This window comes from Perca fluviatilis, chromosome 15, assembly GCF_010015445.1.
Source record: "Perca fluviatilis chromosome 15, GENO_Pfluv_1.0, whole genome shotgun sequence".
In the NCBI taxonomy this organism is placed as follows: Eukaryota; Metazoa; Chordata; class Actinopteri; order Perciformes; family Percidae; genus Perca; species Perca fluviatilis.
In genome coordinates, this window is record NC_053126.1 from 37872816 (window position 1) to 37937815 (window position 65000).

A 65000-nucleotide genomic window follows, 5' to 3' on the forward strand; every position below is an offset into this window, starting at 1 on the left:
TGCGTTACGTAATAATATTAGCGGCGCACTAATTAGGAGACGCTAAACTAGTGCTGAGCAGGACAGGACCGGGAGTCCGGCTCATGATGCAGTATGTTGCTCAGGGGTCTGTCAATAGAGGAACTTTTACAAAAGTTGGTGGTGGAAGGAGGAATCGAAATTTCAGAGGACGAGGCTCAGAAATTTAGAGGTAAAGTAAAGTTTGAACTTCATAACTATCACCAAAGATGCCGAAAATGTAGCTAGCTAACATCAGAGAGCTATCATTAGCATTTTATATCAGTAATAGCTAGCTAGCTAATGGTTGTTCTGATATTACAATCACTAACGTCAATTCACTTACTTGCTTTCGCTATACAATACTGTATCCTTGAACTGCCAAAAGACTAGTAAGTAAAGAAAGGTGTCAAGTATTAGTCATACAGCTCACACATAATTATGTCGGCTAACGTTATTAGCCATGCTAATGTCAAGCTAGCTTGATTACGGTGCACGGTCTCCCCGCTCAAAGCTCCAACAAACAAAAGAAATCACCAAAGCCCGCGAAAACATTACTGAATTTGAAGTAAGTTATTATTTGGTATTTATCTTATTCACTAGTGTTTATCTTACTTGGTAAGGTTTATTTATTCATGTTTCCATTTGTATTACAACAAAACATGAACATCACAGTTTAATACTGTGGTAAAACAAATGTAAAAGGGAAAAAACAACTTTTGTCCCATTTAATCTTTTGAATTGAGAAGCTTTAATTAATTTTCTCTCAAGTAGCAGCCTTTTATCTGCCGCTTAACGCATCACACGTAGAATAATGGGGATATTAGTGCTGAGTGGGTTAAGATAGTTCACGCAAATGCACATCCTGGTTTTTAATAATAATTAGTCAGTAAACTCAGCATTGTTAGTCTCGGAAGCAGGCTTGAAACTTGTGCACTTTTACAGTTAAAAACATTTTGCATCCGGTGCGCGGCCACTGTAAAGTTTTCACTTTTGGAAGTCGGACCCACAACTGGCGGGACACCTGTTGTACTTCGGACGTTTACACACGGTAGTTACACGGTTGGATTAAAGTTCTCCGCTGCTACGACGGTTTTCGGTCATTCAGAGTTCACAGAGGCGACATGTTATGTGATCAATGTAGATCGAGGAGAACAAAAAGAGTGTACTGATTTTATTGATTGAGATTGTCACACTCTACAGCCAATAGACTTGTTTACAGCGTGTCAATGCGCCTGACCAGTGACAGTATAGTGTCACACAGGGCGGGATCTAAACACGGAGCGGCGCCGCTTAAAGTTCACGTGCTTAGCTAGCAAGGACTGGTCGCGCCGCTACGTCATCAGTTTGTTTTGACTTAGTCAACACGTGAGAACTGCGTCTGACACGTTGAGTCTCCTTGTTGTGTGTGCTACATATGTGAAATAACAACTATAGTCTGCACTTTGTCTGGGGTGTGTCTGTGTAAACTGCTTCATTCAGCATCTCCTCCCCTCTGGCACCGTTACTATGGTTACAGGAACAACCCTGAAACGTTATAATGATGATCAATAAGAAGTTTTTGGTTAGTTTGACTGTACAAAACCATGAATGTAGCCTGGTTGTAGCTTGATGCTGAAATCTTGTATTCTAACATATAGAACAAATGTTAAGCCTCAGAGCTTTGGTTATTAACAGGATGTTAGTGATGACAGAAAGGTGATAACTGCTCATCAGACTGACAGGGCTGCAAAAGTTGCTGTTTGTATGATGTCTTTTTCTGTTGAACGATAAAGAGGCTCACTTAAAAAAATAGTATTAATATAATTGATGATGAGAAGTAGAAAAATAATGTACTAAAAGTTCTGTAGATGTTTGATTATTTGAAAGAGTAAAACAGTTGCTGGAGATATAACGTTAATAACAATAGCTGCTGAGATATGATGTTATGAGATTTAATGATTATATACAGAGTTTAAAAAACAGTTTTTTTTTTATGAATTGTGTCAGTCACTATCTGTATGTCCAGAGTTTCAGTGCTTCTTTTAATAGCCTTTTCATTTACATTTCAGACAATGATGTGGATGGAGAGACAGTAGACTGCGGACTCACAGAAAATATGATTGCATATCTCTTTGACAAGTCTTTCAAAAAGCAGCTAAAAATTCAGAGACTTCACACACCGCTACAAAGGAGGTCACCCTTACTTTGGAAGTGGTCAACCCTAGAACAACAAACATGTGAAGCTCCGTGTCCCCAGCAAACCAGGGTAATAATGTATTAATTATGCTATTTTTTTCACCATTTCTCTTTCTCTTTTTATCTTGCATTGAGGTGTTGTTGTCCTAATCTGATAATGCTGTTCTTCTGCTGTATTGCAGTTTGGAATCTACTTGCCCAGACTTCCTGCAGTCATTTCCATTCCACAATTCCCACAAGATGTCCAGAGCCACTTAGATGCTAAAGAACCGGTCCACAAGAAACAAAAGTACCGTAACAAAATAATTGGGACTCTGTATGACATGCTGTCACAGTGTACAATGTAAGTGTTCCTTTCAAAATATCATACGTATTATCATAAATCGTTTTTTAAAGATAAAAACATAAAATGTAATATGTTTAGTTTTTATAATTTTCCACCAGATGCTACGCATGCAAACTTGTCACATTGTCACCCCCCGCACACCCACATGCACGAAGTGAAGTCAGTGAACCAGGTGCAGTGAAGATAACATTTATCGAGTTGATGACAACTACACTTGTTACTGTAAATGTAATTAAACCTTTGCAAGTAAATACCAATACTTTATCCAACACGCATAAATTTAAACAAGGTAGAAAGTGATATTTTAATTTTTCTCCTGCAGTCTCTTATCCACCCGCCAATATGGTAATGTGGTTTGTTTTGTCACTGTTTGGAGACAGGTATCCAACCAACTCGGACTACGTTCAGGTCGTTAAAGCGTTGATTGTGAAGTACCCTTTCTTAAGGGATGTAACCGGGAATGGTTACATAAAGTACCTCTCTTTGGTTTCTAATTTTAACAGATTTTAGATTAACAGAAGTATGCATAGTTAACTTTCATGATATCTGTTTGGAACAACCAGCATACCTGGCACAACCAACTCAAAGAGAAAATTCAAACAGACGACGGGCTCCACTAGGGGTGTGACCGAGACGGCTTAACTCCACGAGAACGAGACGAGACAAGATTTAAAAAAAAAATTTAAAGAAATCCTCAATGATGAAATATATGAATGGAAAATAGTTTTTTATTCAACTGAAAAATCACAACATGCAAAACAATTTAGGGTGCATTTTGTCGCCGATATCCGACATTTTCCACCACAGAAAATGGCCTCATCGCATCAGCTGCATGAAAACACCTATGTCCCTCGTTATTGCCGTGGCTCTTGCACTTACGGGTGGCAGAGATGCAAAGGCTTTTAGAGTTGTTTGCCCTTTTAATGTTTTACGTCGCAGGGTGCAGTAGTTAGTTGACAGCTGTTGTGGTGCTGTAAGTGTTTTTGCATAGTGCTTTCGTGTTAGCCAGCGTTATACGACTTTTTCTTACAATGTTTACATATTGTGTTCGTCTTGTCTGTCACTCTTTGCCGTTTATTATTTCCGCGGGAGAAAACCAAAAATGTTGCCACACAAATGATTTAAAAGTGGCAGGGGGATCTTCAATAGTAATTTCACGCTCCATCACGCTGACATCACATCGCCTCACGAGACAACTTTTCACCTCGACGAGAAATCTCGTCACATTTTAATCGGCCTCACACCCTTAGGCTCCACTAATCAACAATGAGGAAGTAAAACGGGTCAAAGAGAGTTCGGCAAGCAAGATCACTGAAGACCCCAGAAGAATCTACATCCACATGTCCAAAACGACTGAAGCCATCTCTAGTAAGTCCCCTCAATCTCACAAAAGCTAAGGCAAGATCATATTGTCATATTGTATGCACATTAGGGCTGGGCGATATGGCTGAAAACTGTATCACGATATAAGTGTTTCCATATCGGTCGATATCGATAATTATTGATATTTTTATGACCTATTTAAAATAAGGACCAGAAGAAAAATATATTAAATTTAAACATTTTTATTTTAAACTTAACCTAACCTTCCTCTGATTATAATCCCCTCAGTTATAAAAGCAGAAATGTCAACACAACCATGGAAATCACTCAAATAATTAAAATGTAAACATAAGTCTAAAATCACAGTGAAGAAAGAATAAGTACAATTGCTTAATAAGGTGTAATAAAATGGTGCAAAGTGTTAAATATAAACTTAGAGAAACCTGAAACCTGAGAAGAACTATTTTCTGCAGGTTTAGTGCTAGGTTGGTAACCTGGCTTCTGGACAGTGCTCAGCACGTCTGCCTCCGTTATTTCTTTGTAGTGTTTAGTAAGGCGCTGATGCAGAGTACCTCTCCGTGGCGGTCTGCTGCTTGTAGCGTTTAGTAAGGCGCTGATGCAGAGTACCTCTCCGTGGCGGTCTGCTGCTTGTAGCGTTTAGTAAGGCGCTGATGCAGAGTACCTCTCCATGGCGGTCTGCTGCTTGTGCGGTGTAGCAGCTGCAGATTTGTTGGGACGTTGATGGCGAATACCGGTGTGCTCCAAAGTGAGAGGCGGCTAAGGTGGTGAAACAAGTTTGCGGTAGTGTTGGTGGGGACGACGGTCAGACTTATAAAATCCCCAAAACTGCCATACTGACTTTTCCTGTTTTATCAACAATTTCCTCGCTCGCTGCGGCACTCACTTTCCACTTATCGCTACACGCCGCCGGTTCTGTTATTGTAGAATCCAACACGCGAGAGCGATGTGGCGCAACCAAACTTGATACTGTTACATGATTGGCTGTTAGAGTGTCACTCCCTACGTTGCTAGGTTACCAGAGAGTGAGTGCCTTTGTTCATGCAACCAAACTTGCTTTGCAACTTCTGGTTTCTTCCGAAGAAGAAAAACAAGTTATCGAACGTTTTATCGACCGCATTTTCTATTGATATTGATTACGTGTCTATCGCGATACATATCGTTATCGTTTTATCGCCCAGCCCTAATGCACATGATCTGTAACCAGTGATATCTGCTTTGATAAAGGAATCATGCATTGTGGGGGAGGATGCAACCTCTGTTGAGGCTCATATCAAGGTACTGCTTGAGCAATACAGAAAGTTGCACCCCGCATGCATCTGGTGAAAGACCGCATGATGAATGGAGACGCCGGAAATAGCAGAAGGAATGTCAACTGAAGATCTCTTGAGGAGATATCCATTCCTAAGAACATCCGCAGGGGTAAGAACAATTAAGCTGATGCCAGCTTCAGCTACAGTCAGTCGCTTTAAATTGCTCACAGTCTATATATTAACACTTAACAGAAATTCTGAAAAAAGTTTATATAGACTTCTCCTACAGTTGTAATTAATTTCTGTTTGTAAGATTTTACTGCAACTGTCCTGGCTGCCACTACAGTGTTCCTCAGAAACATCAAAGTGTTGATAAAGGTTGTTTATATACTTAATACTTAAATAAAATACGCCCTATGCCCTTTTCTTTTTAAAATCTCAGTTGTGCGATGAGGTTGATGCCATGCACCCCTCTCCAGTCAAAATATGCCACCGCATCAGTGAGAACTTCACATCTATTCTCCCAAATATGCTGAAACTTGTCAAGGATTCGCCACTGAAAAAACTCTACATGGAAGCAAGAGAGGATGCCTTGGCTGAGGATATTAAAGGTACTGATTTGAGCACATACACCTAGTTAATTTTGCTCCATCATTGTGTCAGTTGTGTGCAGTCCCTTTTTTTTAAAGAGACTGTGTACAGTTCCACTGTACTTGTATTGTACTGGCATGATACATATTATTGCCTGGAGGCAAGGACCCTATTGTTCTTGTGTCTTTTTCTTTTTTATTATGATTCTACCTAAACCTGCTCAAAAACTCACCAAATTTGGCAGGCACATCAGGTCTGGCAAAAAAATCTAAATCATTTTTAAATTTAAGTATCAAGGTTTATAAAATAGTTCAAATTAGGCACCATTTTCTCAAATGGAATTTTTGCTCAATCCCATCCACACTAATAATACTGCTAGAGGGCTGTAATACCTGTCTAGTGTGTTAATCTGTTTGTGGCACCTAGTCGGTGTATAATGCAACATTATCTTGATATTTAATTTGTTTATTTCTTACATAAATTTTAAAAGCTAATACATTTTAGTTTAATGCACTGAACCTGAAGTAACATGCGGTAGCCTGTCTATGGGAATTTGCAGGTTATTAGTATCAACCAACATTTGTTGAAATGCATTTTAATTGTAAAATCTGTATGACCTAGGAATTGACTTCAGGGGTGGACTCCTCCTCTTGCCATCCATATTCAAGGAGAAGATTGAGGATTTCATTATCCTTGGACAGGTAAATACCTGGTGTCCTGCATAGCCACTAGCCATAAGCTAATGTTTTTTTAGATCACTGTGCACGCTTTATCATATTGATCTTGTTATGTATGCTAACATTTTTTTCTCTTATGTAGAATAATCCTCAAACTCCATATCCAACCGTTCAACTGAAAGCACAAGGGTTGAAAGATGCCCTCTCCAGACAGTGCCAGAGTGTGGTCAATGTCGAGGGAATTGAGGTTTGTTCTTGCACTTCGGTGGATGAGGCCTTCATTGCAGCCTTCTGCATGTACTTTGTCTTCAACATGGCATATCCTGGATACTTGAAAAAGACACTGACCTTTCTCCAGAGGCGCATCGCAAACATCACGGGGGATGGAGACAAATCCCTGCCGGTAACTGTAACTCGAATTGTCAACCTTCTTCACTGATCATGCCTGGACTGCATCAGTGTACAAAATGCTCAAAGAGGACCTTTACTCTTAGAAAACTGATTCATCATATTGGACTTGTACATGCACACGACCCTCATTTCAACATAACCTGTGGGATAAGTAACTGCCAGTCTGCTTTTTCCAAGTATCATTCTTTTAGGCGGCATGTTTATCGAAAACACAAACACACCATTTCTGATTGCTCTGAAGTAACTGAAGAACATTTTGAAGAACTAGTTGAACACACACACGAAGTTGAACAGCCAACTCCACCAAGTATAGACACTTTGCTTGAAAATTTAAGAGACCATTTATTTAGTTTTATTCTCAAGTGTACCGAAAAAATAATCTCTCCCTCTCTGTCCAACAAGATATTGTTGATGACCTACATTTTTTATTGTGTTTTTTCAAAGAAAACTATGACTCATTCATTTCTTATCATTTGGATAAGAATGGTTTCCGCATTAGTGATTGCCCAGAACTTGAGCAGGTTTTGTCTTCTTCAGACTTTTTTCAGAAAGCATGCGATTCAATTCGGTCACCATTCATGATAAAAGAGCACTGCAAAACAAAAATGGACATGACAGAACCGATAAGTTACACAGTAAGAGACAATTCAGGAATGAAAATTGGTACTTATTCTTATATTCCAATCACACAGGTATTACAAAAATATTGCCAGCTGGAGGATGTGTGGGAACAGATTGTTTTGGATAACCACGGAAATCAAGATGATGACATTCTGACAGATTACAGTCATGGGGTGTACTTTAAAGAGCACTCATTTTTCAAAGATAACCCTCAAGCTCTAAGACTTCATTTTTATGAAGATGAATTTGAACTTGTGAACCCAATGGGGGCTAAAAGAAATAAGTACAAAATCTGTGCTTTTTATTATACAGTTGGGAACATAAGTGGAAAATATTGTTCAAAGTTGGGTCACATTCATTTAGCCTTAATGGTTCGCCATTCACATGTGAAAGAGTCTGGGCTTGAAACTATACTACAGCCCTTGATAGCTGACCTGAAGATGCTCTCCACAGAGGGCCTCACATTCAGTCTTGATGAAGTAGAGCACACAATTCAAGCTGCTCTAGCAACCATTTCATGTGACAACCTCTCTGCTCATATGATTGGGTGATTTTTTATGTCTTTCAATACTGGCCGGATATGTCGATATTGTATGGCCTCACATTCAGAGATACAACATGAGTTTTGTGAGGAGAGTTTTGTTCTTAGAACAACTGAGGTGCATAAATATCACGTAGACTGTGTAAAAAATGACAAACAAAGTGCTGTTTTGTATGGCGTCAATGGTAATTGTACATTTGATGCACTGCCTTACTTTGACGTGACAAAGTGTTTTCCCCCAGATGTAATGCATGATTTGCTGGAGGGAGTTCTGCCTCTAGTAATGAAGTTGGTCATATGCAAAGCTCATAATCAAAAGCACATAACCATAAGTGAACTCAATGATGAGCTGAAAAATGTAAACATTGGGAAGAATGACAGACGAAACAAACCAGTGCCATTGACTGAAAAACTCCTTGGACATTCTAAGATAGTTGGATCAGCCAGTCAAAAATGGTGCCTATTCAGACTATTGCCTTTTTTAATGGCTCAACATATCCCATCTGATAGTCCATATTGGCATGTCTTCTTACTATGCTCAGAAATTGTGGATATCGTAATGGCTACAAAAGTGAGAAAAGATGAGCTTGCTCATTTGAAATTGCTGATTCAAGAATTCCTTGATAAGACTACTGAAGTCTTTGGAAATGTTTTAACACCAAAGTGTCACTACTTGATTCACTATCCAAGACTTATATTGATGTACGGTCCTCTTCGCCCTTTGTGGTGTATGAGATATGAAAGCAAGCACCAATATTTCAAAAATATTGCCAGTAAATGTAGGAACTTTGTAAACATAACTCTGACTTTCAGCAACCGTCATCAAATGAAGCAATGCTGGGAGTTTTCTTCAGATAGGTTCCTGGGTGACTTTGAAAATGCACTCAGCAAAAGCATTAGTATGCCATTTTCATCTCTGCCACGTGATTTACAGAACTCTCTGAAATTAAACCAAAGTTTTGAAGATGTGCAGTTTCAGGATAAAGTGCTTCAGCGTGTGTCATCTTTATCTGTCAATGGTGTCAAATATGCCCTTGAGGATGTTTTTGTAGTAGGTCATGTACACACTGAAGCCATCCCTTTATTCTTGAAAATTAAGTACATTCTGAACATTGAGACTTTTTGGGTGTTGTGTGGAAAATTGTTATTGCCTTGGTCTTATGACAATCACTTCCATGCTTACCATGTCACAGTTGACAATGACTGGATTCTGCTCAGTCCAGGAAATGAGTTAGACCATCAAGCTCTCGACACATATTTCGTTGATGATAGACTGTATGTTTCCTTGAGGTATTCTGTATAAATATGTTCTAGCTAAATATGTGTGTTACTTTGAAGTATTCTGCCTTATGTTAATGTGACTGCAATACATGTTATGTTATGCATTGATATTGATTCATTTTATATGTAACTATATTGAATTGAATGAAATTACATTTTTACACTATAAATGCTGCCATGTTTATCTGAAAACATATTTTCATTGATGTTAATAAATGGTAAAGAAGCAATTATTGTGTAGACAATTCTGGTATATTTGTCTCCTTAAAGTCCAGAATAGCTTGTCATTGGGGGCGTACCCTTATATAGTACAGGAAAGTACCCTTTCAATGAGGTACATTGCTGTACCTTTATAGATTAAAAGGTACATTTATGTCTTGCAGGGTACACAACTGTACTTAAACTGGTACAGTTTGATAAGGTACATAAATGTACCAGCACTGAAAGGTACACAATTGTCTCTCAAAAGGGTACCTCCCCTGCGACAAGCATTTGTACCGATTTAGGTACAAACTGGTACCTCTATTTTTGAGTGTGTATAGCAACTAGTTGTCAAATTTTGGGAGTTTTACCTATAATACTTTTGTCTGGACAAAACAGAAACTTTAAAGTCATTTTTCTCAGTTTCACACTAGCAAGTTAAAGTCTTTTGCCTTTGCAGGGCAGAAATGTAGTGTGCAAGATGCATATTGGAATGATAAAGTATGTAATGTGTAGGTGAATGGCCAAAGTGGGGATGAGCCCACTTATCAGCAGTTCAGGAGCGTGATGGCAGAGGGAAAGAAGCTGTTCTTGTGTCTGTTTTTTTGTGTGCAGGGATCTGTAGCGCCCGCCAGAGGGGAGGAGGCAGGAGGATGGCAGCAGTGTAGAAGATGGCCAACAGCTCTTGTGGTAGGCCATGCTTCCGCAGTTGCCGTAGGAAGTACATCCTCTGCAGAGCCTTTTTAAGGATGTTGGACTCCCTCTTCAGGTCCTGGGAAATGATGGACCCCAGAAACTTGAATGAGCTGACCTTTGACATTAGGCTGTTGGATATTGTGAGGGGGAGCACTGGGGGGTCCTCCACGTCTGCTGCAGTCAGCGTGGGGAAGTTTTTCTGAGAGGCCGCTAGAGTAGCAAGAGGAAGCAAAGTTACAAGTCAAATTAAAACCCCTTATCAGCCAAGCTACGCATAATACTGATGTGAACAATAAAATAACACCTGCCTGTTATAACCCTGCAGATTGTCAGGTCCTGGAAGGCCTTTGTCTTTCTGCCCTGCAGGCTATACGGTTTTACAACGTCATTGGTTGATTGTCAGAAAAAGTTGCTGTAAAACAAATTTGTTTTACAGCAACTTTTTCTGACAACCTGACAACCTATATTTATATAGAAATACAAATTACACATGTAGAACAACCTGACAACCTATATTTATATAGAAATACAAATTACACATGTAGAACAAAGTGGAGAGCTTGTACAATCTCATTTTGTAAGAGAAGTCAGTTCAGTTATAATGATATTTTAAATTTATGCAATTATATAGTGTTATCTTAGGGCAGGGTAGGGCCACTTAATTACCATTTTGTTCCTCCTCTCCTGTTGAACTCCTGCAGCTCGATGACTGTTGAGCAGGGCGGCAACACGCCATCGACTGGAGCAGAGGGAGGTGACTGGGAGCTCCTTAAGAGCATGAGCAGCTCATCCATCTTTTCCTCAAATGTGTCCATCCGGCGGGCTATGCGGGTAATGTGGGCCTCATGGCTATGGAATAATTAATGGTTTTAGTTGTTATACATTATAACAGTCACGTGATATGCACCAGGTTGAATTTCAGTAGTTCCATGGTAGGAAATATGACTGGTTTCTTAAATGCATGCATAAATGTTAACTTACACTCTGTCCTGAAATGCTTTCTTGCTTGTGGAATGGATTCATCTGAAATAAAAGACCATACAATTTGTACTGATTGCAAAAATAATATATGAAGTGTAAATAATGTAGTCTGTACTTAAGGTCTTACCATGATTATCTAAATAAACGATCGATGTATTTAGACAACCAAGGAGGTGTAATCATTATGTTATGCTAGGTTAGCCTGCAGTTTTGTGAACAGAGCTTCTGTTAATATATCCATGGCTTTATCTCTGATCCACGTTACAGGCTTTACAGCATACAGCCCTCAGATAAACCTAAACCCACATCGGCTCTTAGGGACATGTAAGATATTACGTTAACGTTAGCTAGCTACCTAGCTAGTTAACTAACTCCATTGTTTAGCTTGATAGCCCCGGCAGTTTTGGGAAACGCTAATGATTTTAAATCCATGTAACGGGCTTTACAGCAGCCATCCCTCAGATGTATCCTAAGATAATACCATGGATGTATTAATAGAACACATGGTGAATTACAGCCTCACTGCATTCAGTGAGTCCAACTGAGTTCAGCTCGACTCGCTGTATAATGCTGGCAACCATGTCGGAGCTTTCTTTAAGTTGTTTACCAAAATCTCTCACCTTGTTGTCCAGGTTCCTTATGGTGGTTAAAACATCACCGAGGGAAGGTTCAGTCTCTGTGGGCCAACTTTGATGTATCCTCCATAATAGGGCTAGCAGCTTAGCTAGCTGTGGAAAGCTAACTTGTTTCCCGCGTTAGTATTACGGGCTAGCAGTCGTCCGGAGCGGAGGAAAGTCTTTACTGTTGACAGCCGACAATGTCCTTCTTGGTATCTTCGTCCTACCTTGCGTTATAACACCGTCGGTGAAGTGTAGTCAGCATAGGTTTTAGTCAATGGCAGTATTTCAGTTCGAATTTGGGGACCAGCGAACAGATCTTTTGTGTTCCTGTTAGCCAGGTGTGTGTACCGGTGTTGTAAACGGAAGTCATGACAGGACTTGAATCGGTCACCTGAGAGCAGAGGCACTGTCTTCCCCTACTGGCGGGGGGGTGTAACGGTAGGATTTGTACACTGGACTGAGACACTTGTTAGAAATGAAAGAAGTGAATTTTCTAAGTTGTGAAAATCGTTCTATTGATAGATTCTGTTTTGATAGATTGATAGATGTTTTAAGTATGTTCACCTAATACAGGTAAAAAAACGAAATCAAGCACAAAAGTATTGTTTTTAACAAAATTGTTATCAGCTTAAAAATAATTTTATTCTCTTGCTATGTTGTTTATCTTACTTCGATTTTATAAGACCAATAATTTTTGCGTGAATCTAAATCAAGTGACTGCTAGGCTACTTCAAAAACTTAAATGGAGCTGGTAAAAATAAACATTTTCAAAACCGCACTCAGAACAACCAAAAACAACCAAACAGGAACGTTGTGTGGAGGTAACAGTGCAACCACAGGAGAACGTTCCCGTTGGTTGGTTCCCCTAACGTTTAGGGAACGTTATAACCATGAGGGAACGTTCCCTAAAAGTTAGTTTTTGGTTTGGTTCGAACTAACCTTTAGAGAACCAAAAACTAACGTTCCCCAACGTTCCCCAAACGTTCTGTGTTAGTGTGGTACTAACGTGTACGGAGTAAGATGTGTTGGACTATATTCTGTTATGTTGGGTTCTAAAGGAGTTTAAATATCAGACGGATAAAGAAACAGGTGCTGACAGGAAGCTTTGATCAGCTGCTTTTTCTCCGCTTTGCAGAGTCTGATTAGCTATTGTAGCAGCCTCAGATAACTCTGTGTGTGTGTGTATGTGTGTGTGTTTGATCAACTGTAGACTGTTTGCCACCGAAGGGAAGGTATTTTCTGCTGTTTTTTGAATGAACTTTTGTCCAGCGTGTGTGTGTATGTGTTACTGAAAATCAAAAAAAGGAGTAACAGAAAAGAGGAAGTAATCACAAAGACAGGAAGTGTGTGTGGGAGAGCAGTCTAAAAATCAGCCCTTATAATGTCAGACTTTCACACACACACACACACACACACACACACACACACACACACACACACACACACAAATTAAAACGGGGGTGTGTGTAGAGATAAAATCAAGGTGCCCTCGCAAACGTGTGTGTTTGTGTATGTGTGTGTGGGCGGAGAGAGGGACATGATTTCATTTCAGGGTGCCTGAAGAATGAGAATGAGAGAGAGAGAGAGGGAGAGAGCGAGAGAGCTGTCTGAGCGCGCTCAGATCAGATTAGTCGGCAGACAGAGCAGCAGGCAGACGGAGCTCATCGGGAATTGAACCTGCGGAGCAACATTGTATTAATCTTCATTAAGAAGCAGCAGGTCCAGGTTTGCCTCCTCTTCCTCTTGTGTTGTCTTTGTGTACAGACTGGGCTGTGTTTCTGTGGTTCCACACCAGGTACTCCACGTCCTCTCACAGTCCATCTGCTGCAACTCTAACACACTCAACAGCTCTCTTCATCTCCACCTGTCTGACAGACACTTGTTGTTGTTGTTGTTGTTGTCCTCTCAGGTGTGTGTCTCCATGGCGACAGTTGTGTGTGTGCTGCTGAGCGTGTGCGTCAGTCTGAGTGTGGCGTTTAACCTCGACACGGCTTTCCCGCTGCTGAAGACGGGCGGAGACGGAACTCTGTTCGGACTTTCTGTCGCTCTGCACCAAGACCTGCAGACAGACAGCTACCTGTGAGTCCACCTGCCTGTCTCTCTGTCTCTCTGTCTGTCTGTCTGCCTGTCTGTCTATCTGTCTCTATGTCTGTCTGTCTGAGTATTTTGCGCCACCTGCCACGAATTTGTGGCTATTGGCATCTTTGCATTGTCTTTGTATAAGATTAGATAAGATAAGATTGGATAATGTAAGATATACTTTATTGTCTCCGAAGGGAAATTAGTTTTAGACTCTGTCTGTTCCGCAGCTTTACAAGGACAACACAAAATACAGAAAATAAGCATCTCTCAACACATACTTTCATGCAACACAAAATATGCTCTCATATACATTAGACAGGTACACACAGACACACACACACACACACACTGACACACACAGTGACATGCACACACTGACGCACAGACACACACACACACACACACACACAGATGCAACACACACAACACTCAACAACAACAACACCACACACACACACACACACACACACACACACACACAACCACACACACACACAAACACAACACCACACACACACACACACACACACACACCCACACACACACACACACACACACACACACACACACACACACACAACACACACACAGGGTCAGGTGAATGCCCTGCAGTGTTAATAATGTGTTTGGATTCAGGAGTCTTGAAGAGGCTCCAGGACCCCTAACCCTCCAGGTTGTGTGTGTGTGTGTGTGTGTGTCTGTGTGTGCGAGTTAGTGTGTGTCTGTGTGTGTGTGTGTGTGTGTGTGTGTGTGTATGTGTGTGTGTGTGTGTGTGTTAGTACTGCTTAATGCTGGTGCAGTGTCTGATGAACCTGGAGAATGATTGGATGCTGGATGATTCTAAATTTTAGCGGAGCGACCAGTGAACGGAGCCGTCTGTTTCTGTCAGTCTGAGGGTCGCTCACAGGTCACCCAGCTGTCTGTCTCTGCAGTCTCCATGACAACCGTCTCTTTATGTCCTCTGATTGGGCTGGCTGCTAATGGACCACACACCGCACGCACAGTAAAGTAGTTTCCTCGGGGAGTTGAGGGGTCACCAGTGGCTCCCTCCCCCTCAGTGATTGGCTGAACAGAATCAATAATGAATGCTTCCGGAGGTTTGAAATGTGTTTGAGACGGTTGGCGGAGCTGCTGAGGACTCTTGGCTGTTTTCAACGTGAAAAAAACACATGATCATGTCATGTCTGACAGGAAGTTACATCATCAGCACGCTAACACACCTGAGAGGTCAAAGGTCACTCGGAGACCTGGATCATCTGATGTGTGTTCAGCTGGCAGACTGATCTCTTACTCTCTGAGCCTCATTTCCTGTCTACACACACACACACACACACACACACACACACAGACCCACAGCTGTTTGAACTCAGTTTCAGCTGTGTTACAAGGGAAAGTAATCAGATTACTGATGTTGAGACAGAGATGTTATCTCCAAACTGCAAGTGAAAGAGTGGGGCGGGACTTAAATACGCTGTGTCTCTATAGTCCCAGTGATGTCATACTGTGTGTCAGCCTGTCCAGTCACATTGCTTTGTCAGGACTGAGCGTAATAAATGGAGATGTTAGAGGAGACAGCTGAGTCCTCTGTGTGTGTCTGTCTGAGTCCTTCAGACGTCTCTTCATTAATCCCAGGGAGAAGGACAAACTAAGACATAACCTCCCAGGAGACACTAGCTATGTTTACCTCCACCTGTCAATCAAATGATCTGAAGTTGTAAAAACATAGATGTAAGTAAAGCCGGTGAATGTTTGCATCCAACGGCTTTAAAGAGAATAACAACCTGTGTGTATGAATCACATGACAGTCAAGCAGACAGACACACAGACAGGCAGGCAGGCAGACAGACAGACAGACAGACAGACAGAATGTAGAGACAGGCAGACAGACAGACAGACAGACAGACAGACAGACAGACAGACACACGGACAGACAGGCAGACAGACAGTCTAGTGTTGGAAGGGATCCAAACTACCAACTCCCAAGACAAAAGATAACATGAAAAGACTAAATTGTAGAATTCAAATGAACCTTTCAGTCTAACCAAAACATAATTTCCATCTCTTCTGAGAAATAAAACAAACAAATCAAAAGCAGCTGGAGGAACGTCTGCAAACATCTCTTCCATAAGATCTGAAGAATTAATTTCTTTGTTGGACTCACAGACTCTCTACAATGTAATAATTAATAATATTTAATAAATAAAATAACATTCCTAGCATCTTTGGTGTGTGGACTGCTGTTGTGAAGCGTTGACTTTCCTTTCTGTCCGTCACCATCACTGACCGGATCTTCCAGCAGCTGGTAAACACAGAGCTCCGGTAAACACAGAGCTCCGGTAAGCACGAGCTCCGGTAAACACAGAGCTCCGGTAAACACAGAGCTCCGGTAAACACAGAGCTCCGGTAAACACAGAGCTCCGGTAAACACAGAGCTCCGGTAAACACAGAGCTCCGGTAAACGCAGAGCTCCGGTAAACACAGAGCTCCGGTAAACACAGAGCTCCGGTAAACGCAGAGCTCCGGTAAACACAGAGCTCCGGTAAACACGGACCTCCGGTAAACACAGAGCTCCGGTAAACACAGACCTCCGGTAAACACAGAGCTCCGGTAAACACAGAGCTCCGGTAAACACAGAGCTCCGGTAAACACAGAGCTCCGGTAAACACGGACCTCCGGTAAACACAGAGCTCCGGTAAACACAGAGCTCCGGTAAACACAGAGCTCCGGTAAACACAGACCTCCGGTAAACACAGAGCTCCGGTAAACACAGACCTCCGGTAAACACAGAGCTCCGGTAAACACAGAGCTCCGGTAAACACGGACCTCCGGTAAACACAGAGCTCCGGTAAACACAGAGCTCCGGTAAACACAGAGCTCCGGTAAACACAGAGCTACGGTAAACACGGACCTCCGGTAAACACAGAGCTCCGGTAAACACAGAGCTCCGGTAAACACGGACCTCCGGTAAACACAGAGCTCCGGTAAACACAGAGCTCCGGTAAACACGGACCTCCGGTAAACACAGAGCTCCGGTAAACACAGAGCTCCGGTAAACACAGAGCTCCGGTAAACACAGAGCTCCGGTAAACGCAGAGCTCCGGTAAACACAGAGCTCCGGTAAACACAGAGCTCCGGTAAACACAGAGACTCCGGTAAACACAGAGCTCCGGTAAACATAGACCTCCGGTAAACACAGAGCTCCGGAAACGCAGAGCTACGGTAAACACGGACCTCCGGTAAACACAGAGCTCCGGTAAACACGGAGCTCCGGTAAACGCAGAGCTCCGGTAAACACAGACCTCCGGTAAACACAGAGCTCCGGTAAACACAGAGCTCCGGTAAACACGGACCTCCGGTAAACACAGAGCTCCGGTAAACACAGAGCTCCGGTAAAACGGACCTCCGGTAAACACAGAGCTCCGGTAAACACAGAGCTCCGGTAAACACAGAGCTCCGGTAACTGGACGCGTTCCCTTTAAGTTAGTAGCTAATGCTGGCGCTACCCAACGCTGAACGCTGAACCACACATTTCTAGGATAACTAAATGTTCCAGGTTTTTTAAAGTTTTAGTCACTTTTTTCAACATTTTTGTCACCCGTTTTGTCTCTCTCCCCCGTCGCCCGTCTCTCTGTCTCTCTCCTGTCGCTCTCTCTCTCCCCGTCTCTCCCTGACAGCCTATTGGTCGGAGCTCCCAGGGAGAAGGCGGAGCCTAACGTCCCAGCCAATCGGACAGGAGGAGTTTTCAGCTGCCCGATCACCACTGACCAATCAGAGTGCAGCAGGATGAAGCTCATAGACCCAGGTGACTCTCTTTATAATGTGATGTTATCTCTCTCCTGGTGCATTATGGGTAGTCTATCCCTCAGTGAAAAGTGACAGCTAAGAGCTTTTATCTGTGGTAACCACAGCAACAGACATTTTCTAATCAACTTAAACTTTAATGAAAAACACAGACAGCACATAATTAGTTTATTTCCCTGAGGTTGGCTGCTTTAAAGTTTCTTTAAATATGTATCTGTATTCTCTGGTTCAGCTCACATAAAAACACAAAATATGTCTGCGTGCTAGGGCGTTAGTGGCTCGTTTACTACAGAGCCTGTTGGTAACCGTACTGTTACTGTGGGTTAGGTTTGGGTTAAAACGCAACACCCAGAATGGGTGCTGCGAGGGGCACGGGCACAAGGGGACCACTGGTGTGAATAAAAACACTTTAAAGAACTCCTTAAAAAACAGGTTCGGTTAAATAAAAATGATGGGGCTGTTTAAAAAAAAAAAAAAAAAAAAGGAGGGGGGTTAGATAATAAAAGGAGGTTAAAAGAACCACTGGAAAGGCAGGACAGCGGGAATTTAAAACTTTGAATAAAAGGTCAACTCCACAAAAACTCCAGTGTCTCTCCCAGAAGATTATTAAGGGTTAGGGTTGACCCTGGACTGTTACTGTGTAGAGGAGGGTTAGGGTTGACCCTGGACTGTTACTGTGTAGAGGAGGGTTAGGGTTGACCCTGGACTGTTACTGTGTAGAGGAGGGTTAGGGTTAGGGACTGTTACTGTGTAGAGGAGGGTTAGGGTTGACCCTGGACTGTTACTGTGTAGAGGAGGGTTGGGTGTATAGGTGGGTTAGGATGTTACTGTGTAGAGGGTTAGAGTTAGGGACTGTTATTGTAGAGGGGTTGGGTAACTGTTACTGTGTAGGGAGGGTTAGAGTTAGGGACTGTTACTGTGTAGAGGAGGGTTAGGTGCCCTGGACTGTTACTGTGTGGGAGGGTTAGGGTTAGGGTTGACCTTGGACTGTTACTGTGTAGAGGAGGGTTAGTTAGACCTGACTTTACTGTGTAGAGGAGGGTTAGGATTGACCCTGGACTGTTACTGTGTAGAGGAGGGTTAGGGTTGACCCTGGACTGTTACTGTGTAGAGGAGGGTTAGGATTGACCCTGGACTGTTACTGTGTAGAGGAGGGTTAGGGTTAGGGACTGTTACTGTGTAGAGGAGGGTTAGGGTTAGGGTTGACCTTGGACTGTTACTGTGTAGAGGAGGGTTAGGGTTAGGACTGTTACTGTGTAGAGGAGGGTTAGGGTTAGAGTTGACCCTGGACTGTTACTGTGTAGAGGAGGGTTAGGGTTAGGGACTGTTACTGTGTAGAGGAGGGTTAGGGTTGACCCTGGACTGTTACTGTGTAGGGGACGGTTAGGGTTAGGGACTGTTACTGTGTAGAGGAGGGTTAGGGTTAGAGTTGACCCTGGACTGTTACTGTGTAGAGGAGGGTTAGGGTTAGGGACTGTTACTGTGTAGAGGAGGGTTAGGGTTGACCCTGGACTGTTACTGTGTAGAGGACGGTTAGGGTTAGGGACTGTTACTGTGTAGAGGAGGGTTAGGGTTAGAGTTGACCCTGGACTGTTACTGTGTAGAGGAGGGTTAGGGTTAGGGACTGTTACTGTTAAGATTAGTGACTGTGTAGAGAGGGTTAGGGTTAGAGTTGACCCTGGACTGTTACTGTGTAGAGGAGGTTGTTATATTAACTGATTGTAGTGGACTGTTACTGTGTAGAGGAGGGTTAGGATTAGAGTTGACCCTGGACTGTTACTGTGTAGAGGAGGGTTAGGGTCAGAGTTGACCCTGAACTGTTACTGTGTAGAGGAACACTGGATGTTGTTTAAACTGGCGAGTCTTCAGTCAGGACTGCAGTTTTTCTAAATGAACATGTTAGATAAATAATGTTTGGCATGTCTGATTGTCTGTTGCAGAGCTGAACTTGTCTGAGGACCTGATTGAAGACATGTGGTTGGGCGTCTCAGTAGCCAGTCAGGGCCGACCTGGAGGGAGGGTCCTGGTGAGTCTGACTTCTCATTGGCTCATCCAACTCTCACAGTAACTAACCGTCTCCTAACGGTCTCCTCTCTCTCTCTCTCTCTCTCTCTCTGCAGGCGTGCGGTCATCGTTTTGTTAAACTCTATGGAGAGTTTAAACTCAGACACATGATTGGCCGCTGTTATCTTCATGGAAACGACCTTCAGTACAACGAGACAGACGGACACTGGCAGACCTTCGACCAGCCCTGCAGGTATTATATCTGTTAGCATATTTGTTAGCAAAACTGTTAGCATATCTGTTAGCATGACTGTTGTCTGTGTCTGTGTGTGTTCAGTCACCTGGGTGATGTCAGCGGTGAGGTCATGTGTAACATGGGGATCTCTGCCTCCATCACTCAGACTGAAGTCATCGTCGGCTCACCTGGAAGCTACGAATGGCAAGGTGAGCTTCTGTTTCTAACGTCTCTTCATTTATCTTTGTTTGTTTTCATGCACAGCAGTAACTGGGGTATGGTTTAACCCTGGTTCCGTGAATAACGGTTCTGCCAGTTCTCCCTGTACACATGAGCAGGAAGAATGACGGAGTAACTCTACCTCCGGTACAGTAGGTGTTGCACAACTGGCTTTTTCTTCTGGTTGATCGATGTCAACATTACACAGACCGGACACTAAATTGGTAAAATTTAACAACTTAATTTACACACTCTTGTCACAGCGTAGGAACGCAGTGTTCTTGCCAGCTGACTGACACCTTAGTTTGTCTCGTTATATCTAACCAGTGTCGGGTGGAGTTAGCAAACGTTAACGTGAACATTAGCCAGCAGCCGCAGCGGGGGCTGTTCGGTCTCTCCATTTCTTTGCTGAGGCACAGTGTTGACAGACTCGGACATGGACAGTCTTTTGACATCTCCCGATGTCCGCTGCAGCCTTGGTGGGGAGAAAAACAGACAGTTTGAAGTTGAAGTTTGAAACCAGCATCAGCTTTAAATACGGTCCTAATCTAGTCCTCACTAGCAAGTTTCAAATAATTTCACTGGAGTTACCGTTATTATTTTTCACGTGATCAATACCGAATTCAATCTAATTGGATGGGAATATACTGTAGGCTACGTTGCATGTAACGCACCACTACAAGACGACTCGACAGATTCGGCCGCATTCTGCATTCATTTGGCGGCAAATAATTGCAGCTTGATGGTGGTAGCGTTAGCACTAGTAGTATGGACGGCGACATGATTGAAAATGAAGAAAACAGAGATCCCAGAGATTAGGCAGACAAGCAGCAAGACATTCCCAATCATCCCTGGCCTTATCTGAGAGAGATGTTTGAGATAGGCTAGGAGGCATCAAGTATGACTCCTGGCCAATGTGCTGTGTAACTCTAAAAGTATGGGGAACTTCTTAATTAATCTATGTTTAGTAATTCATATTGTATTTTTTTTTTTCTTTCTTTGTATTTGACCCCCACACATACATGTAGATTCCTTTAAATGTTAAGGGGACGATTAAAAGAGAAACTGGATCTGTGAATTCTCACAGAATCACAATTGAATTCATATCTTGCTACTCAGTCAGAATCTTATTAAGCTGGAGCCCCAGTCTCTGTCACAATAATCATATATGTGATGTTTGGCAGACATCCATTTAAAATGTAGACAATGGCATATAAAGAGCCCTGGTTTTATGTCCACTGAAGTTTCTCATCTTGCACTCTAGTAACGCGTGTGTGGTCCAGGTAGCTTTGCATAAAAAGTGGTTGTCATTCGCAAGGCTACTTTTACTTTTATACTTTAAGTACATTTCAAAGCCTGTACTTTGTTACTTTTACTTAAGTAAAGAAGTTAAATCAGTACTTCTACTTTTACCAGAGTGTTTTTTAACACAAGTATCTGTACTTCTACTTAAGTACGGGAAGTGAGTACTTTTGCCATCTCTGGTGTCTGTGTGTGTTGTAGGAAATGTCCACGTCTCTTGGATGAATCCAGACGATGTCTTTGACACCCGGAGGAGTTCCTTCCCCAACATGAGGCGCAGACACATTTACACAGGTGAACTGTCCCTTTAAATCTCCACTTCTCCTCTAGCAGGTGAACTGTCCCTTTAAATCTCTGATACTCCTTTATAACTCAGTGAAACAGGTTCACTCAGAGAGACTTCTTCTTTATCTCTGATCAAACATCCAGAAATCACAACACTTTTCTTCAAGATCAAAGTAATCCAAGATATTTGTCTGTACATCCCACTTTTTCAGAAATATGTGGATATTTTCCTAAAAGTATTTGAAATTTTGTGTGTGTGTGTGTGTATGTGTGTGTGTCTCTGCAGGCTATTCGGTGACTCAGGCTCTCAGTCTCCTTTCTAAGGACGATGAAACCATAGTAACAGGTGAGCGACTCCTCCCCTTCCTGTTCTGTTTGAACGTCTGGCTGCCGTACTGATTTCTGTCCCGATGTTTGGCTCAACAGGAGCTCCTAAAGACAGTAAAGAAGACGCTCGCGGCTCCGTGCTGCTGGCCGCCAAGCGCTCCAAAACACTGATGACTCAGCAGACTCTGCGCGGGGAACAGACGGGCTCATACTTCGGCAACGCCGTGGCAACCACCGACATCAACAATGACGGGTAACGCAGGGTTCACAGGTTACTTCCTGTGTCTGCTTTTTGTATTCCAACAGTCCAACATCTCAGCATCGATACAGGATTGACACAGAGAATGCGGCGTTACTTTGCTGTATCAGTGTTTTCCCCTCTACGTTTTTATAAGCTACTGACCTGAAAAACTGAGCTTTTATAAAGACAAAGGGGGAAACAGACGTGAGGAATCAGCAGAGAGAATGGAGAAACACTAAGCTAACATTAACTAACTAAATGACATGTCTGTAAGTTAAGCTAACACATGTAACGTTGGGCATAACGTTAGCGTAGTGAAAGGATCGAAGACTTGTTTTCCTCTCCGGTGTGGGCGGGGCTTATGTGTGGAGACAGACTTGTGCTTTTCTGTGTCCTGCAGGTGGAACGACCTGCTGGTGGGCGCTCCTTTTTACTTCCATCGCCAGCACGAGGTGGGCGGAGCAGTTTACGTTTACATGAACGCAGGAGGGCGGTTTGATTCTCGGGCCAGCACGGTGCTGAGAGGACCGGCTGGCTCGGCGTTTGGTATGGCTGTCACCGCCGCCGGAGACCTGAACCAAGATGGCTTCCAGGGTGAGGACGCAGATATTAACTGGTTCAAATGTTTAGGACTGTTCCTGTCTACTTTAGTTCAAACGTACGGTTGAATGAGCAATTTGTTTGACATTTAGGGTGTACATGCTGTGCTGACAATACAACTTTGCCAGGATATTTCCTCACTTGCACCACAGCAAATGAAACTAAAAGAAATAGAAGTTGCACTCAAAAAGTGTAACAAAATGCTGAAGGAGAAGAAGAAGCTAAGGCGTTTTTTGTGTCTCAGACTTTGCAGTCGGAGCTCCTTTCCATGAAACAGGAAGTGTGATGATCTGGAGCGGGAGCAGAGAGGGCGTCTCTGCAGACCCGAGCCAGGTCAGTGGTAGTCTATTTCAACTATGATTCATTTAAGGGATTGCTCCGGTGCTGCTGGAAGATCTCTCTTTTCTGCTGCACGACTAAAACTACTTTTGAACGTCCACATGTTCCACCAAAACAAGTTCCTTCCTGAGACTATTTAGCAGAGGCACCGTGGCTCCGTCCGGAGCTTAGCACCTCCCAAGATGATTGTGATTGGTTTAAAGAAATGCAAACAAACCAGAGCACATTTTTCTCCTATCCAGGAATGCTGTGTTGACTAGCCAGACCTTCCTCTGCGCAGCGCTGTGGAGGAGGGTCTGGACAGGTCAGTGAACACTTCTGTATGATAGCAATGATTGTGTTTACGCACAGTTTAAAGAAAAAATTATATAGGCAATACTCCGGTTTCTAGGCAGCCATGTAAACACGTTCCCCCCATTTCTGAACTCAGAGTTCTCCTCCCATCTCCTTTCGTAACCTGGGATTCCTGCATCTCTCTGTCTCCTCCTGCAGGTGATCTGGGGCAGCAGAGTGTCTGTAACTCTCTCTGTCTCCCCCTGCAGGTGATCAGGGGCAGCAGAGTGTCTGTAACTCTCTGTGTCTCCCCTGCAGGTGATAAGGGGCAGCAGAGTGTCTGTAACTCTCTGTGTCTCCCCCTGCAGGTGATAAGGGGCAGCAGAGTGTCTGTAACTTTCTCTGTCTCCCCTGCAGGTGATCTGGGGTAGCAGAGTGTCTGTAACTCTCTGTGTCTCCCCTGCCTGCAGGTGATCAGGGGGTAGCAGAGTGTCTGTAACTCTCTGTGTCTCCCCCTGCAGGTGATCTCGGGGGTAGCAAAGTGTCTGTAACTCTCTGTGTCTCCCCTGCAGGTGATCTGGGGCAGCAGAGTGTCTGTAACTCTCTCTGTCTCCCCCTGCAGGTGATCTGGGGTAGCAGAGTGTCTGTAACTCTCTGTGTCTCCCCCTGCAGGTGATCTGGGGTAGCAGAGTGTCTGTAACTCTCTGTGTCTCCCCCTGCAGGTGATAAGGGGTAGCAGAGTGTCTGTAACTCTCTGTGTCTCCCCCTGCAGGTGATCTGGGGTAGCAGAGTGTCTGTAACTCTCTGTGTCTCCCCCTGCAGGTGATCTGGGGTAGCAGAGTGTCTGTAACTCTCTGTGTCTCCCCCTGCAGGTGATCTGGGGTAGCAGAGTGTCTCCGGGCTTCAGGACGTTTGGCTACTCTCTGTCTGGAGGTCTGGATGTCGACAGGAACAGATATCCAGACCTGCTGGTCGGCTCTCTGGACGATACCGTAGCTCTGCTCAGGTACCTCTTATCTTATCTTAACTTATCTTATCATAACTTAACTTATCTTATCTTATCTTATCTTAACTTATCTTATCCTATCTTATCTTTCTAACAGTGACCATCTGTTCAAATTGTACTTTTACATTTGTATTGGTTTCCTCAGAACTCGTCCAGTCGTTCACCTGAATAAAACCATTCGAGTTTCTCCAAACGTCGTCGACCCCAACAGCTGCGACTTCTGGTGAGATGCAAACCTGCTAACAAGCTAACAGACAAACATGCTAACAGGCTAACAGGCGGACTCACTGTGTGTGTGTGTGTGTGTGTGTGTGTGTGTGTGTGTGTCAGTGTTCAGGTGGAGGTGTGTTTCTCTTACATGTTCAGCACTGGAGAGAGGAACGACAGAGACAACATCAGTGAGTATAAACAGCTTCATATTTATTGTAATAACATGAAGTTTGACCCATGCATACTGCATCATGTCAACAGGGACACAGCCAATCTTCAGTCAATTTTCCTCAAATCTTCTGGGCTTTAATGGCCTTTAATTGACAGGATTGCTTGAGAGAGCAAGGGGAGGAAGATATGTGGTTGGATTTAAACCCCGAGCCGCTGCCAAAGAGTCAGCCTACTCTCTAGTGGGAGAGCTAGAGGTCGCCCCATTGTCCTCAGACTTTATGAAAATTAAAACAAACAAACAATGTGTTAACACATCTCCACCTGAGCAGCCTAAATTCTACAGAGTTTTTATCTGGATCACTGCTGAAAACTGTTGAAACATCCACAGATTCAGTTTGTTTCTGAGGATCTGTCAAAACATGACTGTAAGAATCATTTAAAGTTGTCGTTTTCTAATTTTTGTCAATAATATTCTTCCAGCTCAGAACACTCTGAATAGCACAGAACATTTCTGGTAGAAAACAAAGCCTTATTACAGTGGAACAGCGCTGCATCTGTTTAGGAATTATACATAAAAATAATCTCAAATTCCCCTATTTGAGAAACATTGATTGAAACCTCAGACTGCAGCCGGCTGTTAGCATCTGGCGCTAACTTGACAGATGAGTGTTTATGAGGACACGATGCTAACGAGTCTGTTCATGGTCTGCTGCTTCCTGTGTTTGTGTGTGTGTGCGTGCGTCGCGTGCGTGCATGCGTTGCATTACGTGCGTGTGTGTGTGTGTGTGTGCATGTGTGTGTGTGTGTGTGTGTGTGTGTGTGCTCTCAGCTAATTGGGCGACCTGATCGATTGACAGGACACAGATGTCAATTAACAGCAGCTGTTAATCAACAAAGTGACACACACACACATATCAGATTACATCATCATGTGTCCTTGTGTGTCCTCAGGTCCTTGTCCTCTGCATGTGTTTCTGTGAATGATAAATCACATTACAGAAACTGATATTATTATACACACACACACACACACACACACACACTCAGTATTCCTCTGGGAGCGCTCTGTATTCTCTGCTTCTGTCTCGTTAATATGACCAATCAGAGACGAGGTCACACTGTTGCTATGACACCAAACCCCACATGCGCACGCACACGCACACACACACACACACACATACACACATATACACACACACACACACACACACACACACACACACAACACACACACACACATAAATGAACCAATGAGATTAAACACCAGATACAAAATATACAATTGAAACAGACATAAGGTTTAAAACCTAAATGTCTGATCTGATGATTTATCGAGCTTAATCTTATTGGGAGACTATTCTAAAGCTGAAGAGCTGCCGACTGAGGGGCAACGTCTCCCTGAGGTACACTCAAGCCTACCATCCACTAGAAGAACGTAAAAAGACTCTGAAATAGTCTTGCATGTCCAGCTCTATCTCCACAGCACTGTGCAGAAAAGTCTGGCTACACCACAGATGCATTCTGGGATAGGAGACTAAACTCTCCTGGTTTATTGGCATATCTTTAAACCAATCACAATGGTCTTGGGCGGCACTAAGCTCCAGACAAAGCGACGGTGGCTCTGCTAAATAGTCTCAGGAAGGAACTTGTTTCGCCACATACAATATTAAATGAAGTTAACTGTTGACACAATCCAGTAACGTGAGCTATTTAAATTAGCGGATGTTGCGGCTATTCCTGGAAATCAATGTTGTTGATCCAGACTAACTCTGAAAAGACTAACGTCTGACAGCATCTCACATCTAAAGACAATCTGTCATAATGTCCAACACATTCTCACTCCCATCCCATCAGAAAGCGACACTTGGTCCGGTATCTTTGGTGTTTGTTATTTCTGCAACAAGTCTCCTTTAGCGTCATATTTAGATGCAGTTGTTTGGGACACTTGCCGTCACTTTTAGACGCTCTGGGTCGGGACGTACGTTTAACTGAGACGCGGCATAAGAACGGGACAGTTAGGATTGGCACAAGATGGTGGGTGGGGTTACAAAATGTACGTTTCAGTGACACACAGGACATGAACCCTGGTCTCCAGGGGGAAAGTCTTGTGTTGTTTGTTCCTGTGTTTGAGCATCAAAACTGATGAATTGATGAAAACTCCCAGCCAGATTATGCGGACTAGACCGAGAAGATGGAGATCAGGCACCCATGTTCTTGCGTGATCGCTGACTAAATGTTATCAGGGGCAACAATCACAACTTCAGTTTTATCTGCAGACAATTGTTTGCATTCAAACTGTTTAGTACAGTAGTTTCAGTTTTATTTCTGTGTTGTGCCAAACATTTGGCCCATCTCACATGGGATTACAAGACACGTCTGTTTAACAGACATATTTCAGTCTTGCAAATACAAAATGTGGAGAAATACATGAATGAAAATAAGAAACATTTTTGCACACTCTGGCTCTATATGCTCTATAAATTCTGACGTTTTGGCCCTCAGGCTTTCTTTCATGATAAAAAATACATTTTCTATATTATTTAAACAACACATCGTCAAGTTTGGACAGTCAAAGGTCAAACACACAGAGATCTTTGTCTTTGGGATGAATTATATACAACATACAGTAATTCACTGTGCCATATTCAGGTTTAATCATCATAAAAATAATAATAATAAGTTTATTTGATATAGCACCTTTCACAGACAGAGTCACAAAGTGCTTCACATGATAAAAATTTGTACAAAACATAGTAAGTTATACAACTAAAAAGACTAAAAACAGTCATTAAAAAACATTGTATGTAAAAGACAACATTTTACATACAGGAATCAAAAGTTTCAAAATCAAAATTTAAACAAGTGCGTCTTCAGCTGCTTTTTAACAGCTTCAACAGAGACTGCAGGACGTAAGACAATAGGAAGAGCATTCCACAGGTTTGGAGCCACCGCTTCAAAGGAACGGTCACCTCTAGTCTTTAAACGGGTGCGTGGAACAACCAGTAATCCCTGGTTAGAAAACCTGAGGGGCCTATTCGTAGTGTATGAATGGAGCAGGTCCAAGATATACGCCGGAGCCTGATCATGCAAAGCTTTATAAGACCCTGAAGTTAATCGGAAGCCAATGTAATGAGTATAAAATCGGAGTGATGATACACAATTTTAGTCCATTTTTTGGTCAATCCGCTGCCCTTTGTCCTTAGCAAACCTATTAACCAACATTTAGCTTTTCATTATTAAAAAGTGACTCACAAAACAACGTGCATATATCTTTAGACCAAGAGCCAGAGGTTTGTTACAGTACGTTCATGTGGTTAAATGAAAGATATAAACTGCTGTTGTCAGTGTACAATGATAGCAGATGTTTCTAAAACTACTAACATCTGTCCCAGAGGAAGGAGGCATATGTATCTTATCTGTCTGTTATTTTGTGACCTTTTCATCTGAACCACCTTGACTCGACTTTGTGTTTTGAAGCTGCTAAAGAAATTAAGTAAGGGTTAATGCCCGACGAGGTGACTTCGGCGGAGGCGGTTCACACCTCGCCGTCGTCCAGTACTACCTGACAATGGACACCTCGAAGGGCATTAACCCGCTTATACCATGGTCACTTGCCAAATAACATATTTTTAAAACATTAGTTCATATTTTAATTAGTTTTACCATCGAAATCTAAAGTTTATCCAAACAATAACTCTTTATATAGTCCGCTCAGCTGATAGAAGCCTTCAGTTTAGCTACGAGCCAGAAAGCTAACGCTATGCTAGCAAGATCCAAAGTCAATAACATTGTGTACAGTTGGCAATCAGTAAAAATAATTTGACAGTATGTTGAACAACAAGACAAGCTAGCTATCAGCCATGTCATTGTCCCCAAAACAATATAACGACTTTTACGAAGAATTAGATCCGCGATGTGTAACATTACTGTCGGCTGCAGCGGCGCAGCCTGAAGCAGCGAGCTGAACAGTGAACGGGATGTGAGATAACGTTATTCTCTGTGAAACAAAGTCAGTCCAGAGGGCCAGTAGAACTTACTTCTTGCAGCCTGTGTGTTTTAGCGCCATCCTGTGGTGTTCAGAGGATGATTTGGAAATAATAAATCCATATTTCCTTATTGATTTAATTTAGCGCATTCATATAGAACAGTAAACAGTCAGTTTCACCGAACTCCTTTAGTAGGTGTCCTCTATCACTTTTTAATGGACACCCTGCAGCCAATCAGAATCGAGTATTCACCCAGACCATGGTATAACACTTTTTAATGGACACCCTGCAGCCAATCAGAATCGAGTATTCACCCAGACCATGGTATAACTTCCTTCGTGTAACCTTCATTTATATGAAAATAAGATGTTGATATTTAACAAATATATATAAAGTGTGAGGTGTTTTTAATATTGTGTCTGTCTGTCTGTCTGTCTGTCTGTCTGTGTGTCTCTCTCTCAGCCGTCCACTTCGCCATTGCTGCTGATGTCACCAGCCTCAACCCCCGCCTCCATTTCCGGGACAATGGGAAGAGTGTGTACTCAAGTTACCTGTCAATGCCGAAAAAACAATGTGAGACCTTAAGAGTCGGACTGCTGGTGAGACACACTCACATCTGGACACGTTGATTTTAATAACTCATAACTATCTGAAGGGAAACGCTATTAACCGAATCTCTGTGACGTCTCTATAACATAACAATCACTTCCTCCCTTTGTGCAACAAGCATAGTGTGCGCACGCTGTGCCGAGCCTAGGAGGATATTACTAATGCTCTGTTAAAATAACAATGAAATGCTGCGGGTTTTTGTGGATCAAATGGCGCAATCACTTTCTGCTGACTCGAGATAGCAATACTCCCAGAATGCACCTTAACACACCTCCCTGTAAGACCAGCACGCCCATGGGCCACAGATGGGTGCAGGTGCATTTGTATTTAAACAGGAAATTGACAACTGCATCGGTCTTAAAGGTGCTGTAGCTAGGATTGTGAAGATCCAGGACTTAGCCAAAGAATTTGAACATTGACATCTTCTCAGTCACTTCGCCGCTTTCTGCTAAAACGGTCTCCTAAGCCCCTCCCCCCCACAAGGGAGAATGAATGCATTTGCATGAGCAGTGATTGACACGCAGTTAAACCCCCCCCCGGCCCTGTTTGGTGTATCTGAACAGGGAGCGACGGATTTTAGCACTACAGGCTGTAGGTGGTGCCAGAGAAGCTGGATTTTTTTTAAATGACCTGCTTCATGTAGTTCTACTCGAACATAGGGTCAGTTTCAGCAAATATGACAGAAAGTTAGTTTTATAAGGCTTACCTACTGCACCTTTAAGACTAGCAAAGACACTTGCGTCTGGCTATGTGCTGCACCGGGTGCAAGAAAAGAAGTTTTCTACCCAGAAGTTATTGTGAACCAACATTATGATTGGCTCCATTGAAATGTATTTCAAATGAAAAACAAATCTGATGTCCAGTCTGAGAATCTTTCCCAAGTTATCCACCAAAAACCTTTTTTAACAACTGAAAATAAAAGCTAACGTCACCTCTGCTACAACTTCCAATAATAATAACAAATGTTCTCACGAACATTGACTCTGAATGTTTCTCTTTTGATTTCTAAAGGAAAAAACACGTGAGATGTGCAGTTTGATGCAGTTTCAGATATTTTAAGGTTTAATGAAAGGAAGTTGTGCTGTGTGAGATAAGAGTGACTGATTCTTCTGAGCTTTAATCAGAGTTTACTTCCTGTTTCTCCTCCAGCGTTCAGTCAGAAAACACTAAACTTTCTGTTGGAGAAACGTCTGAATGGAACAGTTTAACATTTTTGTTGGTAAATGCACGTTGAGTTAAAGTTGACTGTTCAGAAATGTTCAGGACTCGTCCTATCACGTCCTTATAACTTTCTTATCTGCGCATGTTTGTGTTTCTGTATATCTCTGTTGTGATGACTCAGTGAACGCTGTTTCAAACTGGTTCCGTCTATGGAAATTTATGGAAGTTTATGGAAATCATCAACAGTTCAACTCAACAACAGACTTTACTGCTTGGGATTACCTTTCAGGGGATAACGCTGCCATGCCCAAAGACAGCCATGTTGATGAAGAAAGAGTGGAGAAAAACGCTGTACTTATACATTTAAAGAGGAATAAGTTCACAAAACAGTTCATTTTAGACCCTGTCTGCAGAGAGAGAAAGTCCTGCACCGTCAGTGCTTCCTCACGTCTACGTTCAGTTAAAGTGGAGTCATCATCATGTGTCTTGATGCTGTTTAAAGTCTTACTAAAAAAAGTAACTAGATAAGATAAGCCTTTATTAATTTGTCTTGGGCAGTCGAGAGAACAAGAAATGGCAACGTATCGCACATAAACACAGTAAACATACAGTACACATGCAGAAAACATATGCATACATTATGTCATCCAAATGCGTTAAATATACATCCAATAAACCTCACACAAGACCCCCCTACCTTCCATTAAAGGACAATTCTGGTGCAAAATGAACCTAGGGGTTAATTACATATGTGTACCGAGTCGATCGTTCTCTGGGAAATGTTTTCATGCTAATCAAATGTGTCTCTAGCTTTAAACAAGCTACGCGAACCAGTGGTTAGCTGCTAACTCTAGCTTTCGGGGCAGATGGTAAATCTGGTAAATTTTATACCACTAACAAGGCTCAAAATAGCACCACACTTAAACAGTAGCATAATGAGGGTCTCTGCATGTAAACCCAAGCATTGAGAACTTTGTGTACAGATAGTTTATTAAAAAGATAGATTATAAAGATACAGTGAGTAAAATAAGTATTTGAACACCCTGCTATTTTGCAAGTTCTCCCACTTGGAAATCATGGAGGGGTCTGAAATTGTCATCGTAGGTGCATGTCCACTGTGAGAGACATAATCTAAAAAAAAAAATCCAGAAATCACAATGTATGATTTTTTAACTATTTATTTGTATGATACAGCTGCAAATAAGTATTTGAACACCTGTCTATCAGCTAGAATTCTGACCCTCAAAGACCTGTTAGTCTGCCTTTAAAATGTCCAACTCCACTCCATTTATTATCCTAAATTAGATGCACCTGTTTGAGGTCGTTAGCTGCATAAAGACACCTGTCCACCCCATACAATCAGTAAGAATCCAACTAGTAACATGGCCAAGACCAAAGAGCTGTCCAAAGACACTAGAGACAAAATTGTACACCTCCACAAGGCTGGAAAGGGCTACGGGGAAATTGCCAAGCAGCTTGGTGAAAAAAGGTCCACTGTTGGAGCAATCATCAGAAAATGGAAGAAGCTAAACATGGACTGGGGCTCCATGCAAGATCTCACCTCGTGGGGTCTCAATGATCCTAAGAAAGGTGAGAAATCAGCCCAGGACTACACGGGAGGAGCTGGTCAATGACCTGAAAAGAGCTGGGACCACCGTTTCCAAGGTTACTGTTGGTAATACACTAAGACGTCATGGTTTGAAATCATGCATGGCACGGAAGGTTCCCCTGCTTAAACCAGCACATGTCAAGGCCCGTCTTAAGTTTGCCAATGACCATCTGGATGATCCAGAGGAGTCATGGGAGAAAGTCATGTGGTCAGATGAGACCAAAATAGAACTTTTTGGTCATAATTCCACTAACCGTGTTTGACGGAAGAAGAATGATGAGTACCATCCCAAGAACACCATCCCTACTGTGACGCATGGGGGTGGTAGCATCATGCTTTGGGGGTGTTTTTCTGCACATGGGACAGGGCGACTGCACTGTATTAAGGAGAGGATGACCGGGGCCATGTATTGCGAGATTTTGGGGAACAACCTCCTTCCCTCAGTTAGAGCATTGAAGATGGGTCGAAGCTGGGTCTTCCAACATGACAATGACCCGAAGAACACAGCCAGGATAACCAAGGAGTGGCTCTGTAAGAAGCATATCAAGGTTCTGGCGTGGCCTAGCCAGTCTCCAGACCTAAACCCAATAGAGAATCTTTGGAGGGAGCTCAAACTCTGTGTTTCTCAGCGACAGCCCAGAAACCTGACTGATCTAGAGAAGATCTGTGTGGAGGAGTGGGCCAAAATCCCTCCTGCAGTGTGTGCAAACCTGGTGAAAAACTACAGGAAACGTTTGACCTCTGTAATTGCAAACAAAGGCTACTGTACCAAATATTAACATTGATTTTCTCAGGTGTTCAAATACTTATTTGCAGCTGTATCATACAAATAAATAGTTAAAAAATCATACATTGTGATTTCTGGATTTTTTTTTTAGATTATGTCTCTCACAGTGGACATGCACCTGCGATGACAATTTCAGACCCCTCCATGATTTCTAAGTGGGAGAACTTGCAAAATAGCAGGCTGTTCAAATACTTATTTTCATTGTTCATGTTTACATGAGGGTGCCATCTTAGAAAACAGTCATGACCAGTCGAACGACAAACGCCATGCAACCAGTAACCAATAACATAGCTCAAACACAGCATTCATGATTAGACTGCTCATGACTGTTTTTCCAAGATGGAAACATTTCCCAGGGAACGTTCGACTTGGTACACATATGTTATTAACCCCAAGGTTCATTTTGCACCGGAATTGTCCTTTAATAAGAACTGTAAGTAGATTGGGTTACTACGAACCAACCAACCCCTTCTTATTATACACACACGCTTTAAAATTCAGTCATCTAGTCGATCTAAACACAGTATTCAAAGGTTGGTAGAAGTATGAACTGAAGGGAATGTCTAAAAAACAAGTAAGAACATCTGTATGTCGTCGGTAAAAGGGTTTAACTTGTGGAACAGTTTTAATATAGAATTAACTATGTGTAGTTCACTTTTCAAATTTAAAACCATGTTTAAAAAATGTTCAACAAATTTATAAAAGGTTGATCATTTTGTTTGTAGAACTTCTGTTTTGTTTTGTTTTGTTCTTTTTCTTTGAAAAGAAATGTTTATTGCTTTGATTTGGTTTTGGGCTTAAGGGTTAGGGTTTTGTGTGTTTTGTGTGTGTGTGTGTGGGTTTAACTATATTCGTGGGGTCCAAAAACCGGGTCCAGTATACTTGTGGGGTCCGGACAGCTTTGTGGGGCCAAAATGCTGGACCCCACAAGTTTAAAGGGCTGGTTCAGGGTTAAGACTTGGTTTTAGGATTAGGGATAGAATTAGGTTATGGTTAGGGTGAGGATAAGGGTTAAGGTTAGGCATTTAGTTGTGATGGTTAAGGTTAGGGTAAGGGGCTAGGGAATGCATTATGCCAATGACGGGTCCCCACAAAGAAAGTGAAATGCACTGTGTGTGTGTGTGTGTGTGTGTGTGCGTGTGTGTTTGCTGTTAACAGCACAGACTGAAAACTATCACTGTTGGTGCGTTCAAGGACGCTCTGGAGTCGTCTGTTGCACTGGCGAGTCGCGTCAGAGGATCAAAGACAGAAGACAAACATTCCCCGTGTAAAAAGTGTTGAGTTTCAGTTGTGTGTGTTTGTGTTCTGCAGAGTCCGATCCGAGACAAAGTGGAACCTCTGGTGTTCTTGCTGAACGTCTCTCTGTACGAGAAGCTTCCCAAGAAAAGAAACGCCGTGCAGGACTTGAAACGCCTCCCGGTGCTGAGCCAGACGCCTCGGCCCATCAGAACCCAGGTCAGAACCTAATACACATCAGCTTTGAACTCCAGAGAACTGCTTTGAGTTAAACATGTGAAGCCAAACACTTAATTTCGTGCATTATGGTGAATTTATGGTTTACTATTCTCCTGTATTGTTCAAAACTTTCTGCATATTCTAGAACATCACACTTGTTTAAGGATGTTTTTTTAGGAATCATGAACATCTGAACAACTAATCTGTTAGAGAATGAGACCTTGTTAAAGCCAGAAGCTTTATTTCTCACTTACTGTTGTGTTCTGTAACCCCTGATGTAGCAACGCAGACACAGTTCTTGTTGCACCCTACCCCCCTCACAGATTAAATACTGGATTCATAAATGTCCGTTTGAAAGTCGTAAATGTTAGAAAATGTTCACTTCATTTCATTCAGATTGTCAAACTGTAATAGCTGTCCTCATCTGTTCATTCCTTCGCTGATGTTGAATTTCAGATCCACATCCAGAAGGCCTGTGGTTCTGATAACCGCTGCCATAGCAACCTGCAAATGACGGCCCAGTTCACAGACGAGAACCAGAAACCCTTTGCCATGTAAGTGAAGACTGTGGGTCCACTCTGAGTAAGCTTTTCTGTCTTTGTGCTAAAACAAATCCAATAAAACAATGTGGGTTCAACAAACGGATGCTCAGGTAATGATTGATTGTTCATATCAAGTAGATTTGTTTTCTAATGAGAGAAGTAGAACTGAAGTATGGTTCAAAGAAGCACTTTGTCTCTACTTTTAATAGTTGTAGTAGTTGTAGTAAATAAATATAGGAGTTCAGGTATGCAGCAAATCTTCAAAAATGTCATCATTACTCATGCATGAATCAGTTTTACTGTGGATCATGTGACACGTGAGTTGAGCAGCTTTTTAGCTGGTCAGTCCACCAATATTATCACTACTCCCACTGCTGACTGCAAGATTAGTTTGCTCCTAAAATGTTAGTGTAACCTTGTTAGCATTAGCATTCGGCCTGCACATCTTCTCTACATCTTCGTACTTCCAACTTTGTGTGGAATACCTGCAGACAAGGGACATGTAAGTAGTTATATACAATTTCTTTTGTAGATAAGGGTGAACTTGTGTGTGTGAGAACAAGGTGACTCACCGCCAAAACACTGCTACAACACACACAACAGTTCACCATAATCTACAAAAGAACTACTTCCATGTCCCTGTTCTGCAGGTATTCCACGCAAAGTTGGAAGTGCACCCTTGTTTAGAAGAAGTACTCGGCTAATCCTGCCTTATACTGACCGAAGTTGGAGAAACAGCTAGCTGATGTGGTATTAGCTAAAGCAGCATTAGCTTCTAGCTAGTAGCCCAGTACCTAGCTACTACACATGTGCGCTTCCCACCAAAGATGGGATAGAAGTGTGATGTCTCACTCTGTAGCTAAAACAGAGACCTGAAGATACAGGGTGAAAAAAGGGGCTGCAGCAATGTGCAGTACAACAAATATATGGTGTTTCTTTGAAAATTAAACCATATAAACCTATTATGGTACAACCTCAAAATACAATTATGAACCTGAAAATTAGCATAATATAGACAGTTCGTCCTGCATTTAGGGTGGTGTTGGTTTAACAGATGATTAGCAGCTCTCTCACATTACAAAGGTTTGTCCTAACCAGGCCACTGTATCATCTCCTAACTGATTTTCCCAGATGACCTCAGACTGTTGCTGTCATGTTGTGATTTGTGTACATGTCTGTCTCCAGGCAGAAGGACAGTCAAGTGTTACACTACGACTCCAGCATTAACCGATTGTTTCTGGAGGTTAACGTCAGCAACACACCGTCACCGGGACGACCAGCAGAGGACGCTCACAACGCCGTTTTGAACGTTAGCATCCCACCATCGCTCATATACTCCGGAGTCCGAAAAAAGGTAGTTAACTTACAGAGTATGAGCATGTAAGTAGATAAGAGTAGTGGACCAAGTGTTGATCCTTGAGGGACACCATAGTTTACAGTATGGAAACATAAAATGGAAGAGTTTATTGGAAATAGGCTACCAATAAATGTTCACAAACCTGAAAGACTTGCAATTTCCTTAAGGAAACCTTGACGTGGACTTGCCCCAATAGGACTTGGAATTGAGTTGAAACTTGAATTATATAAACTGTCACAACCCGAGACTTGACTTTGACTTACCCTGAAGTACCCGGGACCAGAGATGGCAAAAGTACTCACTTCCCGTACTTAAGTAGAAGTACAGATACTTGTGTTAAAAAATACTCTGGTAAAAGTAGAAGTACTGATTTAACTTCTTTACTTAAGTAAAAGTAACAAAGTACAGGCTTTGAAATGTACTTAAAGTATAAAAGTAAAAGTAGCCTTGCGAATGACAACCACTTTTTATGCAAAGCTACCTGGACCACACACGTTACTAGAGTGCAAGATGAGAAACTTCAGTGGACATAAAAACCAGGCTCTTTATATGCCATTGTCTACATTTTAAATGGATGTCCGCCAAACATCACATATATGATTATTGTGACAGAGACTGGGGCTCCAGCTTAATAAGATTCTGACTGAGTAGCAAGATATGAATTCAATTGTGATTCTGTGAGAATTCACAGATCCAGTTTCTCTTTTTTAATCGTCCCCTTAACATTTAAAGGAATCTACATGTATGTGTGCTCAAATATAGAAAGAAAATAAAGGATACAATATGAATTACTAAACATAGATTAATTAAGAAGTTCCCCATACTTTTAGAGTTACACAGCACATTGGCCAGGAGTCATACTTGATGCCTCCTAGCCTATCTCAAACATCTCTCTCAGATAAGGCCAGGGTTGATTGGGAATGTCTTGCTGCTTGTCTGCCTAATCTCTGGGATCTCTGTTTTCTTCATTTTCAATCATGTCGCCGTCCATACTACTAGTGCTAACGTTACCACCATCAAGCTGCAATTATTTGCCGCAAATGAATGCAGAATGCGGCCGAATCTGTCGAGTCGTCTTGTAGTGGTGCGTTACATGCAACGTAGCCTACAGTATATTCCCATCCAATTAGATTGAATTCGGTATTGATCACGTGAAAAATAACGGTAACTCCAGTGAAATTATTTGAAACTTGCTAGTGAGGACTAGATTAGGACCGTATTTAAAGCTGATGCTGGTTTCAAACTGCCCCCCCAGGTGTGTCTGGCAAAACACGGACAACTTCTCTCTTTTGATGCTTGGGAATGACGTTGCGTTGTAGCACGCAATCAACTAGCTAACAGGTGAAGAACACAAACAACTAAATCACTAGCTAACCTACTTTAACTGTGCAGGAACTATAGACCAATACAACAACAGGCTTAAATGAACTGACAACATAAGTTATACGACTTACAGTTCTCAAACGCACACACGATCTCAACTGATTATCCTTATCCCGGACAGCAGTCTCTCTTTCTTTTTCTCACTTTTTTTCTGTGTGCGCGCACGCGCGCTCGCCAGTGTGTGAGGCGTGCGTGTCCGCTATTCTCCGCATATTGACCTCTTGTACAAAACTAAAGTAACGAGCCAATTTTTAAAATGTAAGGAGTAGAAAGTACCGATATTCGTGTTAAAATGTAAGGAGTAAAAGTAAAAAGTCGCCACAAAAAAAAATAGTAAAGTAAAGTAGAAATATCCGAAAAATCTACTTAAGTACAGTAACGAAGTATTTGTACTTCGTTACTTCCCATCTCTGCCCGGGACTCTACTTGGACCAGTTACTCCTAAAGTCACTGATGGCTGAGTGTATGCGCAGCCTCAAACTGAGCTTGACGACGTAGATGTGACGTGAGCAACCTGTCTGAAAGTTGTAAGTCTTGTGGTAGCTGTGCCAAGAGAAATCTGTTCGTGGATAAATGTTACTTTGTATGAATTCACTTGCCACATACCAAAGTATTTCCGATCCATCAAAACGTTGCAGAAATATTTATTCCGATACTTTCATTGACTCTCTATGGGCTTCTCTCTTGACTGTATGCTTCAACATCCCCCTGATTGCCTGCGAGCTTCTCCTGACTCTACGGTAATTTCTCTACTGTGCAACAGAAAGTCACAATCGTTAGCCTATTTTTACAAAAACGTCTGCTACGGGGCCATAACGTGAGAGACAAGGTAATGGAGCCTTTTATATATTGTCGTGTTTCTTTAGAAATAAACAATGGACAAATAGAGTCTTTAAACGCTTCAGATGTAAAGTTATTCACTGTCAAAGTGACGTCAAAATGAATGGCAGTCAGTGGAATGCTAGCTGAAGGTGATGAGTTGTTAGCCTCAGAATCTCCCCATAGGAGGTACACTTTCCAGATACTCGCTTACTCCCTTGGTCAGTCCAGTGTCTTTTTGTGTTTCAGGGCGACGGCCTGGCAGCGGTGGAGTGTTCTATTGAGGACGCAGTTCTTCTGTGTGAGCTGGGGAACCCATTCAAAAGCAACAAGAAGGTACAGAACTTTCTTGGCTTTTAAAAAAAAAAGCCTTATACTTTATATGACGGGGCAGCTGTGGCTAAGTGGTAGAGAGGTCGCCTGCCAATTGGAAGGTTGGTGGTTCGATCCCTGGCCCTGCAGTTCCATGCCGAAGTGTCCTTGTGCAAGACACTGAACCCTGAGTTGCCCCCGATGCTGCGCCATCGGAGTGTTGAATGGTTCCTGTACTATGTTAAAGCGCTTTGAGTAGTCGTTAAGACTAGAAAAGCGCTATATAAAAAACAGTCCATTTACAGTCCATTTATCAAATTCAATTCAAAGAACTTTATTTATCTGTTAGGAACTTCCTTTGTGTTGAGCATCAGTGCATGTACAATACCATGAACACAGCATAATCTAACACACACACGCACACACACACAGTTCCATATAGACAAATAATAAATAGTTACCAATAAATAGTAACATAAAAAGTAACCAAAGCTTGCAAAGTACAATAGATAAATACATGATAAATAAGCATTAAGCATTAAAAAACAGTTACATAAAAAAAAGGGTTAAAATAGTAAATGTGTCAATCATTATATATTTTTATAAGACTTATACCGGCAGCATGTGCCGCTATTCTCTGTTACGGTCAGTCTTCAGCTGCAGTGACGCACGGGAAGCTTGAACTGTTGACATCGAGATGAGTATCGATCTAGCATCTACCTGATCCTCCTTCTCTTTCTGTATTTCAGGTTCAGGTGTTGATCATATTTCAGACGTCTGAGATCAGTTTAGACACCAGAGAGATTCAGTCTGGGCTGCAGCTGTCCACGTACGACACACGCACACAGACACACACACACACACACACACACTTGCACACAGAGACACACACAGACACACACACACGCACACAGAAACACACACACACAGAGGTACTGAGTTGTGTCTCTGTGTGTCTTCAGGCTCAGCGAGCAGTCAGACCTGCTTCCTGTCTCGGTCTCCATGTTGGTGGAGTATTCACTGCAGACATCTCTCACTCTGTAAGTACCACTCAGTCTAAAGCACCTACACATGATCAGCTCTGTGCTGGCTGCTCCGTTGTTTTCCTATGGAGAGCGAGTTGCCGCCTACCTAGGCACAGCGCTACCCTTACCTTGTTATCGCTGACCTTTCAAGACGCAACCAATTCCAGAAAGTTCCTGTGCTGTGCTTTGCCTCTCTGCTCTGCGCCCTACCTCGCCGTTCTACCGCAGATCATGTGTAGGCGGCTTAAGAGTTTTAAAGTTGACCTCTGACCTGATGAACTCACCTGTGTCCTGACAGAATCAGCCCGCCAGGCCCCGCCTCCTTCAGCGGTCATGTGACCGGTGAGTCGTCCATGAAGCAGACTGAGGACATCGGCAGTCTGCTGCTCTTCACCTTCCAGGTACACACAGATAGACAGACAGACAGACAGACAGACAGACAGACAGACAAACAGACAGACAGACAGGTGTTAACTCTTCTCTGATAGGTGCACAGCAGCGGGAAGCCACTGGGTCACCTAGGCTACCTGCAGCTGGAGTTTGATTGGCCGTGGGAGGCGACCAATGGGAAGTGGCTGCTGTACCTCGCAGAGATCCGAGTGAATGGCACATCGGAGGCTCGCTGCACTCCGCCCGGCAACATCATCAACCCGCTCAACCTCAGGGTAACTATAACAACGCCTCAGGTTAACTATAGCAACGCCTCAGTCTCAGGGTAACTATATCAATGCCTCAGTCTCAGGGTAACTATATCAATGCCTCAGTATCAGGGTAACTATATCAATGCCTCACCCTCATGGTAACTATAGCAATGCCTCAGCCTCATGGTAACTATGGCAATGCCTCAGCCTCATGGTAACTATAGCAATGCCTCAGCCTCAGGGTAACTATAGCAATGCCTCACCCTCATGGTAACTATAGCAATGCCTCACCCTCATGGTAACTATAGCAATGCCTCAGCCTCATGGTAACTATAGCAATGCCTCAGCCTCATGGTAACTATAGCAATGCCTCAGCCTCATGGTAACTATAGCAATGCCTCCCCTCATGGTAACTATAGCAACCAGCCTCATGGTAACTATAGCTTACCAGCCTCAGGGTAACTATAGCTACGCCTCAGCCTCAGGGTAACTATAGCAAAGCCTCCCTCATGGTAACTATATCAACGCCTCAGCCTCAGGGTAACTATAGCAACGCCTCAGCCTCAGGGTAACTATAGCAATGCCTCCCTCATGGTAACTATAGCAATGCCTCAGCCTCATGGTAACTATAGCGACGTCTCAGCCTCAGGGTAACTATAGCTACGCCTCAGCCTCAGGGTAACTATAGCTACGCCTCAGCCTCAGGGTAACTATAGCAATGCCTCAGCCTCAGGGTAACTATAGCAATGCCTCACCCTCATGGTAACTATAGCAAAGCCTCCCTCATGGTAACTATAGCAATGCCTCAGCCTCATGGTAACTATAGCAATGCCTCCCTCATGGTAACTATAGCAACGCCTCAGCCTCATGGTAACTATAGCGACGCCTCAGCCTCAGGGTAACTATAGCTACGCCTCAGCCTCAGGGTAACTACAGCAAAGCCTCCCTCATGGTAACTATAGCAACGCCTCAGCCTCAGGGTAACTATAGCAACGCCTCAGCCTCAGGGTAACTATAGCAACGCCTCAGCCTCAGGGTAACTATATCAATGCCTCACCCTAAGGGTAACTATAGCAACGCCTCAGCCTCAGGGTAACTATATCAATGCCTCAGCCTCAGGGTAACTATAGCAAAGCCTCCCTCATGGTAACTATATCAACGCCTCAGCCTCAGGGTAACTATAGCAACGCCTCAGCCTCAGGGTAACTATAGCAATGCCTCCCTCATGGTAACTATAGCAATGCCTCAGCCTCATGGTAACTATAGCGACGCCTCAGCCTCAGGGTAACTATAGCTACGCCTCAGCCTCAGGGTAACTATAGCAAAGCCTCCCTCATGGTAACTATAGCAATGCCTCAGCCTCAGGGTAACTATAGCAATGCCTCACCCTCATGGTAACTATAGCAAAGCCTCCCTCATGGTAACTATAGCAATGCCTCAGCCTCATGGTAACTATAGCAATGCCTCCCTCATGGTAACTATAGCAACGCCTCAGCCTCATGGTAACTATAGCGACGCCTCAGCCTCAGGGTAACTATAGCTACGCCTCAGCCTCAGGGTAACTACAGCAAAGCCTCCCTCATGGTAACTATAGCAACGCCTCAGCCTCAGGGTAACTATAGCAACGCCTCAGCCTCAGGGTAACTATAGCAACGCCTCAGCCTCAGGGTAACTATATCAATGCCTCACCCTAAGGGTAACTATAGCAACGCCTCAGCCTCAGGGTAACTATATCAATGCCTCAGCCTCAGGGTAACTATAGCAATGCCTCAGCCTCATGGTAACTATAGCAATGCCTCCCTCATGGTAACTATAGCAACGCCTCAGCCTCAGGGTAACTATAGCTACGCCTCAGCCTCAGGGTAACTATAGCAAAGCCTCAGCCTCAGGGTAACTATAGCAACGCCTCAGCCTCATGGTAACTATATCAACGCCTCAGCCTCAGGGTAACTATATCAACGCCTCAGCCTCAGGGTAACTATAGCAACGCCTCACCCTCAGGGTAACTATAGCAATGCCTCAGCCTCATGGTAACTATAGCAATGCCTCACCCTCAGGGTAACTATAGCAATGCCTCACCCTCAGGGTAACTATAGCAATGCCTCAGCCTCATGGTAACTATAGCAACGCCTCAGCCTCATGGTAACTATAGCAATGCCTCAGCCTCATGGTAACTACAGCAATGCCTCACCCTCAGGGTAACTACAGCAACGCCTCAGTCTCAGGCTAACTATAGCAACGCCTCAGCCTCAGGGTAACTATAGCACACGCCACCAGGGTAACTGTAGCAATGCCTCAATCTCAGAGTAACTATATCAATGCCTCGGCCTCAGGGTAACTATAGCAATGCCTCAGCCTCAGGGTAACTATAGCAATGCCTCACCCTCAGGGTAACTATAGCAATGCCTCGGCCTCATGGTAACTATAGCAATGCCTCAGCCTCATGGTAACTATAGCAATGCCTCCCTCATGGTAACTATAGCAATGCCTCCTTCATGGTAACTATAGCATGCCTCAGCCTCAGGGTAACTATAGCAATGCCTCACCCCCAGGGTAACTATAGCAATGCCTGAGCCTCATGGTAACTATAGCAATGCCTCACCCTCAGGGTAACTATAGCAATGCCTCACCCTCAGGGTAACTATAGCAATGCCTCAGCCTCATGGTAACTATAGCAATGCCTCACCCTCAGGGTAACTATAGCAATGCCTCACCCTCAGGGTAACTATAGCAATGCCTCAGCCTCATGGTAACTATAGCAACGCCTCAGCCTCATGGTAACTATAGCAACGCCTCAGCCTCAGGCTAACTATAGCAATGCCTCACCCTCAGGGTAACTATAGCAATGCCTCAGCCTCATGGTAACTATAGCAATGCCTCACCCTCAGGGTAACTATAGCAATGCCTCACCCTCAGGGTAACTATAGCAATGCCTCAGCCTCATGGTAACTATAGCAACGCCTCAGCCTCATGGTAACTATAGCAACGCCTCAGCCTCAGGGTAACTATAGCAATGCCTCAGCCTCATGGTAACTATAGCAACGCCTCAGCCTCATGGTAACTATAGCAACGCCTCAGCCTCATGGTAACTATAGCAATGCCTCCCTCATGGTAACTATAGCATGCCTCAGCCTCAGGGTAACTATAGCAATGCCTCAGCCTCATGGTAACTATAGCAACGCCTCAGCCTCATGGTAACTATAGCAACGCCTCAGCCTCATGGTAACTATAGCAACGCCTCAGCCTCATGGTAACTATAGCAATGCCTCCCTCATGGTAACTATAGTATGCCTCAGCCTCAGGGTAACTATAGCAATGCCTCAGCCCTCATGGTAACTATAGCAAGCCTCAGCCTCATGGTAACTATAGCAACCTCAGCCTCATGGTAACTATAGCAATGCCTCACCCTCAGGGTAACTATAGCAATGCCTCAGCCTCATGGTAACTATAGCAATGCCTCAGCCTCAGGGTAACTATAGCAACGCCTCACCCTCAGGGTAACTATAGCAATGCCTCAGCCTCATGGTAACTATAGCAATGCCTCACCCTCAGGGTAACTATAGCAATGCCTCACCCTCAGGGTAACTATAGCAATGCCTCAGCCTCATGGTAACTATAGCAACGCCAGCCTCATGGTAACTATAGCAATGCCTCAGCCTCATGGTAACTACAGCAATGCCTCACCCTCAGGGTAACTACAGCAACGCCTCAGTCTCAGGCTAACTATAGCAACGCCTCAGCCTCAGGGTAACTATAGCAACGCCTCGCCCTCAGGGTAACTGTAGCAATGCCTCAATCTCAGAGTAACTATATCAATGCCTCGGCCTCAGGGTAACTATAGCAATGCCTCAGCCTCAGGGTAACTATAGCAATGCCTCACCCTCAGGGTAACTATAGCAATGCCTCGGCCTCATGGTAACTATAGCAATGCCTCAGCCTCATGGTAACTATAGCAATGCCTCCCTCATGGTAACTATAGCAATGCCTCCTTCATGGTAACTATAGCATGCCTCAGCCTCAGGGTAACTATAGCAATGCCTCAGCCTCAGGGTAACTATATCAACGCCTCACCCCCAGGGTAACTATAGCAATGCCTGAGCCTCATGGTAACTATAGCAATGCCTCACCCTCAGGGTAACTATAGCAATGCCTCACCCTCAGGGTAACTATAGCAATGCCTCAGCCTCATGGTAACTATAGCAACGCCTCAGCCTCATGGTAACTATAGCAACGCCTCAGCCTCAGGGTAACTATAGCAATGCCTCAGCCTCATGGTAACTATAGCAACGCCTCAGCCTCATGGTAACTATAGCAATGCCTCAGCCTCATGGTAACTATAGCAATGCCTCCCTCATGGTAACTATAGCATGCCTCAGCCTCAGGGTAACTATAGCAATGCCTCAGCCTCATGGTAACTATAGCAACGCCTCAGCCTCATGGTAACTATAGCAACGCCAGCCTCATGGTAACTATAGCAATGCCTCACCCTCAGGGTAACTATAGCAATGCCTCAGCCTCATGGTAACTATAGCAATGCCTCACCCTCAGGGTAACTATAGCTACGCCTCAGCCTCATGGTAACTATAGCAACGCCTCAGCCTCATGGTAACTATAGCAACGCCTCAGCCTCAGGGTAACTATAGCAATGCCTCAGCCTCATGGTAACTATAGCAACGCCTCAGCCTCAGGGTAACTATAGCAATGCCTCAGCCTCATGGTAACTATAGCAACGCCTCAGCCTCATGGTAACTATAGCAATGCCTCACCCTCAGGGTAACTATAGCAATGCCTCACCCTCAGGGTAACTATAGCAATGCCTCAGCCTCATGGTAACTATAGCAACGCCTCAGCCTCATGGTAACTATAGCAACGCCTCAGCCTCATGGTAACTATAGCAATGCCTCACCCTCAGGGTAACTATAGCAATGCCTCACCCTCAGGGTAACTATAGCAATGCCTCAGCCTCATGGTAACTATAGCAACGCCTCAGCCTCATGGTAACTATAGCAACGCCTCAGCCTCAGGGTAACTATAGCAATGCCTCAGCCTCATGGTAACTATAGCAACGCCTCAGCCTCATGGTAACTATAGCAACGCCTCAGCCTCATGGTAACTATAGCAATGCCTCCCTCATGGTAACTATAGCATGCCTCAGCCTCAGGGTAACTATAGCAATGCCTCAGCCTCATGGTAACTATAGCAACGCCTCAGCCTCATGGTAACTATAGCAACGCCTCAGCCTCATGGTAACTATAGCAACGCCTCAGCCTCATGGTAACTATAGCAATGCCTCCCTCATGGTAACTATAGCATGCCTCAGCCTCAGGGTAACTATAGCAATGCCTCAGCCTCATGGTAACTATAGCAACGCCTCAGCCTCATGGTAACTATAGCAACGCCTCAGCCTCATGGTAACTATAGCAATGCCTCACCCTCAGGGTAACTATAGCAATGCCTCAGCCTCATGGTAACTATAGCAATGCCTCAGCCTCAGGGTAACTATAGCAACGCCTCACCCGGAGGGCTCGATAGCAATGCCTCAGCCTCATGGTAACTATAGCAATGCCTCACCCTCAGGGTAACTATAGCAATGCCTCACCCTCAGGGTAACTATAGCAATGCCTCAGCCTCATGGTAACTATAGCAACGCCTCAGCCTCATGGTAACTATAGCAATGCCTCAGCCTCATGGTAACTACAGCAATGCCTCACCCTCAGGGTAACTACAGCAACGCCTCAGTCTCAGGCTAACTATAGCATCGCCTCAGCCTCAGGGTAACTATAGCAACGCCTCGCCCTCAGGGTAACTGTAGCAATGCCTCAGCCTCAGGGTAACTATATCAATGCCTCAGCCTCAGGGTAACTATAGCAATGCCTCAGCCTCATGGTAACTATAGCAATGCCTCCCTCATGGTAACTATAGCGCCTCAGCCTCAGGGTAACTATAGCTACGCCTCAGCCTCAGGGTAACTATAGCAAAGCCTCAGCCTCAGGGTAACTATAGCAACGCCTCAGCCTCATGGTAACTATATACAAACCCCAGCCTCAGGGTAACTATATCAACGCCTCAGCCTCAGGGTAACTATAGCAACGCCTCACCCTCAGGGTAACTATAGCAATGCCTCAGCCTCATGGTAACTATAGCAATGCCTCACCCTCAGGGTAACTATAGCAATGCCTCACCCTCAGGGTAACTATAGCAATGCCTCAGCCTCATGGTAACTATAGCAACGCCTCAGCCTCATGGTAACTATAGCAATGCCTCAGCCTCATGGTAACTACAGCAATGCCTCACCCTCAGGGTAACTACAGCAACGCCTCAGTCTCAGGCTAACTATAGCAACGCCTCAGCCTCAGGGTAACTATAGCAACGCCTCGCCCTCAGGGTAACTGTAGCAATGCCTCAATCTCAGAGTAACTATATCAATGCCTCGGCCTCAGGGTAACTATAGCAATGCCTCAGCCTCAGGGTAACTATAGCAATGCCTCACCCTCAGGGTAATTATAGCAATGCCCCGGCCTCATGGTAACTATAGAATGCCTCAGCCTCATGGTAACTATAGCAATGCCTCAGCCTCATGGTAACTATAGCAATGCCTCCTTCATGGTAACTATAGACGTGCCTCAGCCTCAGGGTAACTATAGCAATGCCTCACCCCCAGGGTAACTATAGCAATGCCTCAGCCTCATGGTAACTATAGCAATGCCTCACCCTCAGGGTAACTATAGCAATGCCTCACCCTCAGGGTAACTATAGCAATGCCTCAGCCTCATGGTAACTATAGCAATGCCTCACCCTCAGGGTAACTATAGCAATGCCTCACCCTCAGGGTAACTATAGCAATGCCTCAGCCTCATGGTAACTATAGCAACGCCTCAGCCTCATGGTAACTATAGCAACGCCTCAGCCTCAGGCTAACTATAGCAATGCCTCACCCTCAGGGTAACTATAGCAATGCCTCAGCCTCATGGTAACTATAGCAATGCCTCACCCTCAGGGTAACTATAGAACGCCTCACCCTCAGGGTAACTATAGCAATGCCTCAGCCTCATGGTAACTATAGTAGCACCTCAGCCTCATAGTAACTATATAGCCGCCTCAGCCTCAGGTAACTATAGCAATGCCTCAGCCTCATGGTAACTATAGCAACGCCTCAGCCTCATGGTAACTATAGTAGCGCCTCAGCCTCATGGTAACTATAGCAATGCCTCCCTCATGGTAACTATAGCGTACCTCAGCCTCAGGTATAGTATAGCAATGCCTCAGCCTCATGGTAACTATAGCAACGCCTCACCTCATGGTAACTATAGCGACTCAGCCTCATGGTAACTATAACGCCTCAGCCTCATGGTAACTATAGCAATGCCTCCTCATGGTAACTATAGCAGTGCCTCAGCCTCAGGGTAACTATAGCAATGCCTCAGCCTCATGGTAACTATAGCGACTCAGCTCATGGTAACATAACGCTAACTCATGGTAACTATAGAATGCCTCGACCTCATGGTAACGCAATACCTCACTCATGGTAACTAGAATGCCTCCCTCATGGTAACTATAGCAATGTTCATGGTAACTATAGCGCTCAGCCTCAGGGTAATAAATGCCTCACCTCGGGTACTATATCAATACCCAAGGGTAACTATAGCGATGCGACCATGGTAACTATAGTAATGTCACCAGGTAACTATAGAATCCTCACCCTCAGGTAACTATATATCAACCTCATGGTAACTATATCAACCACCTCATGGTAACTATAGCAACGCTCAGCCTCAGGGTAACTATAGCAATGCCTCAGCCTCATGGTAACTATAGCCACCTCAGCCTCATGGTAACTATAGCAACTCAGCCTCATGGTAACTATAGCAATGCCTCCCTCATGGTAACTATAGCATGCCTCAGCCTCAGGGTAACTATAGCAATGCCTCAGCCTCATGGTAACTATAGCCCCGCCTCAGCCTCATGGTAACTATAGCAACGCCTCAGCTCATGGTAACTATAACAATACCTCACCCTCAGGGTAACTATAGCAATGCCTCAGCCTCATGGTAACTATAGTAATGCCTCACCCTCAGGGTAACTATAGCAATGCCTCAGCCTCATGGTAACTATAGCAACGCCTCAGCCTCATGGTAACTATAACGCCTCAGCCTCAGGGTAACTATAGCAATGCCTCAGCCTCATGGTAACTATAGAGCGCCTCAGCCTCAGGGTAACTATAGCAATGCCTCAGCCTCATGGTAACTATAGCAACGCCTCAGCCTCATGGTAACTATAGCAATGCCTCACCCTCAGGGTAACTATAGCAATGCCTCAGCCTCATGGTAACTATAGCAATGCCTCAGCCTCAGGGTAACTATAGCAACGCCTCACCCTCAGGGTAACTATAGCAATGCCTCAGCCTCATGGTAACTATAGCAATGCCTCACCCTCAGGGTAACTATAGGACCTCACCCTCAGGGTAACTATAGCAATGCCTCAGCCTCATGGTAACTATAGCGCACTCAGCCTCATGGTAACTATAGCAATGCCTCAGCCTCATGGTAACTACAGCAATGCCTCACCCTCAGGGTAACTGCAACCGCCCCCAGTCTCAGGCTAACTATAGCATCGCCTCAGCCTCAGGGTAACTATAGCAACGCCTCGCCCTCAGGGTAACTGTAGCAATGCCTCAATCTCAGAGTAACTATATCAATGCCTCGGCCTCAGGGTAACTATAGCAATGCCTCACCCTCAGGGTAACTATAGCAATGCCTCGGCCTCATGGTAACTATAGCAATGCCTCAGCCTCATGGTAACTATAGCAATGCCTCCCTCATGGTAACTATAGCAATGCCTCCTTCATGGTAACTATAGCATGCCTCAGCCTCAGGGTAACTATAGCAATGCCTCAGCCTCAGGGTAACTATATCAACGCCTCACCCCCAGGGTAACTATAGCAATGCCTGAGCCTCATGGTAACTATAGCAATGCCTCACCCTCAGGGTAACTATAGCAATGCCTCACCCTCAGGGTAACTATAGCAATGCCTCAGCCTCATGGTAACTATAGCAACGCCTCAGCCTCATGGTAACTATAGCAACGCCTCAGCCTCAGGCTAACTATAGCAATGCCTCACCCTCAGGGTAACTATAGCAATGCCTCAGCCTCATGGTAACTATAGCAATGCCTCACCCTCAGGGTAACTATATGCAATACCTCACTACTCAGGGTAACTATAGCAATGCCTCAGCCTCATGGTATACTATAGCGCCTCAGCCTCATGGTAACTATAGCAACGCCTCAGCCTCAGGGTAACTATAGCAATGCCTCAGCCTCATGGTAACTATAGCAGCCTCAGCCTCATGGTAACTATAGCAACGCCTCAGCCTCATGGTAACTATAGCAATGCCTCCCTCATGGTAACTATAGCATGCCTCAGCCTCAGGGTAACTATAGCAATGCCTCAGCCTCATGGTAACTATAGCAACGCCTCAGCCTCATGGTAACTATAGCAACGCCTCAGCCTCATGGTAACTATAGCAATGCCTCACCCTCAGGGTAACTATAGCAATGCCTCAGCCTCATGGTAACTATAGCAATGCCTCACCCTCAGGGTAACTATAGCAATGCCTCAGCCTCATGGTAACTATAGCAACGCCTCAGCCTCATGGTAACTATAGCAACGCCTCAGCCTCAGGGTAACTATAGCAATGCCTCAGCCTCATGGTAACTATAGCAACGCCTCAGCCTCATGGTAACTATAGCAACGCCTCAGCCTCATGGTAACTATAGCAACGCCTCAGCCTCAGGGTAACTATAGCAATGCCTCAGCCTCAGGGTAACTATAGCAACGCCTCAGCCTCAGGGTAACTATAGCAATGCCTCAGCCTCATGGTAACTATAGCAACGCCTCAGCCTCAGGGTAACTATAGCAACGCCTCAGCCTCAGGGTAACTATGCCATACCAATGCTGTGGGACAAATTTGAATTTGTTTGTTTGTTCTGAACATTTTAAAAGGAAACACATGAGGGTCATATGCAAATACCCAGAAGATATAGAATTTAAGAAGATGTCTAAAAAAGATAGACCAACCTTTCTCTTCAGTTCAGTCTGTCACGTCCTCTGGACTTCTGGATTCTATTTCCTTATCCAGGTTTTTAATCTGTTGCTGGTTTGCTTTCCTCTCCTATCTTGTTGTTTCTTTATTTGACTTTGGTTTTTTCATGTTAGTAGTTTTGTATTACATTTTGTATTGTAGGTTAAGTACTTTTTTAAAGTATTGTATTGAGGCAGATTTCAAAGCGCAGCCTCGACTGGAAAGCACTTTGGCTCAACTTGTGTTGTTTGAAACTGGCTGTAGCAATAAAGATGACTGAAGATGAACGTTGTTCATGTCGTTAATAAACTTCTGTTCCTATTTTCTCAGCTGTCAAATGCTGAGACGAACAAGAGGAAGAGGAGGAGTCTGAAGGCTGAGGCAGAGGAGAAGAAGGAGAAGCAGGGAGAAAAAACTTTACCTGTCCTCCACCTGCAGGGACAGAAGAAGAAGTCCTACACTCTGGTACCAATACACCTGTTACGGCTGTTTTGTTCTTACCTTTTCAAAAGGCTGTGGGAGGGTTTAGATTTGATTTATGGGCTGGAGAACACATGTAGTAACTGATGGTGTGTGTGTGTGTTTGTGCGTGCGTGTGCAGGACTGTGTTCGTGGTGCTAAGTGTGTGACGTTCGTCTGTCCGTTGGTCGACATGAAGAACTCAGCGACTCTGACAGTCAGAGCCAGACTCTGGAACTCCACCCTGATCGAGGTACCAATACTTCATCATATTTATATTTAACCTTTTAAAGACCGTCTCCATCTTTGCAGCCTCTTTTAGCTCCTAGTTCTGGAGCAAACCCCCCATATCCTACGAGGGTATGGAGGGGGGGACAAACCCCCCATATCCTCCGAGGGTATGGAGGGGGGGTTGGTTTCCTGTCTGGCTCAGGCTCAGCTGTGCTCAGGTACTCTGTAACAACCACAGACTGTTAATATTAATGGACAGAGCATGTGTGACATCGCCCATTGGTTTGTGGAAATCTGCTATGAGTCGTCAAGTTTGCCCTTACGGGCGCAGCCATCCTGGTTGGGGATGTGACAATTTTAGAGAGGGAGGAGTGAGGGAGGAGTCCTTACACTCTACGTTACACACTTTCAATGGCAATCACATCATAGCCACGCCCTAAAACACCCCCTGCTTTATTGCTGATTTTAAAATCAACGAGACCATAATTCAGATATAATGCAGGTTTAAGGAGTCTCCCCCTGCTGGAATTCAGATAGAATGCAGGTTTAAGGCACTTCCACATTTGCAGCACGCCGAACCGGATGCTTTGTCCATTAATATTAACAGTCTATGGTAACAACTTCTGCACTTAAATGCATAAAAATATCAGACTGTGTTAGTGTTTCTGCTTTGCTGCCCCCTAGTGGCAAATTATAGTTTTTTTTTTAAAATGGGATCTTGTGTTTCAGGACTTCAGCGATGCGAGGAGTGTGTTGGTTCGAGGCCGAGCGACTCTGAAGCTGCAGACGAACAAACCGACCATCACCATGGAGCCTCGCAGCACAGAGGTAGTCTACTGCAGCCAGCGACCACTAGAGGTAGCAGGGGGCATTACAGCGCCCCCCCCCCCCAGAGGCAGCACTATTTATTACAGCGCCGCCCAGAGGCAGCACTGTGCATTAAGACACTGTTTAATGCCCTTCAGTAGCATTTGCACTACGATTGGCCAGGTGTCCATGCACTGATCAGATCAGTGTGTTTGTAGTTTCCTGTTTCCTGCTGAATCCCGATGTGCTTCCTCTGCAGATTGAGGTCCTCGTTTACCCAGAGCCGGGGCAGCCGGTGGACTCCAGAGCCCCCCTGTGGATCCTGGTGCTGTCGGTGCTGGCTGGAGTCCTTTTGCTGGCTGCGATCTGCCTGCTGCTCTGGAAGGTAAACAGAGCTCTGACACATACAGAACAACAGAAAACTCTTCACTAAACACTGCTAGCTCACGTTTTAGCATCTACTCTCCACAGAAGTGTGATAATTTTTACATTTTGTCAATAAAATCATGAGTAAAATCCCAGTGGCATGGTGTCGCCCCCTCATAGAAATTAAATGGATAAAAAAGGGCATTTTCATTAAAATCCACGTAGCAGAATAGTCAGAGCTGCAGCCATTTTTATGTGTACCATTGCCATGTTAACGTATAAACTTGCAGTGGAGTAGTAACATTACAAGGCAGAGGGCCAGCCGCTAAATGAGTCAAAGCAACTTCATGCTTCATCCAAACAAAACACATTACTATCTCCAGATTAGTGACAGCTGTGTTCGGCTTGTTTTCTGTGTACAATGTGGCGAGGAGATACAGTGGAGTTAACGAACTAACGTTATTCAGCTAATGTTAGCGAGCTAACAAGTCATCCACCGGCCGCCTGTCTGGCTGGTTTCTCCGTGCTTTCATGCAGCATTGGTTACAGAGAATAAGCTGAACTGCTGCAAGGTCTTACAGTCCTTCGAGTCACTCCCACTGGTCCAGAGAACGTCTCCCGAGCACTCTCCTCCCAGCGAGCTATGACACAGTTCATGGCCGCATTTACACATTGTCACCATGACAACTAATAACAATCACCAATGTGTTGTGAAGCAACCAAATGAACACGGCAAACAGTCTAATGGCCTTTCTACCCATTTTATTTCGGAGGTCAGGGTTCAGTGTGGTTTCAGCGTGTGTCCCCCTGCTGTTCAGTGTGGTTTCAGCGTGTCTCCCCCTGCTGTTCAGTGTGGTTTCACCGTGTCTCCCCCTGCTGTTCAATATGGTTTCACCGTGTCTCCCCCTGCTGTTAGTGTGGTTTCACCGTATCTCCCCCTGCTGTTCAGTGTGGTTTCACCGTATCTCCCCCTGATGTTCAGTGTGGTTTCACCGTATCTCCCCCTGATGTTCAGTGTGGTTTCACCGTGTATCTCCCCTGCTGTTCAGTATGGTTTCAGCGTGTCTCCCCCTGATGTTCAGTGTGGTTTCAGCGTGTCTCCCCCTGCTGTTCAGTGTGGTTTCACCGTGTCTCCCCCTGCTGTTCAGTGTGGTTTCACCGTGTCTCCCCCTGCTGTTCAGTGTGGTTTCAGCGTGTCTCCCCCTGCTGTTCAGTGTGGTTTCACCGTGTCTCCCCCTGCTGTTCAGTGTGGTTTCAGCGTGTCTCCCCCTGCTGTTCAGTGTGGTTTCACCGTGTCTCCCCCTGCTGTTCAATGTGGTTTCAGCGTGTCTCCCCCTGCTGTTCAGTGTGGTTTCAGCATGTCTCCCCCTGCTGTTCAATATGGTTTCACCGTGTCTCCCCCTGCTGTTCAATGTGGTTTCAGCATGTCTCCCCCTGCTGTTCAATGTGGTTTCAGCGTGTCTCCCCCTGCTGTTCAATGTGGTTTCACCGTGTCTCCCCCTGCTGTTCAGTGTGGTTTCGTGCATCTCCCCTGCTGTTCAGTGTGGTTTCACCGTGTCTCCCCCTGCTGTTCAATGTGGTTTCACCGTGTCTCCCCCTGCTGTTCAATGTGGTTTCACCGTGTCTCCCCCTGCTGTTCAATGGTGTCGCTATTCTCCCCTGCTGTTCAGTGTGGTTTCACCGATGTCTCCCCTGCTGTTCAATGTGGTTTCAGCGTGTCTCCCTTGCTGTTCTGTGTGGTTTTCAGCGTGTTTCCCCTGCTGTTAATGTTTTCACCGTGTACCCCTGCTGTTCAGTGTGGTTTTCAGCGTTCTCCCCTGCTGTTCAGTGTGGTTTCAGCCGTGTCTCCCCTGCTGTTCAATGTGGTTTCAGCGTCACTCCCCTGCTGTTCAGTGTGGTTTCACCGTGCATCCCCTGCTGTTCAATGTGGTTTCAGTGTGTTCTCCCCTGTATTCATGTGGTAGCTGTCACCCCTGCTGTTCAGTGTGGTTTCACGTTATTCCCCTGCTGTTCAGTGTGGTTTCAGCGTGTATTCCCCTGCTGTTCAGTATGGTTTCAGCGTGTCTCCCCCTGCTGTTCAGTGTGGTTTCACCGTGTCTCCCCCTGCTGTTCAGTGTGGTTTCAGCGTGTCTCCCCCTGCTGTTCAGTGTGGTTTCAGCGTGTCTCCCCCTGCTGTTCAGTGTGGTTTCAGCGTGTCTCCCCCTGCTGTTCAGTGTGGTTTCAGCGTGTCTCCCCCTGCTGTTCAATGTGGTTTCAGCGTGTCTCCCCCTGATGTTCAGTGTGGTTTCAGCGTGTCTCCCCTGCTGTTCAGTGTGGTTTCAGCGTGTCTCCCCTGCTGTTCATGTGGTTCGTTTGTCTCCCCTGCTGTTCAATGTGTTTCACCGTTCACCCTGCAGTGTGGTTTCAACTTGTCTCCCCTGCTGTTCAGTGTGGTTTCAGCGTGTCTCCCCCTGCTGTTCAGTGTGGTTTCAGCGTGTCTCCCCCTGCTGTTCAGTGTGGTTTCAGCGTGTCTCCCCCTGATGTTCAGTGTGGTTTCAGCGTGTCTCCCCTGCTGTTACAATGTGGTTTCCCGCGTGTCTCCCCTGCTGTTCAGTGTGGTTTGCTTCACCTGCTGTTCAGTGTGGTTTCAGCGTGTCTCCCCTGCTGTTCAGTGTGGTTTCAGCGTGTTCCCCTGCTGTTCATGTGGTTTACCTGTCTCCCCTGCTGTTCAGTGTGGTTTCACCGTCTCCCCTGCTGTTCAGTGTGGTTTCACCGTGTCTCCCCTGCTGTTCAATGTGGTTTCAGCGTGTCTCCCCTGCGTTCAGTATGTTTCAGTCTCCCCTGCTGTTCAATGTGGTTTTTTAGCGTGTCTCCCCTGCTGTTCAATGTGGTTTCAGCATGTCTCCCTGCTGTTCAATGTGGTTTACCGTGTCTCCCCTGCTGTTCAGTGTGGTTCTTTCGCCCCTTCAAGGTGTTCATGTGTTTCCTTCCCCCTGCTGTTCAGTTGTGGTTTCAGCGTTTGTCCCCCTGCTGTTCAAGTGTGGTTTCCGCATGTTCTCCCCTGCTGTTCAGTGTGGTTTCAGCTGTGTCTCCCCTGCTGTTCAATGTGGTTTCAGCGTGTCTCCCCCTGCTTTTCAGTGTGGTTTCACCGTGTCACCTCCTGCTGTTCAGTATGGTTTCACCATATCTCCCCCTGCTGTTCAGTGTGGTTTCACCGTGTCTCCCCCTGCTGTTCAATGTGGTTTCACCGTGTCTCCCCCTGCTGTTCAGTGTGGTTTCACCGTATCTCCCCCTGCTGTTCAGTGTGGTTTCAGCGTGTCTCCCCCTGCTGTTCAGTGTGGTTTCACCGTATCTCCCCCTGCTGTTCAGTGTGGTTTCACCGTATCTCCCCCTGCTGTTCAGTGTGGTTTCACCATGTCGCCCCCTGCTGTTCAGTGTGGTTTCTTCAGGAGAGCCAGCACCAGAGAGATGTACCAGGCAAAGAGCCAGAGAGCGTCCAGGAGGAGCCAGCCGTCGGAGAGCGAGAGGCTGAATACGGAGCTCTGATGGCGGGCACACTGCTGCCAGAGAGCCCCTCTGTAAGGACCCCCTGCTGGATCCCTGGGTCTCATTCTTTTCTAACTGGTTTCTAATGAGTTTCTTTGGTTTCTCAATGGCTTCTGACTGGTTTCTCTCAGTCACAGGGGGCAGGTCTTCACTTCTTTGCTTCCCTCCTTCCAGCTGTTCTGACCCTTTCTGCATCTGATTGATCTGCTCTTCAATAACTTTATTTTGGTCTATATGACTCTGTTTCCCTGCTGACATCTATCTGTCTCTTCATCAGCATCAGTTTATGTATTTATTGATATGTGTTTAGATACTTCCTGTTGGACAAACAAGGTATCTGCGTTTTCTCTGCAGTGTGGTTTCTTCGTGCGTCAGAGGGCGTGTCTGGCCGCGGTGCTCCACCAGGGGAGGATCATGGGTAAAGACGAGCAGCAGCAGCACACAGACGCTGACGGTTTCCTGATCCAGGATGGCGTTGGCTCGTCCAGAAACAGGAAGTCACCCAAACACTGGGTCACCTCCTGGATTGAGACAGACTGACGGTATCCAAGGAAACACAACCAGAACCGGACCAAACCAGACCGATACACTGCCATTTAATACCTGCTGGACTGTGTGTGTGTGTGTGTGTGTGTGTGTGTGTGTGTGAGAGTTGTGATTTAAATATTTCTCTTTGTAAACGACAGAAGCTGATTTATGTTCATATGAAACATTTTGTTTATTATTTATCTGTATTTGGAATATTTAATGTTTTTTATATATCTGTATGATCTGCTGTGTGTGAACTGAACTTCCCAGCATCCTCCTGGTCTCTGAGTGAGATCATATATAAAGAAATAAACTAAGGTCTTGTTGTTGTGCGTTTCCTGATGGGGAACAACAGATGCCATGTTGTCTGGTGGAAATGTGGGAGGATGGAGGTGGGAGGATGGAGGGGGGAGGAGGGAGGAGGGAGGTGGGAGGATGGAGGAGGAGGGAGGGAGGGAGGATGGAGGAGGGAAGATGTAGGAGGGAGGAGGAAGGATGGAGGAGGGAGGATGTAGGATGTAGGATGGAGGAGGGAGGATGGAGAAAGGATGGAGGTGGGAGGATGGTGAAAGGATGGAGGAGGGAAGATGTAGGAGTGAGGATGGAGGTGGGAGGATGGAGGATGTAGGAGGGAGGATGGAGGAGGGAGGATGGAGGTGGGAGGAGGGAGGATGGATGAGGGAGGATGGAGAGGGGAGGATGGTGGTGGTAGGATGTAGGATGGAGGGGGGAGGATGGAGGAGGGAGGTGAGAAGATGAAGGAGGGAGGATGTAGGAGGGAGGATGGATGGGGGAGGGAGGATGTAGGAGGGAGGATGGAGGTGGGAGGAGGGAGGATGGATGAGGGAACAGGGAGGATGGAGGTGGGAGGAGGGAGGATGGATGGGGAGGAGGGAGGATGGAGGTAGGAGGAGGGAGGATGGATGAGGGAACAGGGAGGATGGAGGTGGGAGGAGGGAGGTGGGAGATGTAATAGGGAGGATGGAGGAGGGAGGTGAGAGGATGGAGTAGGGAGGATGTAGGAGGGAGGGGGAAGGATGGAGGAGCTATGAGAGAGCAGCCTTCCTTGAAGCCGTGCAGTTGAAGGAGTTGCCAACTCCGCCCAAACAGCTGACGGATTCATGTATCGCTTCAGAGGAAAGGACATCTCATCCCTTTAAAAGACATTTCCTTGTTTCCTCTCTCCTCTCATGATTTCCTCGTGGGAGAGACTAAGACTCGAGGAAGGGATGCAAGATTGTGTCTGTGTACTGTTTTCTGCTTGTCTACTTGCAGGTCTGTGGCTGAGGTCATAACAAGGTAACTGGGAGCATCTGACCAGGACTGGTCAGGTGCCCGTCTGCCCAGAGGCCAGGGTGCAGCTTTCCCTTCACCCAAACCAGCAGGAGTTCACCTTTGTTTGGTTTCTTCCTTTGTTAGACAGATAACATGCACCACACATTTGGTAGTTTGTTAGTATTAAGTTTGCTCTACATCAGGGGTTTTCAATAGGTGAGGCGCGCCTCCCCTGGGGGGCGCCAAAGAGCCACAGGGGAGGCACGACACTCGAAGGAAAAATAACTGTATGCAGCTCTATTGATATCGGTAATTGTATGTGCATGTATTAGCTTTAAAATGCATTGTTTCCTTGTCCCAAGACAACAGAAGTCAGCATTAAGGGAGGAGACAGGAACCAGCAAAAAACGTAGGAAATATGATCCTGAGTTAAGGTTAGGTTTCACCTGGTCGGGGTGCGAGGCTGCACCTCCGCCGCGGTGTGACAGAGACTGGGAGAAATGCTGATCACGTGTTTCTGGTTGTCTGTGGAGAGCGAGTTCCCCCAGATCTCCACTAAGGCTATGAAAATCCTAATCCCCTTCACCAGAGATGGCAAAAGTACTCACTTCCCGTACTTAAGTAGAAGTACAGATACTTGTGTTAAAAAATACTCTGGTAAAAGTAGAAGTACTGATTTAACTTCTTTCCTTAAGTAAAAGTAACAAAGTACAGGCTTTGAAATGTACTTAAAGTATAAAAGTAAAAGTAGCCTTGCGAATGACAACCACTTTTTATGCAAAGCTACCTGGACCACACACACGTTACTAGAGTGCAAGATGAGAAACTTCAGTGGACATAAAAACCAGGCTCTTTATATGCCATTGTCTACATTTTAAATGGATGTCTGCCAAACATCACATATATGATTATTGTGACAGAGACTGGGGCTCCAGCTTAATAAGATTCTGACTGAGTAGCAAGATATGAATTCAATTGTGATTCTGTGAGAATTCACAGATCCAGTTTCTCTTTTTTAATCGTCCCCTTAACATTTAAAGGAATCTACATGTATGTGTGCTCAAATATAGAAAGAAAATAAAGGATACAATATGAATTACTAAACATAGATTAATTAAGAAGTTCCCCATACTTTTAGAGTTACACGCACATTGGCCAGGAGTCATACTTGATGCCTCCTAGCCTATCTCAAACATCTCTCACAGATAAGGCCAGGGATGATTGGGAATGTCTTGCTGCTTGTCTGCCTAATCTCTGGGATCTCTGTTTTCTTCATTTTCAATCATGTCGGCCGTCCATACTACTAGTGCTAACGTTACCACCATCAAGCTGCAATTATTTGCCGCAAAATGAACGCAGAATGCGGCCGAATCTGTCGAGTCGTCTTGTAGTGGGCGTTACATGCAACGTGCCTACAGTATATTCCCATCCAATTAGATTGAATTCGGTATTGATCACGTGAAAAATAATAACGGTAACTCCAGTGAAATTATTTGAAACTTGCTAGTGAGGACTAGATTAGGACCGTATTTAAAGCTGATGCTGGTTTCAAACTTCGCCCCAGGGTGTGTCTGTAAAACACGGACAACTTCTCTCTTTTGATGCTTGGGAATGACGTTGCGTGTAGCAACGCTTGAAACCTAAGCTAACAGGTGAAGAACACAAACAACTAAATCACTAGCTAACCTACTTTAACTGTGCAGGAACTATAGACCAATACAACAACAGCCTTAAATGAACTGACAACATAAGTTATACGACTTACAGTTCTCAAGGACGCACACACAATCTCAACTGATTATCCTCCGGACAGCAGTCTCTTTTTCTTTTTCTTCACTTTTTTTTCTGTGTGCGCACGCTACCGCCATGAGGCGTGCTGCGTGTCCGCGCTATTCTCCGACATTACGACCTCTTGTACAAAACTAAAGTAACGAGCCAATTTTTAAAATGTAAGGAGTAGAAAGTACCGATATTCGTGTTAAAATGTAAGGAGTAAAAGTAAAAAGTCGCCACAAAAAAAAATAGTAAAGTAGAAATATCCGAAAAATCTACTTAAGTACAGTAACGAAGTATTTGTACTTCGTTACTTCCCATCTCTGCCCTTCACCTCCACCTACTTGTGTGAGTGTGTGTTTTCCGCACTGAACCTGATTAAAAACAGATACAGATCAAGGCTGCAGGTGGAGGACAACTTGTGTTTATTTCTCTCTGCAGTGCCCCGCTTCGAACACCTCTGCGCATCAAAAGCGCGGCCTCATTGTTCCCACTGACAGACACAGCGTCAGCTGATTTTGCCGGGTTTTCAGCCCCGAATGTTTTGAGTGTAGCCCCGAATGTATTTTGAAAAGTTGACTGACAAATATGAAATCGGACGTCACTTAGTGTCCACTCTCGCTGTAAAACGCTGTGCAGCTTCAGGTTTCTGGATGCGCTGTGCTGTGGAGATGCTGCAGCACATGTGTTGTGTTTGTGCTCCGTGTATTTCTGCCATAGTTTCGGTTTTCCACCTCCGATGAATAGCAGCGTACAGCCACTTCCCTAAACTTTATCTCATTCAGAGACCCAGATGGGGCTATGAGTCTGTCAGAAGGTCTGAGATCTACAGTATCAGCAGAGCAATCACGTAATTATTATTGTAATAGCCTATTATAACTTTATTTTTCTCAAACTATCACGACTCCTCCAAATCTCAGAGAACACAGATGGGATGAGTTATATTTTGAATGAACATGAGCAGAAATCTTGCTCAAACATATCTGAAATATTACAGTCCAGGGGTTTATTAATAAATAAAAATGATTAATGTATAATTGAGGTGAATAATTGTTATATGCACATTTAAGGAGTATCTTAATATAATTAATGTTAATATCTGCAGCATATTGATTCAGAAAAAGGTAGAAATAGGTGCATACAAATTCACCAGAATGCAGGAAATGAAGTGTTTAATGCTCAAAATGTTGGGGGGGTTGACTCCCAGCCCCCCCCCTCCTCCCCATCATAACACATGTTAAGCATGTTTAGTTGACTTGTGGATAGGCCCCCTGATTTTAAAAGTAGCCTCAATTAGGCCTGCATGAAGTTATTGATTTGCTGTTGCAGATCGTTTATGAATGCACTTTTTTAAAAGTTGTGGAAATAAAATGTCTTCAATTACAATATTAAAATATTTACATTTTATTTGTTATTGAAACTCATCATCGCCTGTGTGGGTTAGGGCAGGCAGACGGGAATTTGGGGAAGGGGTGCTTGGCTGTCCTTACCTACTCTAAGGGGAGGCTCACATTCACCCAGTTTGAAAACCCCTGACCTACATCTCTATCTTTTGTTGTTGCCTGGGAGCCAGTCATGACTGTCATGCATCTGCATAGCAAGACTGGGTGTATCTCTGTTAGCATAACTTTAAAAAGAGACACCATAAATACACCGGTTAAACAGGAACTAGGTTCGTATATAGTTACAGACATTGACAGCTTGTTGAGAAGGTCTGCTCGCCACTCTGAGAACATTCTGGGTGAGTTCTGATTTATTTAGATTTTGCTCGGGCTGGGTAGACGGGGAGTTAGCGGAGAAGTGTAACGGTGTGGTGCTACCTATCTATGATGCACGGTTTAACGGTGGCTCGTCTCGAAGGTTAGTTCTCAAAGGTTTCTGTCAGCAAATAAATCATTGTTCATGAAAAGATCTATTTGGTTCTGATGCTGTTCTGAGTTGTAAGCATCGTGTAATGATGACACATTTCTATGTTATTAAACTAAATGGTAACTAGAAGGCATTTCCTGCAGAACATGCGTGTGAATGCTGAAAAGCTAAACTGGATTGGTTGCTTAAATATGTAAGGATGTGACGTAGTGAGAATAGTGGAACAGTGGGAGTGTTTTTAATTAGTATGAATATCACTGAAATGTTGAATAATACCAATAATGTATGAAACAAAATGGGAATTATTTTAAGGTTTTCTTAATAGCTGGTTTAAAAATGTAAGAAGATAAAGTTGTAGGGACAACCGATTCTAAATGACTGGTGAAAAGAAAGAAAGCTGGTGCAAAACTGAATTGCCGGCTTTAATTCAAATGAATCAATATTCTCAGAAAGTATAAATATAATTTAAAAGTCGTATAAAACTCCTAATGGGTGAAAGATGTGAAACATGTTAAGGTGTGAATGCAGCTGGAATCTATAAATAAGACTTGAATATTTATGAAAAGCTGCTCAATTCTTTGACCTGGGAGGACAACAAGGTGCCTGGTCGATGGGAAGACAGCACAAAGGTTAAATAAAGCTGTTGCTACGTGTTGTCAGGGCTGAACGAGGCCCAGGTTGAACATGTCCACAGTGTTTCTTCTGTGTTTCAGGTTAGTTTGTCAGGATGACTTCCTGTGTGTTGTCCCTCTACTTCCTGCTCTCCCTGTGTTCCTCCATCTCTGCCGACGGTCCCACCGGACTCAAAGTGAGAATCACCGACAGAGCACCGGATGTTTGTAAGATCTGCATTGAAAAACAATGATGCAACACTGTAACCAACAATTTTCCCCTTCTTTAAGTGTGTTATATAGTTTTTGTGTATATAAAAGATGTATAAAGTACAAAAAACACATTTCCCTCCAAATGGATCTTTCTCTCCCACAGACTCTTCTTCTCAGCTGCTTAAAACGCCTCGCCCACATTCCTGTTTGACAATGTTTGGAATGTCAAACATGAATGTCATTCCTGTCAAACAGGAATGTGGGAGAATGCCAGCCCCAGTTCTTCATATATGCTGCCCATGTCAGAGCAGCAGCCATTTTTCCTTGTACTATTGCCATGGTAACTAATAAACTTCCATAAAAGCTGACTTCCGGTGAGTGGCGGAGCCGAGGTTTGGCAGTAACGGACACATCATCAGTCAGCCTGGTCTCAGAATTCATTGTCACATGCACAGTCCTACACTCACAGCAAGCAGCGAAATCAATTCCTGACTCCACTCCAACTGTGCTATCACATAACTAATAGTATAATAAATTAAGTTATAGAATTAAAGTTAGGTTTAAAACAAAAACACTAGTGCTGTCAAAATAACATGTTCATTTTCGATTAATTAATCTGAGAAAAAATAACGTGGTCAAAAAATAACGCAGATTAATCCATTCCATATTGACCTTTGAGCCGGAGATGTTCTAGCCACCATTGGACTGTAAAATGAAGAAGGGAGACGAGAATGCGCTGCCTGGATCATTAATTGGAACATTTACTTATAAAAATCTTCTTCCTGAATAGGGTTGGGTACCGAAATCCTTAACGACCGGTATCTACCGGACCGAATGGCAACGTGGATTTCGGCGCCTCATTCCGGTGCCACTGATATGTCTGCGCTTCTCTCTGATGCTCTGAAACAGATGTTACAGGCAACAGAAACATCGCTGCACGTTACGCTAGTTAACACTATACTCAACAGCAGCTAACGTTAGCCTAGCGCTAGCTAGTAGCTGGATTAAACACGGTTAAAATGCTGACAGCTAAACGGTGTAAAGTGTGACTGTATTTCACTGGAGAGGATTCCAACATCGGGACATAACAATATGCAGCTGCCGACGACGGAAAAACACAGACGGCTGGAACACTGTTTGTTATGTTTGGTGGTGCAGGTTGGCGCAGTTTCTTTTTGTTGGTGTTTGTGGAGCCTGGGCTGTCTACAAAGACTGCATTTTATAGATAGTGAGGAGATGTTTTTTACAGTGTGTTCAAGGGACAGACAGCTAGCAGATAGTGAGGAGATGTTTTTTACAGTGTGTTCAGGGGACAGACAGCTAGCAGATAGTGAGGAGATGTTTTTTACAGTGTGTTCAGGGGACAGGCAGCTAGCAGATAGTGAGGAGATGTTTTTTACAGTGTGTTCAGGGGACAGACAGCTAGTGAGGAGATGTTTTTTACAGTGTGTTCAGGGGAAAGACAGCTAGCAGATAGTGAGGAGATGTTTTTTACAGTGTGTTCAGGGACAGACAGCTAGCAGATAGTGAGGAGATGTTTTTTACAGTGTGTTCAGGGGACAGGCAGCTAGTGAGGAGATGTTTTTTACAGTGTGTTCAGGGGACAGACAGCTAGCAGATAGTGAGGAGATGTTTTTACAGTGTGTTCAGGGGACAGACAGCTAGTGAGGAGATGTTTTTTACAGTGTGTTCAGGGGACAGGCAGCTAGTGAGGAGATGTTTTTTACAGTGTGTTCAGGGGACAGACAGCTAGCAGATAGTGAGGAGATGTTTTTACAGTGTGTTCAGGGGACAGGCAGCTAGCAGATAGTGAGGTGATGTTTTTACAGTGTGTTCAGGGGACAGGCAGCTAGCAGATAGTGAGGAGATGTTTTTTACAGTGTGTTCAGGGGACAGACAGCTAGCAGATATTGAGGAGATGTTTGCTGTATGTGACATCACTTAGAGCACCTTTAATGTCGCCGACTGTTGTTTAGTACCGACTTTAATGTCACTAATGGTGATTATTCATTGATTCATTTGAATTGAAATATTTAAAATACTTTCACAGCAAAAATTATGTATACGATTAATTTAGATTAATTAATCACATAGTATGTAATTAATTATATAAAAAATGTTTAATTGATTGACAGCCCTAAAAAAAACACATTTCCCTCCAAATGGATCTTTCTCTCCCACAGACTCTTCTTCTCAGCTGCCTAAAACGCCTCATTCGCCCACATTCCTGTTTGACATTCCTGTCAAGCAGGAATGTCAAACAGGAATGTGGGCGAATGCCAGCCCAGTTCTTCATATATGTTGTCCGAGGAAATAAAATGGATTAAAAGGCCATTTCCATTTAAAGCAACATAGCAGAATGGTCAAAGCAGCAGCCATTTTTCCTTGTACTATTGCCACGGTAACTTATAAACTTCAATAAAAGCTGACTTCCAGCGAGTGGCAGAGCTGAGGTTTGGCAGTAACGGACATACGATCAGTGGAGTAGTAACGTTACGAGAGCCAGCTGCTAAATGAGTCCTATTTAACAACGTCATGCTTCATCCACACAAGGCATACTGCTATCTCCAGATCAGTGACAGCTTTTCATCCACCGGCTGGTTGGCTGGTTGGCTGGTTCCGCCCCGGTTGGCTGGTTGGCTGGCTGGTTGGCTGGTTGGCTATTGGCTGGTTGGCTGGTTGGCTGGCTGGTTGGCTGGTTGGCTGGCTGGTTGGCTGGCTGGTTGGCTGGTTGGCTGGTTGGCTGGT

General features: G+C 44.4%; 2 protein-coding genes across 6 annotated transcripts in view; both read left to right on the forward strand.

The window, feature by feature from the left end:
• Nucleotides 1–12680: 12680 nt before the first annotated feature.
• Nucleotides 12681–56828, forward strand: LOC120575386 (integrin alpha-3-like). Of its 2 annotated transcripts, XM_039826156.1 has the most exons (29): nt 12681–13460; nt 13645–13814; nt 17492–17619; nt 19559–19644; nt 19739–19875; nt 19960–20066; nt 21580–21672; nt 21950–22009; nt 22090–22243; nt 22632–22825; nt 23076–23164; nt 24316–24449; nt 24595–24672; nt 24780–24847; nt 29279–29415; nt 34294–34437; nt 34894–34991; nt 36165–36333; nt 38788–38874; nt 39600–39679; nt 39813–39890; nt 40174–40276; nt 40364–40540; nt 50926–51060; nt 51197–51307; nt 52015–52113; nt 52352–52477; nt 55873–56015; nt 56338–56476. In XM_039826156.1, exons 2-28 carry the CDS (start codon nt 13657–13659, stop codon nt 55981–55983), a joined length of 3141 nt encoding a protein of 1046 aa, XP_039682090.1. In that variant the 5' UTR covers nt 12681–13460; nt 13645–13656; the 3' UTR covers nt 55984–56015; nt 56338–56476. The 2 variants fall into 2 exon arrangements, with proteins under 2 accessions (XP_039682090.1, XP_039682089.1); XM_039826155.1 differs by lacking the exon at nt 55873–56015 and having other exon boundaries at nt 13459–13530; nt 56338–56828.
• A 4418-nt stretch (nt 56829–61246) lies between these two features.
• The window catches only part of LOC120575390 (phospholipid transfer protein-like), a 22375-nt gene continuing 18621 nt past the window's right edge, over nt 61247–65000 (forward strand). For all 4 annotated transcript variants that reach the window (XR_005641977.1, XM_039826171.1, XM_039826172.1 and 1 more), the window contains exons 1-2: nt 61247–61300; nt 62142–62267. Coding sequence is in view for 3 of the 4 variants with exons in the window: in XM_039826171.1 (XP_039682105.1) it covers nt 62156–62267 (112 nt within the window). In the remaining variant the exon portion in view is untranslated. The remainder of the gene's footprint in view (nt 61301–62141; nt 62268–65000) is intronic.

Coding starts and splice junctions, on each gene's coding strand:
- LOC120575386 (XM_039826155.1), top strand. CDS start 13,657: ATGGCGACAGTTGTGTGTGTGCTGCTGAGCGTGTGCGTCAGTCTGAGT. Junction 19,876..19,959: donor ACCTTCGACCAGCCCTGCAG/GTATTATATCTG, acceptor GTGTGTGTTCAG/TCACCTGGGTGATGTCAGCG. Junction 22,826..23,075: donor GAACCAAGATGGCTTCCAGG/GTGAGGACGCAG, acceptor TTTGTGTCTCAG/ACTTTGCAGTCGGAGCTCCT.